The 72089-nt window shown below is 48.1% G+C and overlaps 5 protein-coding genes across 11 annotated transcripts in view; 3 read left to right on the forward strand and 2 right to left on the reverse strand.

Annotated features, from left to right (window-relative positions):
* Positions 1-47, forward strand: part of LOC137439618 (macrophage migration inhibitory factor) — a 20118-nt gene extending 20071 nt beyond the window's left edge. Inside the window, exon 3 of the mRNA XM_068135550.2 lies at positions 1-47. This exon is cut by the window's left edge and continues 136 nt beyond it. The gene's annotated coding sequence lies outside the window, so the exon portion shown is untranslated.
* A 7868-nt stretch (positions 48-7915) lies between these two features.
* Positions 7916-33884, reverse strand: LOC137439619 (uncharacterized). Its single transcript, XM_068135552.2, has 5 exons — positions 33411-33884; positions 29347-29791; positions 26164-26377; positions 13375-13571; positions 7916-10926 (listed from the first exon to the last, which is right to left on the reverse strand). Exons 2-5 carry the CDS (start codon positions 29773-29775, stop codon positions 10762-10764), a joined length of 1005 nt encoding a protein of 334 aa, XP_067991653.1. The 5' UTR covers positions 29776-29791; positions 33411-33884; the 3' UTR covers positions 7916-10761.
* Positions 33885-34914: 1030 nt separating this feature from the next.
* On the reverse strand, positions 34915-38812 carry PGAP4 (post-GPI attachment to proteins GalNAc transferase 4). The gene is made up of 2 exons (XM_068135553.2): positions 38060-38812; positions 34915-37810 (listed from the first exon to the last, which is right to left on the reverse strand). The coding sequence occupies exons 1-2, from the start codon at positions 38746-38748 to the stop codon at positions 37126-37128; spliced, it is 1374 nt and encodes a 457-aa protein (XP_067991654.2). The 5' UTR covers positions 38749-38812; the 3' UTR covers positions 34915-37125.
* Positions 38813-43474: 4662 nt separating this feature from the next.
* Positions 43475-72089, forward strand: part of LOC137439623 (uncharacterized) — a 29089-nt gene continuing 474 nt past the window's right edge. The window contains exons 1-5 of one of the 7 annotated variants that reach the window (XM_068135555.2): positions 43604-43633; positions 64789-64858; positions 65474-66840; positions 67365-67553; positions 71459-72089. The exon at positions 71459-72089 is cut by the window's right edge and continues 474 nt beyond it. In XM_068135555.2, the coding sequence (XP_067991656.2) occupies positions 65559-66840; positions 67365-67553; positions 71459-71589 (1602 nt within the window). In that variant the 5' untranslated portion in view covers positions 43604-43633; positions 64789-64858; positions 65474-65558 and the 3' untranslated portion in view covers positions 71590-72089. Of the gene's footprint in view, positions 43634-44240; positions 44473-62889; positions 63495-63655; positions 64859-65473; positions 66841-67364; positions 67554-71458 lie in introns of those variants that run through there. The other 6 variants (XM_078768263.1, XM_078768264.1, XM_078768265.1 and 3 more) reach the window with 6 other exon arrangements.
* The window catches only part of ALDH3B1 (aldehyde dehydrogenase 3 family member B1), a 59129-nt gene continuing 58510 nt past the window's right edge, over positions 71471-72089 (forward strand). Inside the window, exon 1 of the mRNA XM_068135562.2 lies at positions 71471-71600. The gene's annotated coding sequence lies outside the window, so the exon portion shown is untranslated. The remainder of the gene's footprint in view (positions 71601-72089) is intronic.

Consider the following 72089-nt stretch of genomic DNA (forward strand, 5'->3'; position numbering starts at 1 on the left):
CCATTTCAAATTTACTCATGAATTAAATTTTCAAACAAAGTCTTGTTTCAGTGTGTGAATCGAGTCCTTTTTTATGGTGTAGCCCATAGGGCAAAGCCGCCTCGAACAGTGTATGTATGTATGTATGTATGTATGTATGTATGTATGTATTGTCGTATCTACCCTGTAGTGAAGACCTCAGGGCAACAGATGACCAAACGAGCTTTAACTCTGAGGCGTATACCCAACTATGGCGGTACCTTTTGCACGCGCGGGGAGGGTAGCGGGGAAGTAGCGAGGTGGTGGAGGGTAGCGAGGTCCTTACCTGCATGGATGGACTGCACACGGTTATCCGATCCCCACAACAAATAAACGTACAGGACAGGCAAATCAACAATACAACAAATGAAATGCAACAAATAATGGTTTAATGAAAATAAATGGTAGGATAAAAAAAAGAAAGGTAAGGTAAAATCTAATTCCTAAATGAGGGACCCTCCAACAGACTCAAATACAGACACAGGGAATGATAAAATAAAGATAAACTGTCGTGTGGTTGGCCAATACACGTCCTTGACCGGTCGTGGAACCACCGCGCGGGAACCGCACAAATGGTGCGCCGTCGTGCCCGTAGTAGCCACCGAACCGTGGAGCGATGGCCAAACTCCCTCCTCCTCCGATCCTCGCGATCCACAGGGCTCCCCAACTCGCTTTACTAGCGCGCACTGTTCCACGCGCAGCCGCCTCCGTCGAGGGCACAGGGAGAGAGAGCAAAATGGGAACTGCGTTCCATGCAGCCAGGAATAGAGAGAGAGAGACAGAGACAAACAGACAGACAGACAGAAAAAAAAAGAAGAGAGAAAATGGCAGGACTTTTTCCTTTTTACTCCTCGGTCTCAAACGTTCTCTCTGATGTCATACTCGCTCCAATCACCGCGCGCCATCCGCTCACCCCATCGTTCTTTAACCAATCGGTCTTTGGGGCGTGTCCTCATGGCCACTCTTGGCACTCATCGAGATGATTTGTCTAGGTGGTGTAATCGCGTCTGGGTATCGTCGGTGCTTGTGTTATTTGCAATTACGTGTCGATCGCGTGGCTGGCCGAGTGTGCTTTATAAGAACAAAGGGAAAAATCACAAGGGCAATTACACACTGGGAATTTATCCATAGGCCCTAACTAATTAGCATAGCTCCACCCCTCCCATGGAGACACATAACGCTTACACAGACATCCGGTCCTGACTTAAATACATGAAGTTTTCTTCTTCGCGACATTCGGAGCACACTACTCTATACAATTCTACCTGACTAAGGTATTTCATTACCTACCCCCACACACGTAACAGTATGTATGTCCCCTCAAACGTATACCAATCAGAGCTGAGGATCTGGTCACATGTCAGGGTGATGTGATTACGTCTGATGTCATTATGGCGGTACGGCGGCTGACTCTCCACGCACCGCCATTTTGATTTATATGCCGTTCATGCCGAACATATCGTCGAACCTGTCATACATCACAATCGCCATGCTCTACCTTTACGTTTTTCATTCAGAGCAGAGTCGGCGTCAGAACAAATCTAATCGGGGGGCATTAGGGTAACCGCGGGGGGGCACAAACTGCAGTTCGAGAACTCAATCTATGATGTAAATGCTTGATAATAAGAGTTTGCCGTCAACAATCAACACACCAACCCAGTTACAATTTAAAAACATGCTGTAAAGTCTCTCTCTTGCACACACACACACACACACACACACACACACACACACACACACACACACACACACACACACACACACACACACACACACACTGCACTGTGCCCCCACACTGCACAAAATATAGCCTACATGCAAGCCACATCTCTTTCACCCTTTCACCCTTTCACTCACTGCACTGTGCGCATCATTGGACCATCATTTGAAATAGACTATTTTTCTCCACTCTTACCGAATAAATGCAGACAGACCCAAAACTCATTCAATATTTTGCGTAATAATCATGAAAGCCAAGGCTGGCATCATAAAGTGAATTAAACGAATGGCTTACCTTCAGAAGAGTTGCAGGTGGCGAGTGTTGGTGCTGAACCTCCTAAGAATGGTGTCCTTCCACTCAGTTGTGCATTTTCGGGTTAAGTCCCTCTCAAACGCTAGCTGAACCAACTGGGCCTTTCTTTTGTGGAGCATTGCGTGTCTGTGGTCTGAAAATACGTTTCTGAGTGGAGAATGAATTCTCGCACATTGCTGTGGAGGCGCCAAATGTTGAGGCATGTTTGAAAGCAGTCAGTACACTGGGCATTCCGATCAGATGTGTGTGGTACTCTGAGACGATGTTGCTCTTCAGAGGTGGCCGTGCTGGGCGCATTTGCTCCCTCTTCCGTTGGTGAAGCTGGAGGAGGCCTTGAAGAAGCAGCACCGTATAGCCATTTTCTTATATCCATTTCTGTTCGAAGTGCAGTCTGATAGTTGCTTGCCCTCACTGAAACATTTTGGCGCCAAGCGCCGTCTGACTTGCTAATGCTAACTGTACGTGATGCGTGCGCTTATCTTGACCTAATGACAACAAATCAAACCAGTAGGTCATCGGTCAAACGCCAGACCAATGAGCATACTTTATTCTGAAATCTCTGACACACCTTCAACAGCTCTCCCTATCTCTTCCACCTCTTCCACATCTTACCCTACCCCTCCTCCCCCCTGTTCTGTATCTGATGCTCCCCCTTCCTCTTCATTAACGGTATGGACCTCAAACATCCGGGGCCTTCGTTCAAACTTAACTGATCTCTCCATACAGGTTGCTTCTGTCAAACCAGACGTGATCTGCTTAACAGAAACTTTCCTCCTTTATGATGTCTCTGATTCCATAGTATCTCTCCCGGGCTACTCCCTCCTCCGGTATGATAGACCTGAGCCTCGTCCTGGAGGCGGGGTTGCTATCTTTATCAAAAACTCTCTTCCTCACTCGCCCTGCACTGCACTCTCTCCACCTCACCCCCAGGAATACCTCTGGCTACGGCTTCCCCTTCGCTCCCACCTCTTGTTCATATGTGTGTTGTACCGTCCACCAAACAGTGATGACTCCATCTACATCTCGCTGTCTGATGATATGCACCAACTTCTATCTACTCATCCCAACTCTCTCTTCCTCATATGTGGTGATTTCAATTGTCACCATGCCAGTTGGCTGGGTGTGGGTACCTCTCTCACCAGCCATGGCTCTTCAGCAAAGGACTTCTGCGACTCACTGGGACTGACACAATCTGTCAATTTCCCGACCCGGATCTCAGTCAACGGAACATCTTCTCTTCTGGACTTGGTTATGACTAACTTCCCTGAAAATGTCTGCTGCTCTTCTTCTGCTCCGATCGGATCATCTGATCATGTCCTTGTTAAAGTGGACATCTCTCTGACCATCCTCAGGGAGCCTGCTCAGCGTCGACGAGTCTGGCATTTCACTCAGGCCAACTGGCACGGTCTTCAAGCAGCCATCAATCATCTGGACTGGTCTCCCATCTCTACCACCTCTGACATCAACTCATCCTGGGAATTCTTCCAAAGTAAATTGCTCTCTCTCATGCACAGATTTATCCCATCTCGTCTTCAGTTGTCATACCCTTCCTCCCGTCCATGGTACACGGAATCTTGTGGTGAGGCTGTTGCCCAGAAACAACTTGCCTTCGTCTCCTGGAAAGCAAATCCAACGGAAGGAAATCTCATTTCCTTTCACAAAGCCCGAAACAAGTGTGTGTCCACCCTCAGGAGAGCCAGGAAACAATATCTCTCCTTTCTCAAGACCGAACTCTCTTATCTGTCTCCCTCTTCCAAATCCTGGTGGCATCTGGTCAAATCTGTTTCTGGTGTTTGTTCCCCCTCCATCCCCTCCCTTACCTCAAACGGCTACACAGCTGACTCTGCACGTGAAAAAGCTGAATGCCTCAACTCTGTGTTTGCCTCTAAATCTTGTGTCCCAAACCCATCCCTCTCTGTACCCACCGTACCCAATCATACCCAGCTGCTCCTGGACTCTGTGTCCTTTCCTCCTGACAAGGGGGAAAAGTTTGTCAACCCTCGACTGTGATTCTGCAACTGGACCTGACGGCATCAGCCCACGGGCCCTAAAATCCTGTTCTTCTGCTCTTTCACTCCCTCTCTCGGTTCTCTTCACAATCTCTTTTGCTCAAGGTCATCTGCCATCTGCTTGGAAATCAGCCAACATCACCGCTTTACACAAAAAAGGTGCAAAAACAGATCCTAGCAACTCCAGACCAATCAGCCTTCTCCCAATTATCAGCAAAGTCATGGAATCCATCATTGCTTCGGATATGAAATCTTTCCTCTTCTCCAATGGCTTGATCTCTGATCATCAATTTGGTTTCAGACCAGGTCACTCTACTCTGGACATGCTGCTTCTGCTGTCTCAACAATGGATGGAGGTCCTCAATGCCAAACAGGAAATTTGAGCTGTCTCCCTTGACATATCACATGCCTTCGATATGGTCTGGCACCCCGCTCTGCTCACCAAACTCTCCTCCTTTGGTATCCATGGAAATCTCCACGCATGGCTGGCGGACTTCCTCTCTCGTTGTAGTCAACATGTGGCCCTGAATGGGTTTCTCTCATCACCTCTTCCTGTTCAGGCTGGAGTTCCCCAAGGCAGTGTTCTGGGCCCTGTGCTTTTTCTGGTCCCGACTCTTGAAAATCCTCTCTATCTCTTTGCTGATGAGTCCACTCTCTGCCGCTCCATTCCTCATCCCTCAGATCGGCAGTCTGCAGTCTCCTCACTCTCTGCAGACCTGGACAAAATCACAGACTGGGCAAACAAGTGGAACATGTCTTTCAATCCTGACAAATCTCACACTCTTACGATGTCTCTCCGAAAAGGCCGACTGGATAACCCTCCCATCCACTTTCTGAATAATCCTCTCCAAGAAGTTCCGTCACTCAAGCTTTTGGGTCTCACTATCTGCCATGATCTTTCCTGGGAAAACCACATTTGAAATCTGGCCTCCAAAGCCAGTCGCCGACTGGGCATCCTCCATCGTGCGAAGTCCTTCCTTGGCACACCTGAGCTCCTCACCACATACAAGGCTTTCATCCGCAGCTCAATGGAATACTGCTCTCCCCTCTGGGCTGGTGCTCCTGCCTCACACCTAGCTCGTCTTCAAGCTGTTGAAACCAAAGCGTTCAGAATCATTGGAATCTCCCACGATGAAGCTACCTCCGAGGGCCTTTCGCTTACTCACCGCAGGCAGGTTGGTGGTCTTTCTGTCTTCTACCGACTCCTCTCCGGCCTTGCTCCTTCAGCTCTCTCTGGGCTCTGTCCCCCAAATATTCCAACAGGTCGCACAAGATCTGCCTGCAACCCTCTTATGGTTAAACTGCCAAAATCAAGACTTTCTGCTCACCTTCACTCCTCTTTTCTCCCGCCTCTGGAACAAACTCCCTCACTCTCTTCAATCCCACTCCTCCCTCCAGGTCTTTAAAACAGCTGTTCACCACCATCTCTTATCTTCCCCCATCCAAAACCTTGATCTTTTCTACCCCCACTAATTTCACCCCAAATCCACTTTTTTGAAATACCAACTTCTTTCCTGGAAGTCCTTGGTGTCCTTGTGTTTATACTTCTCCCACCCCCCACCCCCATTCCCACGCCACCTCCCCCCAAGCCCTCTCCCTCCCACACATTCCCGATGTCCATGCTCTCAAATGTGTTTGTGTGCTTCCCCTTCTCTCCACATCTTGTGGACTTTGTTTGTTTGTCTGTTCGATTTGTTTGTGTGATAAATGTTAGCTCTTTCACGAGCCTCGATTCTGTATACAAAAAAAGAAAAAGAAAAAAAAAAGACTGAATCCTATGTTCTGCTGCTGTCTGTTCAAAGTGTTGGGTTATACTGTCACCTCTCATAATGTTACCTGCATTCCATGCTGTTATTCGTATTCTCAAATCTTTCTACACACGTTAAACCACACCCAGCAAACCTCTCCCCCCACCCCCACCCCCACCACAAAAAATTTGCTTTATGCATCCATCATGTCCACTCCTTGCGTTCTCCCCTACCCCTTATCATCACTCGTATCCCTTGTTTGGCTGTGTCCCTTGATTTTCTCACTTTCTCCTTCTGCCGTTTCTTTTGTTCCGTTTCGTCCTGACCCATTCTGTGTTCTAGCTCTTCTTCAGAGCCTGATTATCTATCTATAATTCCAGTAATCTCTGTGTGTCTGTGTGTCTGTGTGTTTGTTTGTCTGTGACCGCTGTTTCTCGACAACCACGGGTCCGATATACTTGAAACTTGCCAGGTATATTGCTGGGGACCCGAGGATGTGCCTTTTCAAGGTTTCATATTAATCGGAGAAGTAGTTACCGAGCTATGGCGATTTCTTTACCAAACTCCGCAAGCCGTTCGCTTTGGACCAAACCATTTCATGTAAATAGAGGGGGGGGATTGTCACCGTACTCGCAAGCCGTTCGCTTTGGCTTTGCGAATGGACCAAACCATTTCATGTAAATAGAGGGGGGGGATTGTCACCGTACTCGCAAGCCGTTCGCTTTGGCTTTGCGAATGGACCAAACCATTTCATGTAAATAGAGGGGGGGGATATAATTTTAGATATATATATAGTACGGGCATGCCCTAGTGTATACAATGAGGGGGATTCAAGTGAATGTTTTGGGGAGGGGAGGAGGGCAGGTTTGTGGGGTGGGTGATAAAATCCTGCCAGATTTGCGTAGGTAAATAATAAAGGAACTGGGATTGATGTACTGCACTGCGTAAAATAGTCGCCCATTCCATTTCACATTTTTGTTTATCCCCTGGAAGGACGAGTGACATATTTTGGATTTTATCTTTGTGGTAATGAGATACTGTATTTGTTAAAAAACAAAACAATTGATTGAGTGGTTGTATACTTTCAATCACAGTGATGATGAGGTCAGTGACAACAGGCTCATTTCCAAGCGTGAGTAGGTTTTCTCTAACCACATCAACCTCGGTTTGAAACCAACTTGAAGGAATAGATTTTTATCCCACACGTGTAGCGCAAAGTGGGTTTAAGCAATCACTTCACTCTGCCTGTCTGGCAGACATTGGTCTATAATCTCAACTTCAATTTAATGTTGTATTTTGAACACTAGAACACGAGTCAGCACACAAACCTGCAGTTTAGCAGTACTTTGGTTCTGAATTTGGCAAATTGTACAGCCTGAGCAGTCTAGTCCCGAGCATGGTAAAGCAATTTCAGTCTGTCTGGCAGTCAAACAAAATGTAAAATCATTCCAAACAGGAAACTTACTGTTTTAGGGGAATCATAAAGGGCACAAATAACTAGCACGAAGAACTAATGAAACGTATTAAATAAGGTGGTGTAAAGGACGCTGCGTCAACGGCGGTAAGCTTCCGATTCAATTGGGGGGTTTTTTTTCGTCTTGAATTATTTTATTTCAATTGAATTATATATTTGAACACTAAAAGATAAATCACCATGTTAGCATTTCCAAAAAACTTCAGTTCTGCAGTACTTGGGCAAAATTATACACCGACTCGACCAATCAAATTTGCCGCAAGGGCGGAGTAACTGAAATTCAGACAAAAATGGCGTCACCTTGCAATGCAACGACGGAGCTAAATTTGTCGAAAAGATGTTCGTTTTGTGCATCTGTTTCTCAAAGATAGTTCCACAATCGTCAGTTTCTCTGAAGAGTTGGCAGAAGGTTCAGTTCAGGACTGGTCCGTTTGACCAATCGGTGTCATACGGTTCCCATTAGTCCTGGTATTGATCGATCATGCTCGGAAACGAAAATCAAGAGTTTAAAAGATTCTTCCCATGTCCTTTTCTCAATACTGCGTGGGATAAGGTGTTCCATGACCTCTCCAGTTCCCCCCCTCCCCCCTTCACCTCCACCCCCCATGTTAAAGTAAAATTTAGACAAATCAAATGTTACAAAGTGTTTTTCTTTTATTGAATTAAAAAGGTCATGATGCACTATTTTAAGGTCATGCACAAGCAAAGGAGCACATTGTCCAATGAGAACATGACTTATGCAATCAAGAAGCAACTGTGGGATTTCAAATTCCATACCATCCATCCCTCGTGACTACTCGGTAAGTACAAGGTGATCAATTTCTGGAACCCTTTCCAATCTGTGGGTTGTGCTGCTGTCTGATGTGTACAATTTTGTGTGCATTTCCCCAACTCACCCCTCAGGGCAATTTGGTTTATCGACAAATTTCATATTTGGATTTGGATTTGGCAACAACCATCGGCAAGACACTTTATTCCTCAATTCAGGAAGTTCAGGTTGTCCCATGTTCCTGCCCGCTGTCCTTTCTTCCCTCGATTAACCTCATCTTTCCCAACCCTCTTGCACAGGGCTTTTCTTCCCTTCCCATTTCGCTGTTCATTCATTTCACCTGTGGGCCTGACTCTCCCATCACCTTGATCTTCCAAAACCTGTACTTTTGTATTTTCAAAACTGTTTTTTGTATAGTGTTGAGGCTCATGGAGGAGCTAGAACACAGAATGGAAGAGGATGTAACAGAACTAGAGGGAGGAGACCATAACAGCAGAGTTGATGGAAAAAAAGACACCCAATGAAACAAGAGATGTGGAGGAACAAGAGGTAAACAATAATGGATACAACTGCGAACAACAACGTGAACAACAATCACAGAAGTGGAAGGAAAAATTGAAAACCCAGAAAGATGTGGCCTTGGGGAGGGTTACATTGGGGGTAGAAAAGATCATGGTTGTGGATGGGGATGGTCACGAACAGCTGTCTTGACAACCTGGAAGGAAGAATGAGAATGAAAGACAGTTGGTTCCACATGCAGGAAAAATGGGAACAAACGAGTGGTGAGAGTCTGGATTTTGGGAGTTTCACCAGAAGGGACAGACCACGTGGAGGTTTTTCACAAATCCCTGTGGATAATGCACACAAAACATCTATGGTGACACGATGCAACCCATCATGGGTGAAGGGATGAAAGGGTACTGCCAAAGTAACCAATGTTAGTACCATTAAACAGGTAGTTGCTGCGATAATTTTGTTATGTCCCATGTACATAGTTGCACTGCAGGTTTTATACTTTACAAACAATCCAATTTGCAATCAAAAGTTTTGTGGGCAGGATGAGTTTGTAAGTGCACCCCTCGGTGTCAATTTGCCTTGGCACACAATCAACCTCCCCGAGCCCTCTTTTATAGTGGGAGTGTGACGAGACACCCATATATAATCACAGCAGGTACACAGTCATGCAACAAGCTGCTGAACATTGGGGAGGGAGAAGGGGGGATTACTATTGCAAAACAAATTTGATTAATTTTGCCAAAAACAGTTTCGATAAACATTACAACAGCCATGACCCTGTTGGCAGTAACCTTGCAGCTATACATTTCCATCAGATATCTCCACACCCTCATGCACGTGACAAAGGATTTTCGTCTTCCAAACATGGATGGGGACAAGGCACTGGAAAAGTGACCCTTAAGATTAGAGTCTTAAGTCTTTCAAGACCATCGTTTCAGAAACATTGGCAAGTTTAAAGTGAAATACTGTGTGGTTCTGGTGAAAGCTGTACTTTCTATACATTTTAGGGAAATAAGCTAGCCGTGCACCATAATTTCACCAGAGAACTAGCTGGGATCTTTGACGTCTTTCACCTAATGCTGGCAGACGGGGCACCCGGTTTAACGTTCATCCGAGGGGCGGCACACACATTGATGGCTCGCTCTGCCTGCGAGACACCAGGACGAGTTTTTAGCTTCGTCAGGATTCAAACCCAGGCTAGACAGCTCAGATGCCAGTGTACATTCCTCGAGGCTATCCTATTACCCCAATTCCACTCAAACTGTCAAAGTTAAAAAAAAAATTCCCAAACATCAGATTCAGTGGAATAATGCTTCGTGTCCACTCTGGGTCTGGGTTTGAACCACACAGAGTCATAACCAAAGACTTTTAAAATGGTGTGAGCTGCTTCCTTGTTTGCCACTTAGCATTTAAAGGATAGAGCACAGGCATCCCCCCTTGAGGTTGGCATATTTGGGGAAAAGGAACTTCCTCCTTAAATACTCCACAAAGTATAGAGAGAAAAAGCAACATCCTGGAAAGACATCACCAGTACCCAAAGTGCACCAGAAAGCTATCTCACTTTCCCTGAAGCTCAGCGGTTGTGTTTGTCTGCAGTCAAGTCCCGCATCTCATGTATTCATCGGCACGTGTGCATGATTGGTGTTGCAACTCCTCCATCAGCTTCAGACCCTCAAGAAGAAGAAAAACAAAGTCAGGCCTACCCAGGCAGTTCCAGATGAATTTCGGTCCAATAAGTTCTCCCAAGGCAACCCCACATGTAAGTGAGAATAAATGGGGCCACTTAATTAGAAGATGTCATATGCAGACAAATGATGGCCTCTAGGTGCCAAGTTTGGGAGATCACACTGTCATGGAATCGAGTTTATTAATTATATTTGCTTCCAATCACAGCTAATCTAACAAATAAAATTGCAACTTTCACAAGAACCACTCTTGTAGCATCTCACTGGTTGCCATTTTTCTTTTCAATTAAAAAACCAGGGATGGAGTCAGGCACATTCTGTTTTGAGTGCAAGGTTTATTTATTTATTTCTGATCTGAGCCAAGAGGAGCAAAGGTTCCTGGACGGAATCCCTGCACGTTTAATTTACCAAGAGTCGTCCAGAGTTCTGTCAAATGAGTCGGTTCTCGGTAACAAACTGTGACATCACAGCAGTTCCTCCATTCGTCGTGTCACGCTGCCTCCTCCCACGTCACATGTCCATGCACACCATACCATCCTCTCCATCTCCAGAGTCCGAATCCGATTCGCTGCTCTCCAACGAACTCAGGGCAGGCATTTCAGGAAGACCGAAGGACGTCTGGTCCATGTGGCCAGTTCGGACGGTAGCAGCAGACTGCGATGAAAGGATAGCCGACTGGCCAGGGAGGTACATGCAAGGTTGAATAAACGGCCAATCGCAAGTACTTTGGAATAATTATAATAAGTGTCCAATAAAACTATCTCCACCAAGTAAACTGATAATTGCAAGACAATATCCTTTAATGTCAAATAGAGTTTGCCTGGGACTTGCCGAATTCAAAACCAATACAGTATATTATCTTTATGTAAAAAGAGCCAAGTTTCTCCGTCGAACGCTTTATTCTAAAGAGTTTCTGCTGTCGTAGAACGATACAAATGGTACCGTGGGAAAGGCAATGATCGATTTACATTGTTGCAAAGCTAGTAATTAATTTACTTGGAGAACAAAATTCGTTCGTTTAATCAAACTCGCCCGTTTTAAAAGCCAGTTTCCAGGATTGAGGAAGAAGAAGTGGGACCTCGAGCTTTAATGTTGCGGTTCCAACAGTAACATTTATTATTCTACGACAGTAGGAACCCTTTACAATGACACGGGAGGAGCACACAAAAGTAAATATAGTAATAATTCTCGAAGCGATAGAAAAAAATATATAAAAGTACACGGAAGGTGCACACAAACAACAACAACCATGACAACAACAATTATGTGTTATAAAAATATCCATTTTTGTGTTTTGCTTAATTTTACATCCTCTGAGATTCACAGATAGACATGCAATATGTTTGTGAAGTGCAACGTGCTGTCTTTTGAATAATGCCATCAGCGAAGTGATGGGAGGCACGCACAGGTAGTACATCTTAAACAAAAATACTGTACTTTCAATCCAAGTCATGTTTAGAGCTGCTAAATGTTTATAACAAAGTTCCAGTTAGGTTTATCATAATTGGTAAAATTATTCCAAACATTTTTTTTTAAGCTGAGGATCATGGAGGGAAGGTGGATACGAGCCAGCATGGAGACAGGAATGAGAACTATGCAAGCCAACGGAAAGCATGTCTGGTGATCATAGAAGTCATCGTGATCTTACTCCATTTCCCATTAGTATGGAGGTTGGTGGCTCATAAAGCATGTAAAATCAGACTGTCTCATGAACCGACTGGACTATTTGACGTTCGACTAGGAGTTGGCCAGAGCAGGAATGTGACCAGGGTGTTGGCGATAACCTGCCAAGTCTTTGTTGGACATGGAAGGATCCTCAAATCAATACAAACAAATGAGTCCCTAATTTAATGGAGGGTAAAAAGGCAACGAGGTGGCTGCGGGGTAACAGGTGGGTACAGTGAGCAAGGCAATGAGCTTACAATGAAAGAGCGAGAGGAGTGGAAACCAACCAACCTGAAAATAAAAGTGTCTAGGTCGTTAATGGGGGTAGATCCCCCTCCATCCCAACATGCAATGGGGGTAGAAAGGACTATAGGTTGGGATGGGGGAATGATTTTAGATGGTATGCACTATTTGCTTGAAGCTGTAGAAGGGTGGAGTGCAACTTAACAATCTCTGGGAGGTGGTTCCATGAACAGGAAAAAAGTCGGGGGAGTGGGGAGGGGTGTAGCGTGTAGGTGCCTCAGCTCATATGGTCGGCAGTAGTACTCCACTGACCTACAGACGCAATACTTTGTAGGTAGGCCGTAATTCGTTTTCCTTTTTCAATGGATGACGGATGTCTGGCACTGGGTTTGGAGGCCAGCTTTGATAAGTGAATAACCCAGGAAAAGTCATGGCTGATGTTGAGGCCTAGAAGTCAAAGAGACTGGACCTCTTCCAGCTTCCAGTGGCTGACAATGGAATCATATAGGTCGGTTAAGTTGGCATTTCTTCCAAAGTTAGACTGAGACCGAGACGATGAGGTTTTCCAGAATTGAAGGACATGTTCAATTTATCAGACTAGCGTCTAATCAATTCCAGATCAGCAGAGTGATGCACGTACTGTCTCCCTGACAATGGGATGTGGTACTGTAAGACAATGTGGCATTGTCTGCAAAAAGGAATTGATTTTCCAGAGCATTGGAAAGGTCATTTATGTAGATTAGGAAAAATACTGGGCCCAAAACCCTGGCTTAGCAAATTTCAGTCTCCACTTGTCGAGGGAAGGAGAAGACGCATGAACTGTGCGAGTGGAGGAAGTCAGAAATCCAGGCATGGATGCGGCCTTGGTTTCAATAATATTTGGGGGTAAAAAACTGTGGCCGAAAAAAAAAAACATTCAGCAAAGCAGTGCGATGCGAGACATTTTTCCTGACTAAAGGCCTTTACTTCCCTCTGGGCGAAATTATTTCACAAATAAACATACATGCATACATACCACACATGAAAATATGCTCACGGAGAAATACAAATACATGACTGTGCACAATACTACAATACTACATCCACAATCAGTTGACCGTATCAAACCACCTTATAGTCTACTATTTTGGAATGACAACGTGGGATCTCTAATGTCCACCAGCTAATGCTACCGCACGCACGCCATGTGTAAGCAAGGAAGAGCAAAGATCCCACCTTGAGACGTTGCTTGGTTTCCTCAGAGATGGTACCACAACATGGCGTGTGCATTGTCGGAGTCGGAGGCGTGACCATTATCTCGGGCGGGAGGTCAGACCCCGCTGAAGGTAACACAAGCTTTGGAATGGGCCCTATGGATCTTAGTCTGGTCCAGTCTCTCCCGGTTTGTGCCGCTTGAGAGACAGCGTCCAGTCCTGGCCAATAGAAAGCGCTCATGCTGTTCAGAAGGCTTTATAAAGGATCTCTTATTGGTCCATTAATGTCCGTTAGTGTGTGCTGAAGTTAAAAAACAAATTATCAGCAGCAATGTAGTCAAGGCACAGCTTGCATTTTATCCAAAAGAAGAAGGCAAATTTCATTTTTTCATTTCATTTCCAAAAAAAGATCCACATCTCACATGGTAAAGTATGTGTAAAATCCGTTTAAAGTTATTATTGTCACGTGGTCCCGAGCCGATTAAGATAAGCCGAGACGGACAGCCGAGCCAGCTTTAACCCCGAGGCCACTCCCAAAAATGGTGGTTATTTTTAGCGCGCACAGGAAGGAAGAGATGTGAAGCGTTTAGCTGAACGGAACACATGGGTTTATTCCGAAACCACAAAACGTGCAAACACGATGATAAATTGATGCACAAATGATTTAATGAAATTAAATCAAGGACGAAATAAATGTTGAGGTAAAAACTAAAATTCTATGGTGAGACGTCTCTACACAGTCACGAATACGGACACACTGGGGAAAATAAAATGAAAATTTAATCCCTTTTCGTGCCAGCACTTATCTTGTGGCTCAAATAGCCCCTTTTTGTGCAGAGTGGTGGCGATGACCAAGTTCAACACTTCCCGCGCCTGAGCGCCCAAGATGGCGCCGGCTGACGATGGTGAAAGTGCCCAGAGCAGTGAAGACAGCTCTCTCTCTCTCTCTCTATCTGTCTGTGTCTGTCCTTGTCACGAACAGCACGGCCTTCGGCTCACCAAGAACCCAACAGTTGAAACCTTCTTCCAACAGCCACCAATGCAGCCAAGAGCTCCTCTTTCTTAGCAAGCTTGGACAAAAACCTCCAGCACCAAGATGGTGATGCAAGTCTTCTTGTTGTGGACTTCTTGTCCGGCCAACAGAAAACGGGCTCTTCCTCTTCACTCCTGAGAGACAATCGTGTCGTTTCCCTCCCAGTTCGCCCTGCCCATGTCCTATGGGCCAATCACGTACCTCCGGGCATGGCCTGCCCGTGCCATGCCTGCCTGCCAATCACGTACCTCCGGGCATACGCCAATCATGTACCTCCGGGCATGGCCTGCCTGCCTCTGATTCCTCCACCTCTTCTGGGCGGGTCCTTTTGCCTATTAGGTCCATGAGGGCGGGCTTAGTGTCCGGGAACCTGCTTGCTTATAGTTGGCGGTTGTTGTTGTTTCAAAGATTGTGCACAAAAACGGTTTGGGAAAATTTAGAGGGTGTGACGCACAGGAGAAAACTAGCCTTAAACCCTAGAGATAATTAGCACGTTACCACCCCTCGTGTGATGAACATTTAAACAACCTTAAACTACATGTTCCCTACTTATTACATCAGAATTCTTCTGCTCATTACACGGCCCATATTGTTCTGCTTTATTGCACGGTTCATATCCAGAATTCTTATGCTCGTACCCCCACCCCCACAAATCTAACGTGTGACCCAAACAGGGTGACCCAAAAAAACCTCCCACATTTCGAAAGGCTGTAGCACTGGCAGTAGTGAGGCGGGAGGGGCGGGGCTAGGGTCTCTTGGTAGCCCAACCCCAACCGTCCTCAGTTGCCAACATGGCGTGGTCGGGAGCACACCATGCGTTCGCTGTCGAAGCGTTCTTCACAAACAACCGTTCCGTGATCGCCGTGCAGAGGGCCTTTCGAAGACGTTTCAGTATTCCACGGAACCAAAACGTTCCAGATCGGAAAACCATCTTGCAGTGGGTTGAGAATTTCAGGGCAACAGGCTCAGCTTTAAAAAGAAAATCACCTGGTCGACCTACGAGCGCTCGTACGCCTGAGAATATTGAAGCATTGAGGCGATGTGTTGTGCAGTCTCCGAGACGTTCTGCGCGGAAGCATGCTTTAGTTGAAGGGATATCCCGGGAAACTGCAAGGAGAATCTTACACAAAGACCTCCACTTCCATCCATACAAAATGACGGTTGTGCAAGAACTCAATGCGAGAGACTGGATAAGCCACAGGGAGTTATGCGAGAACATTCTGCAACGTGTTCCGGAAGATGCTGTTCTCTTGTGCAGTGACGAAGCTCATTTTCATTTGAGTGGCTCTGTAAACAAAACAAAAAATTCGCTATTGGTCTGAAGACAACCCTCGCATGCTACACGAAAGACCGTTGCACTCCGATCGAGTGACTGTGTGGTGCGCTGTTGCCGATGTTGGCATCGTGGGTCCTTATTTCTTTGAAGAGGGTGGTGTAACTGTTACCGTAACTTCTGACCGTTACATTGATATGCTCGAAAACTTTCTAAGGCCACAACTTGAACACCTTGAGCTTGAAGAACTCGATGTGTGGTTTCAGCAAGATGGAGCTACGGCACACACAACTCGAAGATCATTGCAAGTGCTGAGGGAAATGTTTCCGGATCGGGTGATCTCGTTGCGTGGCGATGTTGGGTGGCCGGCCCGTTTCCCTGACCTCGCCCCTTGTGATTTTTTTCTGTGGGGCTACCTTAAATCACGAGTGTATACTCATCGACCCCAAACTCTTGAAGCCCTTAAGGTTGCTATTCAGCAGGAGATAGCCGCTGTTCCACCCGACATGACCGGTCGAGCCATGGCAGCCTTCAGAAATCGCCTCCAAGCGTGTATAGACAATGACGGCCACCATTTGGAGGATGTCATCTTTAAAACATGATGAATAAAAACTGTATTGAATGAAGTTTCATGTGTGCAAATAATATCTTGATTATCTTTAACCATTTTTTTTTCATTTACCTTTGAAATGTGGGAGGTTTTTTTGGGTCACCCAGTATATATAAAAGTCTACACCCCATTTTAAATTGTCACCTTTTGTTACCCTATAACCCGGAATTAAATTGCATTAAATCAGACATTTTCCACCTTTATTTACACGTTGCAACCCACAACTTCCAAGGGGAAAACAAATTCTACCAATTTCAGAAAATTAATTAAAAATACAAAACGAGAATATCTTGGTTGTACAAGTGTCCACCACACTCCCCCGTTACTACTTGGTGAAGCACCTTTGACAGCAATTACAGCTGTGTGTCTGTTGAGATAATTCTCTATACCAACATTTCACACCTTGATTGGGCAATATTTGGGTTATTTGCCCATTCTTCCATACAAAACTGTTCAATCTGTCAAGTTTTGTGGGGAGCGTTGATGGACAGCAATCGTCGAGTCATGCCACAGATTTTCGATTGGATTTAGGTCGGGGCTCTGACTGGGCCACTCAAGGACATTTATCTTTTTGTTCCTTAGCCACTCCAGTGTAGCTTTGGCTGTGTGCTTCGGGTCGTTGTCATGTTGAAAGGTGAACTTCCGTCCCAATTTCAGCTTTCTTGCAGAGGGCAGCAGATTTTCCTGTAGGATTTTTCTCTATTTTGCTACATCCATTTTCCCTTCTATCCTGACAAGTGCCCCAATCCCTGCTGATGAGAAACATCCCCATAACATGCTTCACTGTAGGGAAGGTGTTCTTTGGGTGATGTGCTGTGTTGGGTTTGCGCCAAACATAACGTTTTGGATTTATGCCAAAAAGTTCTAGCTTGGTTTTGTCAGACCACAAAAGTGTTTTTTGCACACCTGGGACTCAAGGTGGCATTTTTTGAGTAATGGCTTTCTTCTTGCCACCCTACCATACAGGCCAGACTTGTGGAGTGCTTCGGATATTGTTGACACATCCACACAGTGACCCGTCTTTGCCACAAAGGCCTGTAGCTCTTTCAAAGTTGCCACTGGCCGCTTGGTAGCCTCTCTGATCAGTCTCTTCCTTGCTTGATCATCTTGTTGAGGGACAGCCTGATCTAAGCAGGGTCTTGGTGGTACCATACACCTTCACTTCATAATGAATTTATTGACTGTGCTCCATGGGATATTCAAGGCCTTTGAAATATTTTATACCCATCCCCTGATCTGTGCCTTTCCACAACTTTATCCCGGAGGACTTTGGAAAGCTCCTTGGTGCTCATGGTTGAGTCTTTGCTGTGAAATGCACTACCCAGCAGAAGAAACCTACAGGATCAGCTGATTTTATTCTGAAATCACCAGTATCACTACAATTTAATACAGGTGGAGGCCAATTAACTTGGTGTGTGATTTTGAAGGTGATTGGTTACATCTGAGTTAATGTACAATTGCTATTTTAAGGGGGGAGGGGAAGAGGAACGGGCACTTATCCAACCAAAATATTATAGTTTAGTATTTTAAATTAATTTGCTGAAGTTTGTAAAATTTGTTTTTCACTTGAAAGTTTTTCACTGTGGGTTATGACGTGTAAATAAAGGTGGAAAATGTCTGATTTAATGCATTTTCATTCCAGACTAAAGGCAACAACAGGTGAAAATTTTGAGGTTTAACTACCAGTCAGAACCAAGCATGACAGCAAAAGGAAAAGGCAGTGGAGTGGACCAGAATGGTCCATAAATGTGTATTTAGTAGATCATCCTCAAAATGAGGATTTAGTGGGAGTTTTATTTTTCCCCAAACTTTATATTGGGGAATGCAATCCCAATGTCCCTGCTCTCAAATGTTGTGTTTATGTGCTTCCCCTGCTCTCCCCATCTTGTCTACCGCTCCCCTTATTATATACTTTGTGTGTCTGTTTGATTTTTTTGTGTGATAAATGTTATAGTGGGGCAACTTAGTATAACAATTGTGCATTTTATGAGGAAAGCACCAAATTTGGCACACTAGTAGACTATCATATTATGAAAAGATCTGGATATTGGGCCATCTCAGATTCAGAGATTTGATTTTTGCAAGATTTCGATTCGTTTGGGATCGAAGAGAAACACCTTCTTCGTCTTCTGTACAGTGAAGTTGCCAGCCCTGAATTCTCTGGCTACATCTGGGTGCTTCATTGGGAGTGCAACCATGTCCCTCAGGTGAACAGGGACCCACCTGGCATAGTGTGTGTGGTATAAGGCATGGAACCATGGGACCAGTTCCATCAGGGCATCAAGGTACATCGTGAATGAAGCCTGCCGCAGAGAACGCACGTAGACCAGTACCAACATCTCTAGTTCCAGCACAGTTGCCCAGTACTGAAAGTTGGGAATGTCTTCTCTCTGGTGACACCAGTCTTAGAACTCAGGCAGGTCTTCTGCATTATCAGCATACGTCATACAGTGGCGTTCATACGCACGGTGTTGCAGGATGTGCAGTGCCGCTGCAGTGATTTGATGAGCTCTTCTTGTGCGGGTGACGTGGGCAGCTCGCAGGAAGGAGTCGGCCGTCCCTGGCGTTGCAATCTCAGCTTGCAAATCTGCAAAATCTGCAAATCTTGCAAAAATCAAATCTCTGAATCTGAGATGGCCCAATATCCAGATCTTTTCATAATATGATAGTCAACTAGTGTGCCAAATTTGGTGCTTTCCTCACAAAATGCACAATTGTTATGCTATATTTAGCTTAACTGCCGGACTATTAGCTCTTTCACGAGCCTCGATCCTGGATAAAAAAAATAAATAAAAAAAATGCAAGGAAACAACATTAAACCATTTTCAAACATAGGAGGCCATAGGTTAACTAGACTCGGTGGTGTAATGGTTAACACGTCCGCTGTTCTGAGTCTGGGAGGGTCGATGGTTTGAATCCTGGCCAAGTCATTCCAAAGACCTTAAAAATGGTACGTGCTACTTCTTTGCTTGACACTTGGCATTTTAAAAGGATAGCGCATGGACAAACAACCATTAGGCAGAATTGATGGGCCGAATGGCCTTCTCCTGTGTTAAAGTTCCTTACACGGGAACTCATGTATGGCTGATGGCTCATCATGCTTCTACCGTAACCAGACATCTTCCATGTACTAAATTCAGAGCCTCAATTTATCATCTACATCCTTTAATGTCTATAAACAGGAAAATTAGTAGGGTGAACAGCAAGCACACAATGGCCTAAGACTTTCCAGTGGATCTAAGAAATCCATGCTTTAAAACTTAAACTTGTCGACTTTCATCAATATCGAAAACAGCTTAACATATTGTTACGGTCCGCGGTTAAGGATGTTGGTTTGCCGAGCGGAGGCACCACGACCTAACAGTTTCCCCGATTCACCCGCACGTTGGCCGTATCGCGCCACAGATATTCAATATGGAAGACAAAAACGACGGATGTGAAGAAAAGGTATAAGAAGACGAAAAAAAGGTTGAAAATACTACGAAATTTATTTACTATTTACAGGGTCAAAATAACCAAGGAGAAGGAAAGATAAGAAAATAATATACAGAAGCTTTCAGAGACAGTGAAAATCGCTAGCTTATCTAAACAGACTTAATGAATACCCAGGACAGAACAAACGAAGACGACTCACACAGGGAATTGCAGAGTGGATTGGCTGGAAGGAGAGGGAGGTCCAATGGGTCCGGCAGCACGATCGACGCGTTGGGCAGCCGCCGTACCTTCGCGGCCCTGCTCAAAACCGCCGTCCAGGCCCCACGCTGCTGTTGAGTGTTGTTGCTGCTGTGGACGCTGCTGCTGGCGAGCAAGGCGACGAATAGCAGGCTTTGTGCTTCCCTGGATGATATCCTTTGAACAAGAATCGCTGCTGGATGATCTCTTCTCTTGGACAAGAATCGCTGCTGGATGATCTCCCTTCTCTCTCTTGGACCTCACAACCCAGCTCCCTCTTGGACCCTTGCGCGCGCGCTTTTATAACGCCTCCGGCGATTAAGCCGCCGGCCTTCAGGACACGCCCATCGGTGTGCTCACCTCGGCCATGGTTGGTCGCGCGACCCTCTGGCTCCGCCCTTGATGACGACGGGCGGGCACGCCTTTCTTCCCCAACCCGAGCACATGTTCAATGGCGGCTTTGGAGGGGATGTAATTGCCAAATTGAGGCTTGGCCATGACGAAAGGGGAAATGGAGGTTTTTTGGGAATGGGAATGAAGGGAATCTATCTATTTCACTTGGTGCAATGGAGTGTCATTTTAATGGAAGACAAGGCCTTACCCTAAAACACATAATAAAGATATAAGCTACTGAACAAGGGTTTTATAGTGTCCATCAATGGATGCTTTATGGAATTAACTACCGGAACGCCCTTTGACCTTTACACAACACTGGAGGCAGGAGGGGCCAGACTCAAGCAATAATAATAATACACACAATCAAAAAAAATACAGTCCTCATATCCGCAACAATATTAAAGAAGAGGTCGCAGGCTTGGCCTTATGGGTGTGTTTGATGGAGTTGTGGTTTAAATACCAATTAAATATTTTGCACAGCATAAATAGAGTTTGCCTATAAGCATTTGGGTGGGGAATACAGGGTTGGGTTTTATGGGATATTCTGGTGTGAGATCAAAGGTCAATGATGTTACCGAAACATAACTTATGTGTCTACATTGTTGTTTTCAAACAATTCCTCTCTGGCCTTGCCCCCCCAGCTCTCTCTGGGCTCTGTCCCCCAAATATTCCTACAGGTCGCACAAGATCTGCCTGCAACCCTCTTATGGTTAAACTGCCAAAATCAAGACTTTCTGCTCACCTTCACTCCTTCATTCCTCTTTTCTCCCACCTCTGGAACAAACTCCCTCACTCTTCAATCCCACTCCACCATCCAGGTCTTTAAAACAGCTGTTCACCACCATCTCTTATCTTCCCCCATCCAAAACCTTGATCTTTTCTACCCCTGCTAATTTCACCCCAAATCCTACACTTTTTTGAAATACCAACTTCTGTCCTGGAAGTCCTTGGTCTCCTTGTTTTATACCTCCTCCCCCCCCCCTTCTCACGCCTCCTCCCCCCAGGCCCTCTCCCTCCTGCGCTTCTCCCTGCCCTCAGGTGTTGTGTTTGTGTGCTTCCCCTCCTCTCCCCATCTTGTCTTCCGCTCCCTCTTTTTGTACGTTTGGTTTGTCTGGTCGATTTGTTTGTGAAATAAATGTTAACTCTTTCACGAGCCTCGATTCAGTATACAAAAAAAAAAAAAAATTCCAATAAACAATCATCCTATTGTGGCGGACACAAAAGCCCACTGGCGTGGTGACATCATTCCACGCACCAAGTGGGCGGTGGCCACGCCCGAGGGGTAGGCGTGGCCTCATGATATACACCGGGCGCGCAGCCCGGAGCGCGCCAGTGTTACAGTGAGCTCCTGAAATAAAGACGCTTATAAGTTACCGCTTGTCCGCTTCCTCCATGCTCGCAAGCAGCGCGCGTAACGCCGCGCTTTACTGGTGACCCCCTTGACGTTGGATCTGCCGGAGCGATCCTTCCACACGCGACGCCATTGCCATGGCCAACTTCATCAAACTTCCCGAATTTTGGGAGGCTCAGACCGAAGTCTGGTTCGTCCAGGCCGAAGCCCAATTTCAGCTTTGGCGCCTCACCGGCGATGACACACGCTATTGCCACGTCGTCGCCTCCCTCGGGCCCGGCACAGCCGCTCGAGTTGTGGCCGTCCTTCGCCACCCACCGGACGGCCACAAGTACGAGGCACTCAAGCGGCTACTCCGAGCCACGTTCGGCCTCACGGACGACGCACGGGCCGACCGCCTCCTGGATCTCCCCGAGCTCGGTGACACACGCCCGTCGGTCCGAATGGACCATATGCTGTCACTGTTGGGCGACGAAGCCCCCGGTTCTCTATTCCGGGCGCTTTTCCGTCGCCAACTTCCAGCGCAGGTTCGCCTCGCGTTGGCCGGGACCGGGCTAACGGAACCCCGAGCATTGGCGGCCGAGGCGGACAAGTACTTCGCCGCTTCGGACACGCGGGCGAGAGTCGGCGTGGCCGTCACGGCCCTCATGGCTGATGCTGCTGATGCTGCTGATCCACAGCATCAGCTTATACAGCATACGCAGCATGCTGATACGCACCTCGTGACCGCCGCCACGCCCTGCCCACCGCCGCGGCGAAAACCGCCACCGCGGGGAAACCCGCCAACTCCACCGGCCTGGTGGAGCCAGCCGCGCTCCTCCAGCTCCACCACCTGGTGCTGGTTCCACGCCAAGTTCGGCCACGAAGCTCGGCAGTGTCATCCGCCATGCTCCTTCAACAGGTCGGGAAACGCCTGGGCCGGTGCTCAATAGTGGCGATGAGCGCCGGCCGTTCGAGCAGCCTGCTGTTCATAACGGACACCTTCTCCGGGCGCCGTTACCTGTGCGACACGGGAGCGCAGGTGAGTGTCGTTCCCGCCGGCACGTCAGACAAGCACGCCGCGGGTGGGGGCCCTGCGCTGCTTGCCGCGAACGGGACGCCCATCCGTACGTACGGAAAACGCTGCCTCTCTCTGCGGTTCGGAGGGCAGGTTTTCCGATGGACGTTCGTCACCGCCGACGTGCCCATGGCACTGCTTGGCGCGGACTTCCTGTGCGCTAATGGGCTCCTGGTCGACGTCAAGCGCAGACGTCTTGTCCAGGCCGAGACGTTCAGCTCGCTCGCTTGTGCGTTGCCCAGCTCAACGAGCGGCTTGCCGAACGGTTCGGTTCCGGCCATGTTGGTCTGTACGCTTCCGGCAGCGGACGCATTCACCCGCCTCCTCGCCGGCTTCCCGGCCCTCACGCGGCCCACCTTCTCAGCGGGGGCCGTCAAGCACGGGGTGGCCCATCACATCCCCACCGTCGGGCCACCGGTCTACGCCCGGGCACGCCGCCTCGAGCCGACGAAGCTGGCGGTGGCAAAAGCGGCGTTCGCTACCCTGGAGCGACTCGGCATCGTTCGGCGCTCAGAGCGCTTGGGCGTCGCCGCTGCACATCGTGCCGAAGCCCGGCGGGGGATGGCGACCGTGCGGGGACTATCGCCGTCTCAATGACGCCACGACTCCCGACCGCTACCCCGTCCCCCACATTCAGGACTTTTCCGCCCGTTTGGCGGGCATGTCCTTCTTCTCGAAGGTGGACCTCATACGCGGCTACCATCAGGTCCCCGTCAGGCCGGAGGACGTCCCAAAGACGGCGGTCATCACGCCATTTGGACTCTGAGTTCCTGCGCATGCCCTTCGGTCTGAAGAATGCGGCTCAGGCGTTCCAGCGACTGATGGACAGCGTCCTGCGTGACTTGGATTTTGTCTATGTCTACCTGGACAATATCCTCGTCGCCAGCGCGTCCCGCGAAGAGCACCTACGCCACCTCCGCACGCTCTTCGAACGCCTGGGCCAGCATGGCCTGATTGTGAACCCCGCAAAGTGCCGGTTCGGCGCCACCATAATCGATTTTCTGGGGCACCGTGTCACCAGGCACGGAGCCGTCCCCCTGCCGGCCAAGGTGGAGGTGGTGAAGGGGTTTCCGCGCCCCCGCACGATCAGAGGGCTGCAGGAGTTCCTGGGCATGGTGAACTTTTACCATCGGTTCCTGCCCCGTATCGCCCAGCTCCTGCGCCCCCTGCACGAAGCTCTCCGAGGTAAGCCGGGCAAAGGCGACGTTACCTGGACCGAGCAGATAGACACGTCGTTCACGGGCGCGAAGCTCGCCTTGGCTAACGCCACCATGCTCGCGCACCCGGCGCCCGATGCACCGATCGCCCTCACCACCGATGCCTCGGACTACGCGGTGGGCGCGGTGCACGAGCAATGGGTGCGTGGAGCTTGGCAACCGCTGGCGTTCTTTAGCCGGCAGCTTCGCCCGCCCGAACGCCGTTACAGTACCTTCGACCGCGAGTTGCTCGGACTTCACTTGGCGGTCAGGCACTTCTGCCATCTGCTCGAGGGCCGTGCGTTCACTGCCTTCGTCGACCACAAGCCGCTGATCTTCGCGATGGGCAAGGTCACTGAGCCGTGGTCGGCCCGGCAGCAGCGTCACCTCTCGGCCGTGTCCGAGTACACGACGGACATCCAGCACGTCACGGGGAAGGACAACCCGGTGGCGGATTGCCTTTCCCGGGCCGTCGCCCACGCAGACCACCTCGGCATCGACTATGCCCGGATGGCAGCGGACCAGGCCGCTGACCCCGACGTCCAGGCCTTGCGGACCGCCGTCACGGGCCTCCACGTCACCGAGGTGGCGTTCGACGGCGCGGGCGCGGCCCTCTTGTGCGACGTCTCCCTCGGGCGTCCTCGCCCCATCGTGCCCGCGGGCTGGCAGCGCCAGGTGTTTGACGCCATCCACGGCCTGTCCCACCCGGGCGCGAGGGCCTCCCAAAGGCTGATCGCCGACAAGTTCGTCTGGCATGGCCTCCGGAAGGCCGTCCGCGGCTGGGCCAGGACGTGCCTCGCGTGCCAGCGCGCCAAGGTGCACCGGCACACCCAGGCCCCGTTGGCCCCGTTGGCCCCGTTCACGGTGCAGGAACGCCGGTTTGACCACGTCCACGTGGACCTGGTGGGACCTCTGCCCCCCTCGCGGGGTTTCACCTACGTCCTCACCATGGTGGACCGCACCACCCGGTGGCCGGAGGCCGTGCCCTTGGCGTCGACAACGGCGGCCGATGTCGCGCAGGCTTTCATCGCCACCTGGGTCGCCCGGTTCGGCGCCCCCTCTTACATCTCGTCCGACCGCGGCCCCCAGTTCACCTCGGAGCTCTGGGGGGCGGTCGCGCAGGGGCTCGGGGTCCGGCTGCACCGAACCACGGCCTACCACCCCCAGGCTAACGGCCTGTGTGAGCGATTTCACCGCTCATTGAAGGCCGCGCTCCGGGCCACCCTCCGCGACGGCGGCTGGGTCGACAGGCTCCCCTGGGTCCTGCTGGGCCTCCGGACGGCGCCCAAGGAGGACCTGCGCGCATCCGCGGCGGAGTTGGTCTTCGGGCAACCGCTGCGGGTGCCGGGCGAGTTCCTCCCCGACTCCACGGCACCATGGTCCGCGGCACAGCAGCGCTCCGCTCTGCAAGAGACCGCCCAGAGGTTCGCCCCGGTGCCAACGGCATGCCACGGGCACCCACCGACGCACGTCGCCCCGGAGCTTCGCACGGCGGAGTACGTCTTCGTCCGCCACGATGCCCACCGGACACCACTGCGGCCCCCGTACGACGGGCCTTTCCGCGTGCTGGAGACCGGGGCGAAGCACTTCACCCTGGACATCGGCGGTACTCCTGACCACGTTTCGGTAGACCGCCTCAAGCCGGCCCACCTCGACGTGGACCATCCACCGCCAGTGGCCTGACCCCCACGTCGGGGCCGCCCCCCTGCGGGCGGACCCCCGGCACCGCCCAGCCCCGCCGCCCCCCGGTCCTGCACCCATCCCAGGGGCAGCCAGGGGCATCCCACCTGGCATCCCTGCACCCCGGACGCCGCCGATCGCCAGGGGGCGCTTCGGCCGGGTCATTCGTCTGCCCCGCAAAATGGCCCTCCAGGTGCGCGGGAATTCTGGGGGGGCACGTGTGGCGGACACAAAAGCCCACTGGCGTGGTGACATCATTCCGCGCACCAAGTGGGCGGTGGCCACGCCCGAGGGGTAGGCGTGGCCTCATGATATACACCGGGCGCGCAGCCCGGAGCGCGCCAGTGTTACAGTGAGCTCCTGAAATAAAGACGCTTATAAGTTACCGCTTGTCCGCTTCCTCCTTGCTCGCAAGCAGCGCGCGTAACGCCGCGCTTTACTATTGTATTTCTTTCGTTCTGTTGGGCACAGATTTATCGATAAACCCTCATATTTGTCTGGATATTATTCACCCCCTATTCAATAGCACGTGTGTAAAGAGACCTTCACTCGAGGATTTCTGCGTCTCAAGGTCCGCTGAACCATCGTCCCAACAACGGTCGAGTGTTTGCAGGATCGGCCGAAGATCGTCTCGCCTTTCTGAGTAACTGGCAAGATCGGTGTTCGGATTTTCTTCAAGGTTAGGACTCCGCGATCGGCTTTCACGGTGGAGTTTCACCAGCAGCTTATGAGCAGCTGCAGGCCTCTCGTAAGGGATCTGAAGGAAAGGGAAACATTCCATAAGCCGCATTGTGATTGAACTGCATAGCACAGTGTATTGGTTAGAAGATTCCAAGTACATCCAAAATATAAACATACGGGAATGGGGGAAATAAACTACAAGTGTGGAAATGAAAGTGTTTAAATTACAATCAGAAAGAAGGAAGAATACAGATTGGCAGCAGAAGTAGCAACAACACGTCGGAGACAACTGACGTGTAAGAGAGACACAAGTCAGCAATAAAAGACAATTGCAAAATGGAATGGCTGACTCAATGTTCCAAATATAATCAAAGTAACCCATCAGGTCTTTGTTCTACATTTTTTCCCCACAAAAGGTCTACACCAAACAAAGAGATACGTCATCAAAAAAAAACAAACAATGTTTAATAATCAGCAAACGTGAACCCCTTCACATTGCCCCTTCTCGCCTCTCCACCTCCGCACCATCACACCATCAGCTCACTGTTTCCCGGGAAACGCTTACAGGATTCTATTAACCATTTCTGTGTAGTGACATCGATAAATCACCTGGTTATTAACGTTTACCTCTCTACCTGCCCGATTATATGATTATATCTGCACCTCCACCACAGCAAACTGGAAATACGAACATAGGGGGGAGAAGGTGTCGGAGGAAAAACAACAACATATGGTTATCCCCTGTTCAGCTGTTCACATCCATCTGTTGTTTCTCTCTTCTCCTTCCTCTGAACCTCTGTTTCCAATGTTCCCATCAGGCTGACAGGACAGGCTCGAGGAATGTGCGCTGTCCTCTGAGCCGTCTAGCCTGGGTTTGATTCTCGGCCCAGCTATACACTGCCGCACTGGTGTTTCGCATGCAGGCGCAGGGCGAGGCATCGACGATGTGTGGACCGCCCTTCGGATGGACATTTCACTGGGCATCCCGTCTGCCAGCAACAGTTGGTAGATGTTAAAGATCCCGCGATATCCTTCGCAAAGGGTAGGCGAGCTATCTCAGGTACGCTGGGAAAAAGAAAAAGAAAAATCTAAATTATTGTCCTAACTTACAGGGCCCTGTAAGTCTATTCAAAGCACTGCATCCGTGGCATAGCTGTGCCCCCAGCAAATGATGCTTCCTGGAGCCATGTACTGCATACGAAAGAACAAGTTTTCCTTCCAGGTGGCGGCGGTTCGTATGCAACCTGCAGCTGCTTGGCTGCATAATTTTCTGGGGGTGCGTCTGCGCCGCTGATGCAATGCCCCCTTCTTACCAGTAAGCTTGACTGGACCAGACGGCATCAGCCCACGGGTCCTAAAATCCTGCTCTTCCGCTCTTTCACTCCCTCTCTCTGTTCTCTTCACCCTCTTTTGCTCAAGGTCATCTGCCATAAGGTTGGAAATCAGCCAACATCACCACTTTACACAAAAAAGGTGCAAAAACAGATACTTGCAACTACAGACCAATCAGCCTTCTCCCAATTATCAGCAAAGTCATGGAATCCATCATTGCTTCGGATATCAAATCTTTCCTCTTCTCCAATGGCTTGATCTCTGATCATCAATTTGGTTTCAGACCAGGTCACTCTACTCTGGATATGCTGCTTCTGCTGTCTCAACAATGGATGGAGGTCCTCAATGCCAAACAGGAAATTACAGCCGTCTCCCTTGACATAACACGTGCCTTCGATACGGTCTGGCACCCGCTCTGCTCACCAATCTCTCCTCCTATGGTATCCATGGAAATCTCCATGCATGGCTTGTGGACTTCCTCTCTAGTCGTAGTCAACGTGTGGCCCTGAATGGATTTCTCTCATCTCCCCTTCCTGTTCAGGCTGGAGTTCCCCAAGGTAGTGTTCTGGGCCCTGTGCTTTTTCTGGTCTTCATCAATGATCTCTCTGACTCTCTTGAAAATCCTCTCCATCTCTTTACTGATGACTCCACTCTGCCGCTCCATTCCTCATCCCTCAGATCGGCAGTCTGCAGCCTCCTCACTCTCTGCAGACCTGGACAAAATCACAGACTGGTCAAACAAGTGGAACATGTCTTTCAATCCTGACAAATCTCACACTCTATGTCTCTCCGAAAATACCGACTGGACAACCCTACCATCTACTTTCTGAACAATCCTCTCCAGGAAGTTCTGTCACTCAAGCTTTTTGGTCTCACAATCTGCCATGATCTTTCCGAGGAAAAAACCACATTTCCAATCTGGCCTCCAAAGCCAGTCGCCGACTGGGCATCCTCCGTCGCGCGAAGTCCTTCCTTGGCACACCTGAGCTCACCACATACAAGGCTTTCATCTGCAGCTCAATGGAATACTGTTCCCCCCTCTGGGCTGGTGCTCCTGCCTCACACCGAGCTCAGCTTCACGCTGTTGAAACCAAAGTTTTCAGAATCATTGGAATCTCCTGCGATGAAGCCAACTCCGAGGGCCTTTCACTCGCTCACCGCAGGCAGGTTGGTGGTCTTTCCGTCTTCTACCGACTCCTCTCCGGCCTTGCTCCCGCAGCTCTCTCTGGGCTCTGTCCCTCAAATATTCCTACAGGTCACACAAGATCTACCTGCAACCCTCTAACTCTCTCCCCATCTTGTCTACCGCTCCCCTTATTATATGCTTTATGTGTCTGTTTGCTTTTTTGTGCGATTAATGTTAGCTCTTTCACAAGCCTCGATCTTGTATACAAAAAAAACAAAAACAAAAAAACTGGTGGTCATTTTGCCGACCTCGGAAGGACGACAGGCTGAGTCAACTCACCTGGTGTTAGTTCAGGGGCTCAAACTCAAAACCCTAAGATCTCAAGCCAACTACCTTAACTGTTAAACAAACACCAGGCATTCCTTCCAGGTCCTCAATCAATATGCGTATCCTTTTTAATTTCCTAATCATCCCAAGACCCCTTTCAAGTGTTCTGCATTCCTATTCACATTAGAGAATCTCTACACCTGACACACTTAAATATAAACATCAGTTAATCCATTTTGCGGTCGTGCAGGTCCAGGCACCTGTCGGGTTAGAACTCCATGATGACCCTTCCAAGTGCTGTCCAAGCGGGTGCTCTCCATCCCTCCGGCCTCTGCTCGTTTTCGCTTCCGGGTAACTGCCACGAGCGGAGGCTCGAGCTCTCCTCGACCCCCGCTGATGCGCAGCTCATGCAATTGCAGTTCCGGAAGGGTTTTGGGTTCAGATCCGCGTTTCGGTACCCACTTCCTTGCTCGCAACTCCTTGGTGCCACGTTGGGGCCCATCCGTGTCCATTCGGTCATCTGGGGTACTCCTGGAAGAATACCTGTTCTCGGCTACCTTTGGGGAAAAGGTGTGTTCCGCAGAGCCGCGATGTGCAGACTTGGCGAGCCGAGTTGTGCAACCCAACAGCTCATTTCTGGTGGTGCTAGGTGGACTGGTTCTGGGATGCAGGGATCCTTGGCTTGTCATTCTTGCATCGCTTAACCTAACAGGAAGGGTGATGTAAACAGGTAAAACGCATTGCAGTAAAAACTGTTTTGTTATTGTCAAATTGTGCAAGACGCTCACCATTAGGACCTTATGGGTCTATTCAAAGTTGTTTCAAGCCAGGAAAGTATTTTCATTTCATTTCATTTCATTGTGTATCGACCACATGAAACATGGAAATTTTTCATCCACTGGCAATTCATTTCAAAAAGGGTTCATCACACCTTGTTCGCATTGGCATTAAACAGGTGACTTGAATTGGGCAGTCTAAAACGACTAATTGGGCAGGTAACTTGCCGGTCTAATACGACAGCACAAGGTAAGGAGCACGAAGGTGAATGCCTGAACAATTAAAACCAAAACAAACACGAAGTGGGTACGATGGGTTCTGCATTACATTTGTGATCCTTAAACACGACACGTTTCTCATACAATGTACAAATATATGGAAGGTTTGTCCGTATCACACGCTGGGCAATCTTCCCGTGTCTTTCAAATTTCTCAACATTCTCTTTTGAAAAATTACCAAATTGAAAGCAAGAATACTTTGAATCAAGGACTGATAGAAAAGAACCAAAATTCCATGATCACCTTATGAAACTCTTTCAATTTCCTTAAAAAGGTACAATCTTTGGTTTGCCACTTAAGGTGCAAGATGGATTGTTTTTATTAATTATTATTATTATTATTACAACTCAGAAGATACATAAGAAATCTCAAAGTGAAAATAATGTGCTCACCATTTACTCAATAAAAAAAAAATGGTTTGAATTACACTTGTGGGTACGAACCCTCAAACTGCACAGGACACCGTACTTAGTTATCCATTAATGCCCAGCTTTTGAACGAGATCCAACCAGGCAAATACCTCTCAGTAGCTCAGAAAATGCAATAACAAAAGAAACAATTTACGAATTGCATATGATTAATACTGCATGCCAAGCTACCACGACAGTGGTATTCTCGCCTGCAAGCTCTGTCGACATGGGATGAATAAAGTCCAGGCTTAAAAAACTCGTCTGGTGCGATGCTATCAGGGGGTGCTGCAGAGAAAAAGAACACACACACACACACACACACACACACACACACACACACACACACACACACACACACACACACACACACACACACACACACACACACACACACACACACACACACACACACACACACACACACACACACATATTGACACACACACACACATATTGACACACACACACACATATTGACACACACACATATTGACACACACACATATTGACACACACACACACACACACACACACATATTGACACACACACACACATATTGACACACACACACACACACACACACACACACATTGACACACACACACACATATTGACACACACACACACACACACATTGACACACACACATTGACACACCCACGCATGCACATTGACATACACACACACATTGACTGACATACACACACTGACACACACACACTGACACACACACATTGACATACACACACACACATTGCCATACACACACACACATTGCCATACACACACACACATTGACATACACACACACATTGACATACACACACACATTGACATACACACACATTGACATACACACACACACATTGACATACACACACACACATTGACATACACACACACACATTGACATACACACACACACATTGACATACACACACACACATTGACATACACACACACACATTGACATATACACACACACACATTGACATACACACACACACATTGACATACACACACACATTGACATACACACACACATTGACACACACACACACACCTCGAACTGGTGTTTTTTCGCATGAGAAAACGCTTTGGGACCAGATTATCGGATATTTTCCGAGCAAATCTGGGTCATACATATATTGTCTCCAACTCCCAGTCTCCCCTTGGCCCCTTAACCACCCTTCCCCCCCCCCCACTTTCAACAGGCACGTCGAGTAAATAATACTAATAATGTCGAGGTGGACCCGAACATCAATTCATCACCTTTTCGAGGGGAAAAAGAAAAAAAAAAACTTTTCTGCTTCACACTGGAGTAGTTACAGTAGATACCGCGGTAATAACTCCAGGGGGGTGTTTTTATTTTTCTAAATCAACAACGAGGAGTCTCAAACGTTATCCCATGGTTTCGAGGCTAACACAGGTCGCTCGCTGGGCGCCATCGTTACTAAAGGCCGGTGGTCCTCTCCGGGTTTCCAAGCAACAGTGGGAATCGAACAGGTACGGCCAAACCAGTGCACAGGTGAACGGCAACGAGACTTTAAACGACACGGGTTTACCGAGTCCGGCGTGGAGCGAGCCGCTCGCACTCGCAAGAAAGCACCACAAACGGAGCACCACAAACACCACTAACGGAGCACCACAAACGGGGCACCACAAACGGAGCACCACAAACGGAGCACCACAAACACCACAAACGGGGCACCACAAACGGAGCACCACAAACACCACTAACGGAGCACCACAAACGGAGCACCACAAACGGGGCACCACAAACGGAGCACCACTAACACCACTAACGGAGCACCACTAACGGAGCACCACTAACGGAGCACCACTAACGGAGCACCACTAACGGAGCACCACTAACGGAGCACCACAAACGGGGCACCACAAACGGGGCACCACCAAACGGAGCACCACAAACGGGGCACCACAAACGGGGCACCACAAACGGGGCACCACAAACGGAGCACCACAAACGGGGCACCACAAACGGGGCACCACAAACGGGGCACCACAAACTGAGCACCACAAACTGAGCACCACAAACGGGGCACCACAAACGGAGCACCACAAACACCACAAACGGGGCACCACAAACGGGGCACCACAAACGGAGCACCACTAACGGGGCACCACAAACAGCACTAACGGAGCACCACAAACGGGGCACCACAAACTGAGCACCACAAACGGGGCACCACAAACGGGGCACCACAAACGGGGCACCACTAACGGGGCACCACAAACAGCACTAACGGAGCACCACAAACGGGGCACCACAAACTGAGCACCACAAACGGGGCACCACAAACGGGGCACCACAAACGGGGCACCACAAACGGAGCACCACAAACGGAGCACCACTAGGAGCACCACTAGGGGCACCACAAACGGGGCACCACAAACGGGGCACCACAAACGGGGCACCACAAACGGGGCACCACAAACGGAGCACCACAAACACCACTAACGGAGCACCACAAACACCACAAACGGGGCACCACAAACGGGGCACCACAAACGGAGCACCACTAACGGGGCACCACAAACAGCACTAACGGAGCACCACAAACGGGGCACCACAAACTGAGCACCACAAACGGGGCACCACAAACGGGGCACCACAAACGGGGCACCACAAACGGAGCACCACAAACGGAGCACCACTAGGAGCACCACTAGGGGCACCACAAACGGGGCACCACAAACGGGGCACCACAAACGGGGCACCACAAACGGGGCACCACAAACGGGGCACCACAAACTGAGCACCACAAACTGAGCACCACAAACTGAGCACCACAAACGGGGCACCACAAACGGAGCACCACAAACGGAGCACTCACGTTCCGCCGACAACTTCCAACTCGTGATGCTCGCCCGACGTGACCCAGACCGAGGCGACATGTCCCGGAAGGTGTGATCTTGTGCCGGGGCTCGTGATTCGCCTCGCCTAGGTCGAGCACGCTTTGGAGCTCCAACTGTCCATCCCGGAACACCCACACGCCGCTTGGATCGAGCACATGCACGACCCTTAAATCCTTCCGAGCCGCCCGTGTTCACCAACCCGCCCCTCTCCGCTCCGACTTCAAATGTCTTAAGCTCTCCCGCCCACTCCGCCTCGCTCCGAGCTCCCAAACCTTCACTTTAACTCTTCTTTCTTTCCTTGACCCTTAACATTCCCATTTCCCACCCTGGTGCTCCACCTGAACATCAACTATTTTTCTAGCTCCTACTTTCTTCTCCATCCTCACTCTTCAATTCAGTCGTACGCCCACGCTGCTCATTGGCTCTTCCTTCACACAGTTCGCCCCTCCTACACTGCTGTAAACTGCTGCGCCCACTTATGCTCAACTTGCACTCCCACGCCGCTCGTTGGCTCCTCCTCCACAGATTTTACTCCGCCCACTTCTGCTCAACTTGCACTCCCACGCCGCTCGTTGGCTCCTCCTCCACAGATTTTACTCCGCCCACTTCTGCTCAACTTGCACTCCTTCGCCGTTCGTTGGCTCCTCCTCCAATGATTTCACTCCGCCCACGGTGCTCTCGGCTTTGCACGCCCACGCGATCCCGGGATCATTCCCCAGGATCCAGATTTGCTCAGGATCATCTGGACCGAGCCGTCATCGGTGGTTCATGTTGCATCGGCATCGCATGCAACGCGCACTTCGCATAGTCTTCTGGAATTACAACCGACTTTCGTCAACGCACGTACGCCGCCGACGTTTTAAAAATTCGAAATCACGGATTCCCCCGCCCACTTGCCTCCATACTTCCCGCCCTCTGACTCATGCTCCGCCTACCCGTCTCCCACTTCACCGCCCACTCCACCCTCCTCGCGCAATCACAGAGCCCCGGTCTCGGCTCTGGCAGCCGCCGATAAAGCACTGACTGCATCGTCAACCACAGCAAGGCAGATAAACAGGGAACACGATGTATTTCATAACTGGATTGCCTTTCGGCAAGGGCGAGCAGTTGGATCGAAAACAATTAAAGGAAAAATAAAACTTTACCCTTACCTGTAACGTTGGGAATCGGCGCTGTGCGCACACCTAAACAGGTGAAACTTACATACCCACACTGTACAACAGAATGACCCGACACGGTGAGTCACAAGTCCCAGGACACCGTTTTAGCTGTTCATACCATGTATTATACCTGGTGGTGGCCTCATGGTTAGGGTGATGGGCTTGGGATCCTGAGGTCCTGAGTTCGTAATCCTGTTGAATTAATTCCTGGTGGGGATGACTCAGCCTGCTTACCATCCTTCCGAGGTCGGCGAAATGAGTACCAGATAAGTGGTTATAGAGAGGCATTGCATAACAGAAAAATGATGCAACTACCACCATGTATTTATAGTTTTTTTTATTTATTCAGATAATACAAATAATACATTAAACCAAGATGGCAGACACCAGTCCATTTACAGTGGAAGAGAGGCTGGTAGCAGTGGTGTGGTGCCACCAGAGGAGAAACACAAACAAGACGATGAAACAGGTGAGACACGGTTTCGGAAACTTCGAGGAGCGTTTTGGAAAGACAGCACCGTCAAAATCAAATCTTCATCTTTGGGAAAAAAGGAATTTCAGACTGGAAGTGTACTCGATAGCAAGCGCAGCGGACGACCAAAAATTCGTGACTTAGGAATTCAAAACATTGAAACATCCATTCTCAGATCTCCGAGAAAATCATAAAGGAAACGTTCTGCAGAGTTGGGTGTTTCACATTCATCGTTACGTCACACGATGAAAGAAGCAACTGGTGCATACCTCCGTCAGCCTAAACAGTTTATGATTTGTATCCCACTGGTCGGCTGGATCTGCATCCGGATCTTCACCAAAATTTAATCATTTAGTCCTTATCACAAACCAAGCCTGGTGTTGCCTTAGCGGTTAGGGTGCTGGCTTGGGATCCTCGGATCCTGGGTGCGAATCCCGGTCGATCGCTGAGTTAATGCCAGGGGGGTTGACTCAGCCTGTCATCCTTCTGAGATCGGCAAATTGAGTACCAGTTCACTGTTAATTCCCTGTGTGTCACAAGTGGCAACTAACAGGGTTGACGGCAGGAAGGGCCATAAAACATTGTTTCAAAAAGGGGACCATGGTGCCCAAAAAAGGCCAACCCCTGCTCTGTGGGGAAAAATGGCCTCTAAAGGTGGTCTCTCTCTCTCTCTCTCTCTCTCTCTCTCTCTCTCTCTCTCTCTCTCTCATCACAAACCCAACCTGTCCACCAAGTTTTGTCCGAATCCATCCATAACCTTTTTTGAGATATCCTGCTCAAAACTAAACAAATAGGGATGGAAGCATGACCGGCAACAAGTGGAACTTCCCCGCAGTCACAGATATTTCCACTTTGTGTTTCTCTCTTGACTACCAGAGCATACCTGTATCTATGTATACCTCTCTTGACAATACCTGTGTGTGGTACTGATAATGAGTTCCCTTTACAAGGAACTTCACGCAAGAGGGCATTAGGCCAGTCAAGCTTGTGCAATGGTTGCCATCCTGGATGGTTGTCTGTCCGTGCTCCATCATTTTTAACGCTTAGTGTCGAGCAAGTAAGCAGCACGTACAGAGCTTTTTAAGTCTTTGGAATGACTAGGCAGGGGTTCGAACCACCGACATCTCAGACTCAGAACAAACGGTTTAAACATGACTCCACCGCATCCAATAATTCCAGTAGGTCTCATTCATAATGCAGACACCTTTTTTTCCTGGAAGAGTCCAACAGGGCCCCACCATTTTTTTCCTGAAAGAGTCCACCCGAGGGCCCCACCATTTTTTCCTGGAAGAGTCCACCCGAGGGCCCCACCATTTTTTCCTGGAAGAGTCCACCTGAGGGCCCCACCATTTTTTTCCTGGAAGGGTCCACCTGAGGGCCCCAACATTTTTTCCTGGAAGAGTCCACCTGAGTGACCCACCATGTTTTCCTGGAAGCGTCCACCAAAGGGCACCACCATCATCCCAGAGCTTTGTTGTCCCAGGATCGCACACGGTAAAACAATGCATTATACCGGAGACCTTTCCAAGATGATGAAAACGAACACCGTGGAATCTTTAATGTCCACCAACGGGGCCACGGACCTTGGTGGATACTAATTAGCACCGACGCCCCATCACGATTATGGTAGATTGATGAAGATGAGGCTTATATAAAGAGGGATTCGTTAAGCCCGATATTCAATACCAGTCACAGGACGATAAAACCTAGACCAGGCCACCATATCAAGCGGACATGAAAGTTTTAACAAAGCAGAACGCACTTGTTCCGGGGATTTTTGCGTCGTAGAAGACAGGTGGTTGCATTAGCCAGCTTGACAATGTCTTCCAGAATTGTGTACACAGCGAAGGCCATCAGAAAAGATTTGATATTGGGGGACCGAGACCGAAATTTAAATTAACAAGGCAATCAACAAAGTTGACAAAAAAATTCCACTTCAACTTTCCACCCTGAATAAAGGCTCCAAGCCATTTATTATGGGTCACAAAATACTTGGAATGAAGTCCGTTTTCAACATAGATAATGAAAAGTCTCCGGGTGTACGAGAAGCACAGAGCAGCCTCATAGTGCACGATTGAGCGAGCTATGCTCCCCAATATGGGATACCAAATTTGGTTCGACTACGAGTGCGGTTTTCCCGGACTGCCGTGCCGTCACATACAGGGCCATGTCTTTGGCGTGACCCTGCCGGCAGGTTTCCGCAAGCAGTAATTCCAGCGCCAACTTTCCGCCGGCGCTGGAAAACACCATCCCGGGAGTGCAGCACTCGGAGGCCGGGGCGAGAGAGTATAGATGCGGTGAAAGTCGACGGAGCTCCAAAATGTAAAAGCGTCCCACCAATTCAGCCGCCAACATGATCATCACAACCAGGACCAAAAAGGTGAGCGCCTTTAGGTGCCGATTTGGATGCACGACGGCGTAAAGTGGGGCGTACAACAAGTAAGCTCCCATCAGGCCCAGGCCCAACCACTCGAGATGTCGTGCCGGCTCCGGGTGCAAGTATCCTTGGAGGCGCTCGGGGTGGTAGAGCTTGAGGTAGAGGGCACGCTGAGCGGCGCGTCGAGTCAAAATGTGATGCAAGACGGGGAAGAAGTCACCCTGCGGGACAGCATCGTCCTCGAGGAGCACGACATTCCGAGGATGGAGGTTTAGGCCCCAACGAAGACAAAACACGTAGTCCTGTTTCTCCTTCTCAAACACGTTACCGGCTCGCTCCGACTCCGCGGATGCCATTTCATCGTCCAGCCTAGAGATGCAAAAGAAGAAGTTAGAAGACATTGTTCATCATTTTGAAATTCGAGAAAGCGAGCCATCGCCAGCATCCCGGGCGAAATCCTGTTCTGACCTACAGAGGGCACCGCATCAGCAGCACAGCTGCGCCCCCTGCACAAAGGGTTATCTTGATCTGCAAGACCATCAACATTATCTGTGCAATAGCAAAGGGAAACAATCAGAACAAAATAACAGTATTTTCATCCCAATTTCCTTCTCTAACCTGCTGAAGACCTTTGCCAGAGGAGCAAGATCCAGCGCCTCAGTGTGCGACCGAGGTCGAGGGTCTACGTTGCAGATGGCAAGGTGGTGCTGGCGGCATGGGGAGCCACACTCGGTGAGGAGGTGGTGGAGTGCAGTGACCACCCGGGTCAGATAGTGCTCCCGCCTTCCGATGGTCACGACAACGATGGCGAGATCGACACCGGGAGCCTTCGGACTCGTCGTCTCGGGTCGAGCCCGAAGAGCACGCTCCTCGTAGTCCTCGACCCTGGGTACACCTTCTTCAAGGTATTCCGAGACGCCGACGTTTACATCTCCTTCCTCGACCCCAAACGGGTCTTTCTTCCGGTGGCCGATGTGCACCTCACTCCGTCTGCGATCCTCCCCCGCCGTCCTCCCGTCCCGACGATCCTCCCCCGCCGTCCTCCCGTCCCGACGATCCTCCCCCGCCGTCCTCATGTACCGACGAGCCCACGCGCTCTCCACGGACGCTCGTTCGCTCGCTTCCGCGTTTAAAAGGTGCTCCCGTTCGTTTCGGCTCACGTAGTATGAATATGGAAGGTGACGGCAGGCGAGCGGAAGAATTATGAAGAGGACGAACAGTCCCATCGTCACGATGATTCCCACGTCCGTTCTCCATAGCCAATGGAGGTACTTGAGCACGCACCTGGACCAACGACCCTCCGACATCGCGACAACACCGCCGCGCCCGGGAAGGGGAAGGAAACGGCCAATAATGTCATGGGTCGTTGTCATGGTGACGGGGGAGGTGCTTAAAAAAGGTTAGGAGGGGAGAGGTGTGGGGAAAAGGGGGCGGAGCGTCTCTCGACTCAGCAAACATTCCGATTTTATCATTTTAAGATGTTTTTGAAGCAAATTTCCTGATTTCAATACCTGTTTTTGAGTTACTCTTTCCAATGAAAGCAGTTTCTTAAACACTGTATGATAAAAACACCAATAATTTGAAACATTGGAACCTTTTTTGGACACACATATGCACACACATACACATATACACATATACACACATACACATATACACATATACACACACGCACACACACACACACACACACACACACACACACACACACACACACATACACACACATATATACACATATATACACACACATACACATATACACATGCACACACACACACACACACACACACACACACACACACACACACACACACACACACACACATATACACATATGCACACACACACACACACATATACACATATACACATATGCACACACACACACATATATACACATATACACATATGCACACACAAACACACACACACACACACACACACACACACACACACACACACACACACACACACACACACACACACACACACACACACACACTGATATACAGGGTGTTTCAAAAAGAGTGATACAACTTTAAACGTTTATTTACAAAGAAACAAACCTCAGGAACATGAACGAAACATTTCCTGAAAGCTTATGACGTGGTGTTTTCTATCACTGGTTGATATTGCAGTCAATCGTCAAACGGATAAACAAACAGACAGGGGTGAAAACATAACCTCCAGCCACCTTTGGTGACGGAGGTAAATACGTCACCACAGCGGTCGCCTTTTTTTTTTCTTCACTTCAGATAACTCCGCCTATTTTCACGGTTCTGTTGTGCGATGGAAAAACGACACAGGGATTACCGTGCCGTACCGAACTGTGCCGTACTGTGCAATGGAAAAGCGCCATAAGTCACTGCTGGAGTTAGTGAGAGCCCAGGGTCTGAAATTGGCGTTTACGCAAAATCCTTGTCATTGACGCTCTCGATGTGTGCTCCTCCATGGTTCAGACAGACATTGCTCCTGACTCCAAAGTTCTGTCCGACTTTCCTGTAGGTCTCAGGTGGTTCTGCCCCCCAGAAAATGTTGTTGTGGTTGTTGATGGCACCGGTCAAGTGGAAATGGGATTCATCACTGAACAACATCAGGTTGATCTGGTTTGGGTACCGCTCCATCCTGTCACTGAGTCAATTGCACAAATCAAGTCTCATTCTCATGTCATCCTGACTCGGTTTATGCCTAATAAAGATGATGTATGGGAAAGGCTTCAGTTGCTTAGTGAGGATACGCCAGACTGATGTTGGTTTGATGCTCAGCTCCTGGGAGCGCCGGCGGTGGGACTTCCTGCGACTCTCCACTGCAGAATCCCGTACGGCGTCGATGTTTGCTTGGCTCTTGGTTACTGATGCTGGCCGGCCACTGTTGCCCTTGCTCTGGTTGTGCACTCTACTCTTGTGCTCAAAATGTTTCACAATACGTTGAATGGCACAATTTGTTGGTCCATCGCGTGTTGCAAGGTCATATTCCCAGCAGAACCGCTGGCATGTGTCTACATATGATTTAGTCTCATACTACAGAGCCACCACTTTTGTCTTCTGTTCCAATGTCAATGACATAGTTGAGCTACGGAGGTAGAAATCTCAGGGAACAAATATCACAGTAACACCACCAAACCATGAAAAGGAAAACGGTACAGGTCAAAAAATAAAGAAATAGCAGGAAGTCAAATTTGTATCAATCTTTTTGAAACACCCTGTATACACACATACTTGACATATACACATATACTAATAGACACACCTACATGTACACACACAGTATACACACATACATTTACACATTTACTGATAAACACACACACACACACACACACACACACACACACACACACACACACACATAGACTGATATACACACATACATTACACATATGCAACATACATACGTATATGCACGTACAACACAATACAACATACATAAAATAAAAAGGTCCCACATGGCAAAGAGAAAAGCCCCACGTGGCAAGGAGAAAAGCCCCACGTGGCAAGGAGAAAAGCCCCACGTAGCAAGGAGAAAAGCCCACGGGGCAAGGAGAAAAGCCCCACGTGGCAAGGAGAAAAGCCCCACGTGGCAAGGAGAAAAGCCCCACGGGGCAAGGAGAAAAGCCCCACGTGGCAAGGAGAAGAGCCCCACGTGGCAAGGAGAAGAGCCCCAAGTGACAAGGAGAAGAGCCCCAAGTGGTAAGGAGAAAAGCCCCACGTGACAAGGAGAAGAGCCCCAAGTGGCAAGGAGAAGAGCCCCACGTGGCAAGGAGAAGAGCCCCACGGGGCAAGGAGAAAAGCCCCAAGTGGCAAGGAGAAGAGCCCCACGTGGCAAGGAGAAGAGCCCCAAGTGGCAAGGAGAAGAGCTCCACGGGGCAAGGAGAAAAGCCCCACGGGGCAAGGAGAAAAGCCCCACGTGGCAAGGAGAAGAGCCCCACGTGGCAAGGAGAAGAGCCCCAAGTGGAAAGGAGAAAAGCCCCACGTGGCAAGGAGAAGAGCCTCAAGTGGCAAGGGGAAAAGCCCCACATGGCAAGGAGAAGAGCCCCACGTGGCAAGCAGAAGAGTCCCACGTGGCAAAGAGAAAAGTCACATGTGGCACAGAGAAAAGACCATGACAACAATCATTAGATAAAAGACCCCATTATAATCAAATGGGTTTTCTGTGATTTTATTATTGTCAAACCTCAGGAATTTTTCAACATATCAGATTGAAACTTACACCCTTATTCGTACACATGTGTAGTATACGTGTCGAGAATCTAGTCTAAATTAGTCAGGCAAGGTCAATGCCATCCAAAACATGTAAAACACTTATTAGGCAGCAATTAGAAAATATATATCAACCACATTTGTTGGGCACACTATTTAGTCAGGTTCACTATGTTTTTTCCGTTCAAAATCATGGTGGATTAGCAAACCTATACATTTTTGGAAACGTTATTACATGGAAAATCTGAAAATCAATGTTTACATTTGCCAATTCCGACCAATTCGATTCGACCAATTCGACCATTCGACCAATCGACCAATTCCATTCGACCAATTCGACCATTCGACCAATCGTTTCGATCGACCATTCGACCAATTCCATTCGACCAATTCGACCATTCGACCAAACGTTTCGATCGACCATTCGACCAATTCGATTTGCCAATCAATTTGACCGACCTTTGCTTGTGTGGAACGGACTGTGAAAACGATGCGGACTATATTGTCGGATACGACACACTGGACAGTGATGACGAACTCTAAATGGCATATTCTGTAATCGTGTATGTTTGATGCCATTGACTGCCTGTGTATATTTTGTCATTGACTGCCTGTGTAGATGTGAAGTTATACTGACCGCATGTGTATATATGATTTTGCTGACTGCCTGTGTATGTTTGGTGATATGAATTATTGTGACACATTTTGATGTTATTAACTGCCTGTACAAAATGATAACATGTATTTGATTATGCAACTTATCGCGAATATAAAGACAGTATTTTGCAATTCAGAACCTTTGATTCGTGTCTTACCATTCCCCATAGCACTAATTTGATACTTTCATTGGATTCCTTGTCCCTGAAAATATAGGTTTAGTATATTTTAAAAGTTTTTAGGGTAATTAGAGGCAGAAATAGAACAAAATATGTATTTTACAGTGGCCATTTTGAAAATCCAAAATGGCCGCCATACAAGTATCTCTCCAAATGTAAACATTGATTTTTAGTTTCCTTATGCTATAACCTTTCCAAAAATGTATAGGTTTGCTAATCTACCATGATTTTGAACGAAATATAATTTATTGACAGAGTGAACCTGACTAATTCCATCATGGAAAACACTTTAAAGGTTAAATTTTCCAAATCAACAAATTGCTGTTTCCATGACAACTATCGTTTACTTGGATTTCACAAGTATCGTGCAATAGGTGAGGGCGAGACTACCGGAAGTAAGCTGTAACACGTGCCCCTTTGTGGTTTGTTTTCAACGTATCCAATCACGTGACTTGTCGCGCAGGGTGCACTAACCGGAAGTTACGTAGTTCCGCGGGCGCCGATGCACGATTCAAAAAGTTTTGAACGGATTATGAGAAAACTAGGCGAATGAGTTGGTCAGGTGACAAGAACAAGCTGATTAGATTCTGGTTCGGGTCCGAATCCAGATCCAGCCTATCAGTAGAATGCAAAACGTAAACTGTTCCACCTGGCGGAGGTATGCTCTCTACCTAGTACCGTTGCGTTATACTTATAGTTTTTCTCAGTTTCCGCCCAATACGTAGGCTGACATAGTCGTCTACATAAAATCACCAAATACGTTTTAAACTGTCCTTCAACAAAGTTGCTCCAAATTATTTTGTCGAATAAATTATAGACCAGACGAGCAAGACAAAGTAACTTTGATTAATTAATTTATATTTCGGTGTTGTTTTGACGAACGAAGATGGTTGGAAGTACTATCCTGTGCATCAACGGCCATGGTGGTGTCGTTGGCCAATTTAAATGTATCACTCTGACGAGATTTTGTTGAACCTTTTACCTTCTTACTCTTTATACAAATCACGTTGTTTATCGGTCTTCGTGCTTTTTCCTTCCTTATTTATTATTTTATTTTTAAAGAAAGATTATTTGCATCACGCAGTGGCACGATTTGGAAAAATAAAATAGAAAAAAAAAAAAAGTTCCGGTTTGGCCTCCGCGGCTTCCATGAGGTATGTGTGTGTACACGGGGGTGAATGAGGTGTGTGTATATATATATATATATATATATATATATATATATATATATATATATATATATATATATATATATATATATATATATATATATATATATATATACACATATACACACATTTTGGATTTTGCTAGGCTGGGAGTGTGTGGGACAGAAAGAAGGAGGATGTGTGACAAGGTGGCCCAGGTTGCCTTGAATTTGAAAGGCTCATTTTGGATATGGAGCAAGTTTATGGAGGCACGTCGAACGGTGTAGGTTGGTTGTGTGTGGTTTTTTTTTTTTTTTGTTACTATTATTATTTCTTATTTTGTGTATATGAGTGAGTGGGTGAGGGTGTGTGTTTTTGCATGAATTAATTTTTGCATGAGTGTGTGTTTTTGTATGTTGAGTGGTGTATGTTGTAAGGGTAGGTGGTTGGTTGGTTGGTGTTGTGTGTGTATATGTGTATGGGTGTGTATGTGTGTATGAATGATCTGGTGTGTTTTGTTGGTGAGTGGTGAAGGGTACAAAGGTGGGTGTTTGAGTGTTCCACCATGTTTGTTTGGTGCTGTGGATTCTGGATGCGGAGGTGTTGTTGTTGTTGTTATAGTTATAGTTGTAGTTGTAGTTGTAGTAGTAGTAGTAGTAGTAGTCTGCGTTCGCACTGGCTGGAGGTGGGGGTATGTACGCATCCAGGTGCAGTTGCTGCATGTGGATGTGTACGTGCCCCTGCTGGCCCACCTTAGCTGACCGTATCGAGGTTGAAGGGCCGAAACGGGATGATGCTGAGGACCTCGACTGAGGACCCGGTCAGTGTGGCACACTTGTGACCAGGTGTGTTTTGAACGTGTGTGTGTGTGTGTGTGTGTGTGTGTGTGTGTGTGTGTGTGTGTGTGTGTGTGTGTGTGTGTGTGTGTGTGTGTGTGTGTGTGTGTGTGTGTGTGTGTGTGTGTGTCTTCATATTAGGGTAGGTTCTAAAGGCTTTGAGTAGCGCTTTCGGAGGGGTTTAATGGGCAATCTTTGAACACGACTGTGTGTCCACCGGTTAAAAGACTGAGGACCCAAAGGATCCAGAAGACCCAATGGATCCCAAACACCTAAAATACCCGAAGACCCAAAATACCCTGTAGACTGTTATAGACACAAAAGACAATGAAGACCCCAAGGACCCAGAAGACGTCAGGGACTCTGAAGACCCGACATATCCAAAAGACCCCAAAGACCCAAATAACTTAAAAGACCCTGAAGAACCAATGGACCCCAAAGACCCCAAGGATCCAAAAGACCCAAATCACAAAGAGGACCCAAAAGAGCCCACTGACTCAGAAGACACCCAAGGAATCTGAAGATCCAAACTACCCCCAAAGACCGAAAAAACCCAATGGACCCCAAACATCCAAAATACCCCGAAGACCTTGAAGACGCCAAGGACTCTGAAGACCCAAAAGACTGAAAAGACCCTGAAACCCAATGGACCCCAAAGACCCAAAAGAGCCTGAGGATCCAAAAGACCCAAACAACCATGAGGACCCAAAAGACCCCAAGGACTCTGAAGATCAAAAATACCCCAAAGACCCTGAAGACCCAATGGACCCCAAACACCCAACATACCCTGAAGACCCAAAATACCCTGAAGACCCAAAAGACTGAAAAGACCCTGAAGACCCAATGGACTCCAAAGACCCTGAAGACCCATATGACCCAAAAGACCCCAAAGGATGCAGAAGACCCCCAAGGACTCTGAAGACCCAAAATACCCTGAAGATCCAAAAGACCCTTTAGACCCAAAATATCACAAAGAAAGACCCCAAAGAGCATTAAGACCCCAAGGACCCAGAAGACACCCAAGGGCTCTGAAGACCCAAAATACCCCAAAGACACAAAATACCCCAAATACCTAAAAGACTGAAAAGACCCAATGGGCCCCAAACACCCGAACTACCCTGAAGACCCAAAAGACTCCAAAGACCGAAAAGACCCTGAAGACCCAAAAGATCCCGGTTACTGAAAGGATTGAAAAGAACCAAAAGACTCAAAAGACCCCAAGACCCAAAATATCCCGAAGACCCAAAAAGGCGCCAAAGGCCATGAGGACCCCAAAGACCCAAATTACCCCTAAAACCCAAAATACCCCAAAGATCCAGATTGAGGACCCAAAATACTCAAATGACTCAAATGAGCCTAAAGGCGCCGATGAACCAGAAGACCCAAAATACACTGAGGACCAAAATGACCCAGAGGACACAAAAGACCCCAAGGACTCAGAAGACCCAAAAGAAGAGTAATTATGCCTCTTAAATTGGAATTGTAGACTGTGGCTTTCAAACTGAGCCTCAAGGTTGGTGTACAAATAAATGAATGAATGATCGTTTTAAAGGCCATTTTCCCCGCTAGAGCGGGGGTTGGCCTTGCGGGCCCCATGACAATCATGGTTCCCTGTTTGAGGCAATGTTTTTTATGGCCGGATGCCCTTCCTGACGCCAACCCTTGGTCACCTCTTACTATGCGCAGGGATACTGTGTACCTATTCTAAACTGGGGTACACACCGTGATTCACAGCAAGCTGGTACTCAATTTGCCGACCTCGGAAGGATGACAGGCTGAGTCAACCCCCCTGGCGTTAATTCAGCGATCGATCGGGATTCGAACCCAGGATCCCAAGCCGGCACCCTAACCGCTAAGCCAACACCAGGCTAAACAGTATTGCACGTGTACAGAAGCAGTATTTTTGTAATCACAATAAAAACAAGGCACAGGGAGGTGAAATTTGCTGCACGTGATGTGCAATACGCTAAAGAGTATAAACGAGTGTTCATTTACGTCTGTATGATGTCTAATAAATACAGATGACAGAAGCACATCTGACACTAGGCCCAGACTTCAGACTTTGGCATGCTCATGTGGCTATACCGTCAAAGACTGTTCCAACCCGTCATTTTTGATGGGCTTTATACTATTAATATATTGTTACGGAACCCAGCGTCGGCCTCGGATCCCTTCTCGAGGGGGGATTAGTCCCCTCGTTTGTGACTGACCGACGTGGTCCCTGAAGCTGCACAAGCTCCCTCCAGAGGCAGGTGAGCAGCTTCGTTCGCGACCGCGGATAAGATGTTAATTTGCCGAGCGGATGGCAGCCGCGGCGCGAACCGTTAACAAAGACTAACCCGATCCTGAACGTTGGCCAAATCGTGCCACAGGTATTCAATGGGGAAAAGACAAAGACGACGGATGTGAAGAAGAAGAAGACAAAAAGGGTTTGAAATACGACTATAATTTATTACTAATATTTACACAATTAAAAGAAACCAAGGAGGAGGAAGGATAATAAAATAAAAACAGAAGAAGAAGAAGCGGACACAGTGCACCTTAGCTTACCTACGCAGTCTTACTTAACCCAGGACAGAACAAACAAAAGACAGACTCACACGAATGGGGAATGAAAGGTGGATTGGCTGGAGTGGTTTGGGACGGCAGAGAAGGGGAGGAAGGCACGGAGCTGGCTGGAGCTTGATCCCGCACGGGACGTCGGCTGGACCTCGACGGCCACCGATGCCACCGATCCTGGTTCCCGCGGGGTAACGAGTCAAAGCTGCTGGTCGAGCCAAAGCTGCTGGTGGGGGGTCTGGCGTGACGGGTTCTCTCTCTCTCTCTCTCTCTCTCTCGACCTTAATCGTCTCTTCGTGCCACCGTGGGGACGTCGCGTGCTTTCCCAGGACTCATCTTCTGTATCTCATCTGGACTCATCTGAGGTGGGGGCGTCTCCCGCGGGTTATATAAGCCCCACCCTCTAACCTTTACGAACCTCCCCGATAGCTCTTCCTCCGCCCTCTCAAGCCAAACCCCTCGTGCTTGGTTGGTTGTTCGGGGCTGGCTCACTCCTCCCCTCTATGACGAGGTGGAGACACGCCTTTCTTCTCCGACTTGACCGCGTGCGTAATGGAGGTTTTGGGGCGATTCGAACGAGCCCCAGCCAAAGGGCAGCAGTGGCGAATGCAGCAAACCGCACAGTGCAGTTGGCAATTGATGAAAGGGGGGGAATCCATGGAGGTTCTGGGGAAATTGAAAGGGGATACTACCTTGTTTCACTTCGGTGCAATGCAGTATTAGTTAATGGACGACATAGCCTTAACCTAATACACACAATAAGGAAATAACTACCAACAAGGAGGAAATCTATGATTTGGCTACGTGATGGTATATGACCTAACTAAGGGACGCCCTTTGACCTTTATACACAACAACTGGAGGAAGGAGGGTGACATTTTACCACAATAAAAAAACACAATTCTCATATCCACAACACTGCACCCTCCTCCTCTTAGGCACGGCCCGGGCCAATTACTTTACTTTTAGTGTGGCACGTAGGTGTAGTTCCCTCTACATTTAACCTGACCCTGAGTGTGACAGTTTTAAAACATAAATAAATATGTCCCGCTGCTCCATTGCACCCTACCTAACAGACTCACGCCTACAGCTAACCGAATTGCGGAATGGTCTTCAAACTATACATTTGCGGTGGGGGAGTATTATTTACAGTTGACGCTACTTTTATTTACAATACGCAACCCAGGACCTGTGATTGTTCTTTTGGGGGGAGACAGTCTGCCCTGCATCGACGCACCTTGAAGCACCCAAAAGCGCACCAAAACACCATCAAGCACCAATCGGTGCACAGTCATTGCAGTTCAATAAAAATGAACAAACCCCTGGTGCTGGTCTTCCTCTTCGGCTCCCTCTGCTGGCTATGGTTCTTCCAGTTGTTGTCATCTTCTTTGCTGGCGGCCTATTTGGACATAATAAAAGTGCACCAAACGTGTCCATTGCTTTTATTTATGGCCCACAGGGCCGACTAGGGGTGGATCACCTGTGGGGCATAGGTGCCCTGTGACCAAGGTCCGCCAGCAAGATCTCGGGCCTTCATGGCCGGTTCCAGCAGAGGGGCCTTGCCCCAACCCATGGGGTCCAGAAGTGGTGCTCAGCCACAGACATGTGGTCCATAAGGTGGTGCATCGATGCAGACAGCTGGTTCCGGGAGTTTCGGGCGCACAATGGCGGACTCCCGCACGCTCCCCTCGGCGCCCAGTGGCGCACAGTCCTTGTGTGGGAGACAAGGGGGGGGGGGGAAAAGACAGGTGAGCGAGGGGTAAGGTCACAAGGGTACACGTCAAACAAGGCAATGCAAGGCGAGGTGCGTTTGGAGACGGAGCGGAGAAAAGCTCGTCCCTACCGTACGTCACCCCCCCCTGTCACCTACTCTACCCTTGCCCTTACCCCATATTTACAACAATCTACACATTACACTCCACCTTACAAATCTGTCGCTATCGTCACGTCTTCCCCATATTTCCCCCACACCAAATTCGTCTTTACTCCCACTAATCCAAAATTTGCCATCACCCAATTCATCATCAATCCTCATAAGGAGGAAGAGATGGAACAACAAAGCACAATGTCACACCCACGTCATGATGCGTCTCACATTCCAAACATTTGCACAATAAAAAATAATCAAACCTGGCATGGTGTGGAGCTTTGTCACCTCAGGTGAGTGGATGTAGATGGTGCAAGGAGATTTCAAACCTAACTACTTCCTAAATGACTTTAACACACTTTACACTACCCGGGGTCTTCCCTGCCAATCCATTGGCAATCTTACTCTATGCGGTTTTAAGAACCAAATTCCCATTGACCAAACTGTGGTGCTTCTCAATTTGGGGTCTCACTCCCCCGATTCAACTCCCTGTGCCTTCGCACAATTTCCGGGCTGGGTCGTGCAGCTCTCCCAGCAGGTCTACCCACCTGCACACTTCCACCACTGTAGTTGCCTCCGAGCTTACCTGCTCCTCACCCTAACCTATCTAACTGGGGAAGGCCCCTCCTGGCTCTGTCACCCCTCGGTGCCCTCTGGCACTGGGCTACCCGGGTCCGTTCTCCGGAGCCTCGGGCCCCATCCACAACTCTACCGGCTCCCAGAGCCCACCTGCGGCCTCACCTGGCCGACATCCTCACAGTGGTGGAGTGCTCAATCAACTACACATACTAACAGGCTACACGCCCAGCCATTTCCACAACACTAATGCACCCATTCAACTATCATTCTTCCACCACGCACCACAGATGCCAATATCCAACCACAATTTACCTGTACCCTCTACCTAACTCTTAAACTACCCTCCCCGGGTATTCGTGATTGGGGTCCATCCTCCTTTCCCCCATCCACCCCTTCGCACCATCCACTCCACTCCACAGTTTCCACCATACTCACTCCACGACCATCCATTCTATACTCCATATATTCCACAGTCCATGTATTCCACACAACCATTCTCCATACACCTGCAGTTGCACACCTGTGCAATCTCACCTGGTGCCACCTGCACCCTCCTTCCTTCCTGGACCATTTGGTCAACACAACACACATCACCATCACTCACTCATACATTGCTCCATACACCTGTTCAGTTGCACACCTGTGCAATCTCACTTGTTCCTCACTCACTGCTCCATACACTTCCACGCTCAATGCAATTCACAATCACCTTCTCACAATACACTTCTGAATACCTTTTTACACACACGGCATCATCTGACCTACCTGTTGCCCTGCTAAAACTCGCGCTTCCCAGTCGCCCCTTTAAACTATTGCGCTCCCTCGTCATTATAATCCAAACTAATCTACCTGCGTCCCCACTACAGGTATCATTGTCACTACCTAACCTTACCGTTACCTATGGTCATCTTCTCTAGATCCCTACACACTATATCCTAACCCTCCCGGGCTAGTTTTCACTGCCATAAACCCCATAAACTAGTGCTCCTTTGCCCCCGTTGTGAGGGATGACAGAGTTGCCATCCCATCACATCGGGTATCTCTCACTATAAATTTTGCTCACCAAATTCCAGCCAATCAAAAATTTGCCAATCACTCTACCAATCATCAATCTGCCAATCCTTTGCCAATCATCAAATTTTGCTTTTCAATTTCGGGTCCAAAACACTACCATCATCACACGTCTACTCACTTGAGTCTCTCGGTGCGCCAATTCATTTCCGAAGCTCGGCCGAGCAATGCATGCGGGTTGTTTGGTGCCGGCGGTTGGATTCGTCCGGCATTCGGTGCAGGGTAGGGGGCTTACCCGGGCCGAGATCCCACGCACCATCTCGGCACGGAGCCGTCCAATGGCCCGATCTCGCCCTGCCGGAACGCCGCAACAAAAAGGGGTCGCCATGACGACCCTTCTTACCGGGCCGCCCGTTCCGCCTAGCGGAGCACGGACGCGGCCGTTCAGAGCGCGGCCCGGCGTGGATCGCGTACGGCGGTTCTTTCCAAACCGCCGCGGTTACGATCCCCGCTGGTTCCCGCGGCACACGAAGCTGCCCGGCACGCACCGAGGGCCCGCTTCGGCTAAACGTCGATCTAATCGCTAACCCGTTTAGCGTCGATGCTCCACTTGCATGCTCACACCCCGCGTTCCGTTCCTTGCTCATACATCCAGCCGTTCCCATACTCCTCGTCATTGCACCTTCTCTTACACCCAGGGACACACATTCCGCTCACAGACTTTGTCACACACCTGACCACCGCACATCTTGGCACACACTCGTCGTTCGTACACCTCACCAACACACCTCTTCACGCCCCCTCCTCGGTCACCTCCTCTGTGACAACCATGGGTGTGCACTCACTTGCACACCCAATCACGTGCTTGACGACTAACTCAAGTGTGCATTCCCACACGCGCTCGACCATCTCAGGTGTGCATCCTTCCATCCCAGGTGTACATTCTCTCTCACCTGCCACCACCAACTCACGCTCCGTGTCACTCTTACTACTCTTACCACCACACTCGGTCGCGCATTCACCCTTACTCTTGACAGCGCACTCTGTACCCATACACTCCTCTGTTACACACCTTTCTCGCGCATCCTCTTGCGCACACTCTCCCGTTACACCCTCCGTAACACTCACCACAGGTGTGCACTCTCTCGTTACATCCTCTGTAACACTCCTCATCCCGCGCTTCCATGTGCCCCCTCGCACACGCGCTACGACCAACTCACTCTCGACAGCACACTCACTCCTCAGCACGCACTTTTTCCTCACACACCCCATAGTCGGACATTCTCGCACACCTCCTCCTTCACACTCTGCACCTGTCGCACACTTTACCAGCGGCCTCTCACGAACACCCGGGTCCAAACCAACCCCCAAGCCGACTGAATCTCCCGTCACACCATAAACATTTCCGAGTACATCGCCACTCACCTCGGTACCTCGTCGTCGCACCTCCTTCGCCACCTGCAAACTCTTTATTTGGTTAGCAAGCACACCATCACGATTTGAGCACCGACCTTGCACATATTCCATCACCTCCTCCTTTATCTCCCTCTTAGTTTCCCTCCGTCTCTTTTTGATTTCACTCACTCCCTCTTCCACATCCTCTAACTTTTGCTTCACCTCTTTTATTTCCCGGTGCGTCTCCTCGATTTCGTCCTCTAAGGCCACCTTGACCGTTTCTATATGCGTCCTCACCTCCCGGTCCTTTGTCTCAATTGCCTCTGTCACCTCGTCCAACCTCGTTGTCAGTCCCTCACGTACCATCTGCCTCTTCGTCGCTATTAAGTCATTTTTGAGTTCTTTTTGTGTCGCCTTTAACCCCTCGATCACAGCCGTATTCTTTTGTACCTGATCCTTCAACTCCCTTTGTCCCACTGTCAGCTGTTCCACCCCCTGTGTCAGGTCCTCTATGCCCCCTTGTAACTTGGCTGTCCCATTTCTCACCTCTTTCTCCATACGCTTCTCACCTCGCTTTACCTCCTTGCGTACCCCCGAGACCTCCTCGCTTACACCTCGTCTTATTTCCTCCCCCATCTCCTCCATTTCTTTAGTAGATGCCGCCCTCATCTGTCCCAATTCATCCCTCTGAGCATCCAGTTTACCTTCCAACCCGATTTTCACCTCCTCTATCTGGTTCCCCATCCGTTTGATTTCCCGGGCGGATTGCTCCCCTATCTCCCGCAATTTGCCTTCCATCTTATCTTCTAGCCCCGTTAACCCATTCTTTACCTCTTTTATCCCGTTGTCTAACCCTTCAAATTTATTGTCCAACCCCTCAAATTTATTTTTCAACCCCTTAAAATTATTTCCCATATTGTTTTAAATTCGTACCAATTGTTCTATCCCCATTTGCACGGCGGCCCGCAGCTGCGCGATGAGGGCTTGCATGTCTATCCCCCCCACTTGCGCCGCGGGCGCGGCTACTGCAGCGCCGCCATTTTGTACCTCTGCAACCACGTGCGCGAGGGCGCCATTTTGTGCGCCTGATACCTCCTCAACCACATCATCATTTCTCTCCTCCATTTCTTCCCTCTGGTCCTGGGTTACCCCTAACCCCTCTTCTAGTTCCCCCACCGGCATCCTGTCGCCTTGACCATCCATGGCACGATTTTAAATTTCAGATGTTATAAAATAAAATTTCGGCCCACTCGTAATTTGAGCGCGCTAAGCGCTTCAGGTCCGAATCTCGCTCCCGACACCAAATGTTACGGAACCCAGCATCGGCCTCGGATCCCTTCTCGAGGGGGGATTAGTCCCCTCGTTTGTGACTGACCGACGTGGTCCCTGAAGCTGCACAAGCTCCCTCCAGAGGCAGGTGAGCAGCTTCGTTCGCGACCGCGGATAAGATGTTAATTTGCCGAGCGGATGGCAGCCGCGGCACGAACCGTTAACAAAGACTAACCCGATCCTAAACGTTGGCCAAATCGTGCCACAGGTATTCAATGGGGAAAAGACAAAGACGACGGATGTGAAGAAGAAGAAGACAAAAAGGGTTTGAAATACGACTGTAATTTATTACTAATATTTACACAATTAAAAGAAACCAAGGAGGAGGAAGGATAATAAAATAAAAACAGAAGAAGAAGAAGCGGACACTGCACCTTAGCTTACCTATGCAGTCTTACTTAATCCAGGACAGAACAAACAAAAGACAAACTCACACGAATGGGTAATGAAAGGTGGATTGGCTGGAGTGGTTTGGGACGGCAGAGAAGGGGAGGAAGGCACGGAGCTGGCTGGAGCTTGATCCCGCACGGGATGTCGGCTGGACGTCGACGGCCACCGACGCCACCGATCCTGGTTCCCGCGGGGTAACGAGTCAAAGCTGCTGGTCGAGCCAAAGCTGCTGGTGGGGGGTCTGGCGTGACGGGTTCTCTCTCTCTCTCTTGACCTTAATCGTCTCTTCGTGCCGCCTTGGGGACGTCGCGTGCTTTCCCAGGACTCATCTTCTGTATCTAATCTGGACTCATCTGAGGTGGGGGCATCTCCCGCGGGTTATATAAGCCCCACCCTCTGACCTTTACGAACCTCCCCGATCGCTCTTCCTCCGCCCTCTCAAGCCAAACCCCTCGTGCTTGGTTGGTTGTTCGGGGCTGGCTCACTCCTCCCCTCTATGACGAGGTGGAGACACGCCTTTCTTCTCCGACTTGACCGCGTGCGTAATGGAGGTTTTGGGGCGATTCGAACGAGCCCCAGCCAAAGGGCAGCAGTGGCGAATGCAGCAAACTGCCCAGTGCAGTTGGCAATTGACGAAAGGGGGGGAATCCATGGAGGTTCTGGGGAAATTGAAAGGGGATACTACCTTGTTTCACTTCGGTGCAATGCAGTATTAGTTAATGGACGACATAGCCTTAACCTAATACACACAATAAGGAAATAACTACCAACAAGGAGGAAATCTATGATTTGGCTACGTGATGGTATATGACCTAACTAAGGGACGCCCTTTGACCTTTATACACAACAACTGGAGGAAGGAGGGTGACATTTTACCACAATAAAAAAACACAATTCTCATTTCCACAACAATATATATATATCTATATATATATCTATATATATATATATATATATATATAATTATATATATATATATATACTGTATATATATATTATATATATATATATATTATATATATATATTGTTACAGACGCGGTTGTGGATGTTAGTTTACCGAGCGGTTTGGTATGACCACGTCTGCACAGTTTACCCGATTATGCTCGAACGTTGACTAAGTCGCGCTATGCTAAATCAATGAAGGAAAAGGACACAACGGCTGGGATTCAAATGACACGACACCAAGGGTTCAGTTCTCAAGACCTCCGGAGGAGGTTATATTATGGCGGAAGGTTAGACTACAGAGACGAGAGGTACAGCATAGTAAGATAGGCACTTAGACACACTCTTATATTAACCCCAACAGACGACAGATAAACGGGACAAAAACTGACTCACACGGGGATTGATGGCAAGGAAAGGCAGAATCGATGGCTCCAGGTGCACCTGGGCTCAGGGCAGAATCGACCCGGTCCGGTCCGGTCCAAAGATGCGGGGAGGTATCGTCGCGCTGGGGGTGGCGGTGGCGTCCTCTGCTCTCCGTAGTTCAGGCGCATCTGACCTCACATCCGGTAAGTCGCCGCGTATATCCGGCGGGGAGTGACACGCCCTCGGCTCGTTAGCTCCGCCCCAGATGGAATCGGCACGTCGCTTCTCATTGGGTGCGTGCGGGGGGGTTACCGGCTCCGCCCTTGACGAGGGGCTGACAAGGAGCCCCTTCGTGGTAACCCCGTGGAGCGCATGGTCATGGCGGCTAACCGAGCCGGTGTGAGGACGCACACTCCCCGCACGCCGCGCCCCTCTGTTGTTGTAGTTGTTGTTGTTTGGGGAAGAAGATGGGAGGAGGTATGGGAAGGTCCTAAACTCACTACTGGTGCCATATAATCACATTCTGGTGCAACGAAGAGTCAGAATTAATGGAAACGAGTCCTTAACTGACATAGACTAAGAATAACTAGCAAGATGTCCGAAAGTTGTCTACGTGAGATGCGGTGGACCTGGGCACGACATTTAATGGAGGAAAGAGGGGAAGGTCGGTTCTACAGAGTGTTGTTTACAGACAATGGGACTAGGGAATGGGGGATTGGGGATAGTTGGGGAGTATTGGGGAAATAGGGGAATATTTACAAGCGGATATGGAGGCCAAATTCCATATTCGCAACATTGCACCCTTCTCTACCCTCGGGGCGTCCCGACCCGATAAATTTTTACCTATTTTAGTGTGGCACTCAGATGTAGTTCCCTCTACTATTAACTCTACCCTGAGTGCGACAGTTTTACAGATATTCACAAATGAGTAAATATGTCCCCCTGCGACGTTGCACCCTTCTCCTCACAGAAACACACCCACAGGATAACCGAATTGCGGAAAGAATTCGCAAACTAAACATACAGCCGGTAGGGAGCATTATTTACACGACTACGCTGCTATTTACACTACGATCCAGGACCTGTTTTTGGAGGAACACATGCAGATGTTATGCATAGAGAGAGCACGCATGCCAGCATCGATACACCAACCCACGAGTGCTCTGTGGCCTACGGCCTTTAATAATGTGCAGAGCACCCCTTCCCAGCATCAAAAGCACCACCCCATCACACAGTCAGCACCATCCGGTGCAGTCACCATTGTTCAATGAATAAAAATAAATTCAACAACCCCTAACCCTGCAGGTGTCTCTTGCTCTTCGTGTGGTGCACTTGGCCTTCTTACTTCTTTCAAAAATAAAGAAAGGCGCCAACCGCGTCCATTTCTCTATTGTGACCGTCAGGGGGCCAACTGTTAGTGGTTCACCTTGTATGGCATAGGTGCCACGTTGACCCATAGGTCCATCCATGGGTGGTGCTTGGCCGCAAAAGAACTGCGGTCCATTGTGGGTGGCCACAAACATTGCGGTCCATATGGTGTATCGATCCAGGCAGCAAGCAGCGAAAGTGCAGGCCCACAACTGCGTAGCCAGCACCTCTCTCTCCTCTCTCTCTACCCCAAAGCCAGATCCTCGGAGGTGGGAGACAAAAGAAGAAGACAAGTGAGTAAGGTGGTAAGGGCGCAAAAGTGCACGCAATACAAGATGATGCACACTGGGGGCACATGGGAACCAGGTGAGACAGGTACGTTCCTATCGTACGCCCCCCCCCCCCCACCAGGTAACCTACATGGCCCCTCCCTTACCCCTTACTGTATCCACAAAACACAACACTACCCATAAACATCTACTTTACAAATCAACAAACGTCCCTACTGTCTTCCCCGTTCCTCCCATAAACCAAATTCGTCTTCTCTCCCTCCTAACCAATCAAATTTGCCATTTTCAACTTTCATCAAAATTTGCCATCTCCAACTGAACATCAAAATTTGCCATTACCAATTCATCATCAGTCCCTCCTAAGGAGGGAGAGATGGAATCACCCCAATGTCTCATCCACGTCGTGATGCGTCTCACAAATCCACAGCAATCTCATTTCCTGCACACAGAACAAGGAAAACACAGGTGTGGAGTCATCATCATCACCACAGGTAAGTGGCTGCGTATGGTGCGACAGGTTCATCAATCCTAACTATTTCCTAAATGACTTTAACAACTTTACACTACCCGGGGTCTTTCTCCGGCCAAACCATTGGCCCTCTTACACTATGGGTTCTAAAAACCAATTCCCATTGGCCAACTGTGGTGCTTTTCAATTTGGGGTCTCACTCCCCCGATTCATCTCCCGGTGCCCTCGCACAATTTCTGGGCTGTGGCGTGTACCTCTCCCAGCGGGTCTACCCACCTGCACACCCCCACCACTGCAGTTGCCTCCGAGCTTACCTGCTCCTTACCCTAACCTAACTACCTGGGGAAGGCCCTCTGGCGCTCTCCCCACTCGGTGCCCTCTCTGGCACTGGGCTGCCCGATCCACACCCGGGATCCTCAGGCACCCACTCACAACTACCGGCTCCCAGAGCCCACCTGCGGCCTCACCTGGCCGACATCCTCACAGTGGTGGAGTGCCCAACCAACTACACACACTAACAGGCTACACGCCCAGCCATTTCCACAACACTAATGCACCCATTCACAACACCATTCTGCAACCGCACCACAAATGCCAATATCCAACCACAATTTACCTATACCCTCTACCTAACACTTACACTACCCGCCCCGGGTACTCGTGAAAGGGGTCCACTCTTCCCCCATCCACACCTTCGCACCATGCACACCACTCCGTACCACTCACTCCAACTCTCTCCACACACCTGTACTTGCACACCTGTGCTCTCACACCTTGTGCCACCTGCACCCTTCTCTCCCCAAGCGCATTCGCGCTGATCCACAACACTCATTACTCACACACTGCTCCACACACCTGTCCAGTTGCACACCTGTGCAATCACACCTGTTCAATCCTCACACAGCATCATCTCATCTAACTACTCCCTTCTGAAACTTGCGCTTCCCAGTCGTCCCTTTAAACTATGGCGCTCCCTCGTCATTATCATCCACACTAAACTACCTGCGTCCCCACTACAGGTATCAGTCACTAACTAACCTTAACGTTACCTAATGTCATTCTGTAGATCCCTAACAATATAACCTAACCCACCCGGGCTAGTTTTCACTGCCATACACCCCATAACTATTGCTCCTTTGCCCCCATTATATGGGAAGGGTGGCAAGGATGCCACCCTTACCCACCGGGCCCATCGCTCACTACCAATTTTGCACATCAAATTTCAACAAATTAAAAATTTGCCAATCACTACCCATCATCTGCCAATCACTACTGCCAATCCTTTGCCAATCATCAAATTTCGCCTTTCTCTAATTTTGGGTCCAAAACACTAACCTCATCACCCAGTCTACTCACTAATGCCTCTCGGTGCGCCAATTCCTGTCCAAAGCCCGGCTTCGTAAAGCCAAGCCATAAATGCGGGTTGTTCTGTGCCAGCGGCTGGATGCGTCCGGCACTCGGTGCAGGGACGGGGGCTTACCCGGGCCGAGATCCCACGCACCATCTCGGCGTGGAGCCATCCAATGGCTCGATCTCGACCTGCCGGAATGCCTCAACAAAAAGTGGTCGCCATGATGACCCTTCTTATCCAGCCGCCCGCTCCGCCTAGTGGAGCACGGACGCGGCCGTTTAAAGCGAGGCCCAGCACGCACCGAGGGCCCGATTCGGCTAAAAGTCGACCTAACCGCTAACCCGTTTAACGTCGATGCTTCACCTGGATGCTTACACCCCGCAGCCCGTTCCTTGCTCACACATCCAGCCGTGCCCATGCTCCTCGTACCTTTCCTTACACACCCAGGTACCCTCATTCCACTCACAGCCTTGGTCACACACCTGACCACCGAACACTTTGGCACACATTCGTTGGTCGCACACCTCACCAACACACCTCTTCGCGCCCCCTCCTCGGTCACCTCCTCTGTGACAATCACAGGTGTGCTCTCATTCACACACCCAACCACGTGCCTCACCACCAACTCCAGCGTGCATTCCCACTCACGCTCTACCATTCCAGGTGTGCATCCTTCCATCCCAGGTGTACATCCTCGCTCACCTGTCACAACCAACTCACTCTCCTTGTCACTCTCACTACTCTCACCTCCATTCTTGCCAGCGCACTCACCCTTACTCTTGACAGCGCACTCTTTCCCCATGCACTTGTCCGTCACACACCTTTCTCGCGCACACTCTCCCGTTACCCCCTCTGTAACACTCACCACAGGTGGACACTCTTCCTTACTTCTGACAGCGCACTCTTTCCTCATGCACCCGTCCGTCACACACCTTTCTCGCGCACACTCTCCCGTTACACCCTCTGTAACACTCACCACAGGTGGACACTCTTCCTTACTTCTGACAGCGCACTCTTTCCTCATGCACCTGTCCGTCACACACCTTTCTCGCGCACACTCTCCCGTCACACCCTCTGTAACACTCACCACACCGCGCTTCCATGTGCCCCCTCGCACACGCGCTACGACCGACTCACTCTCGCCAGCACCCTCACTCCTTGGCACGCACTTTTTCCTCACACACCCCAGAGTCGGACTTTCTTGCACACCTCCTTTTTCGCACACCAGACCTGTCGCACACTTCACCAACGGCCTCTCACGAACACCCGGGTCCATCTCGACCCCCAAGCTTCTTAAATCCCCTGGCGCATCATACGCACGACCATATTGGTCACCACTTACACCGGGTCCTCTTCCTCTTCGCTTCTCCTCCATCACCTGCGAATCCCTCATCCGGTTAATGAGCACATCATCACGATCCAAACACAGACTTTGGACCAATTCTTTTATCTCCTCTTTTATCTCCTTCTTATCCCCTCTCCGTCGCTTCTTAATTTCGCTCATCCCTTCTTCCACTTCTTCTAATTTCTGCTTCACCTCTTTTATTCCCCGGTACGTCTCCTCAAGCTCGTCCTCTAAGGCTACCTTGACCGTTTCCAGGTGCGTCCTCACCTGCCGGTCCTTCGTCTCCATTACCTCTACCACCTCGTCCAACCTCGTTGTCAGTCCCTCACGTACCATCTGACATTCCCTCTTCGTCGCTATCAAGTCATCTTTTAGTTCTTTCTGTGTCACTTTTAAACCTCCTAATACCGCAGTGTTCCTTTGAACCTGCTCCACTAACTCCGTCTGTCCCACCGTCAGCTGCTCCACCTCCTGCGTCAGGTCCTCTATGCCCCCTTGTAACTTTACAGTCCCCTTTCTCACCTCCTTCTCCATGCGCTCCTTACAGTGCCTCACCTCCTCGCGCACTCCTCCGACCTCCTCACTCACACCTCTTCTGATCTCCTCTCCCATCACTTGCATCTCCTGCCCAGATGCCACCCTCATCTGCTCCATTTCCTCCCTATGAGCATCCAGTTTGGTTTCTACCCCCATTCTGACCCCCTCTATCTGCTGCCCCATTTGGTTAACTTCCCTTTCCGCTTGGTCCCTCATGTCCCTCAATTTGCCTTCCATCCTGTTTTCTAACCCCTCTAACCCATTTTTCACTCCCTCTATCTGATTCTCCTGGGCAGCCATTCTGTTTTCTACCCCCATTAACCCATTTCTCACCTCTTTTATCCCGTTGTCTAACCCCTCAAAATTATTGTCTAACTTCCCAAATTTCTTGTCTAACTCCTCAAAATTATTGTCTAACTTCCCAAATTTCTTGTCTAATCCCTTAAAATTATTGTCTAACCCCTCACCAGTACCCCTCGCTTTGTCCCTCATTACCCCCATTTGGTTTCCCATTACCCCCAATTGCTCACTCTGAGCATCCATCCGGTTCCCCATTACCCCCATTTGGCCCTCCATTCGCTCACCCTGAGCCCTCATTCCCACAATTTGGTCTCCCATTCGTTCCATAAGGGCCCTCATTTGCAGGAGGAAAAGGTTCGAATCCACCAGGGGCGCTGCCACGGTCGCGGGCGTGGACGCCGTGGCCACCTCGTGCACGACAACGCTATTTTGCGACCCTGCCGCCCTCACTGCTTTGCTCTCCTCGCGTCCCTCAATTTGGTCCTGGACCGACCCTGCCTCACTCTCCCCTACCGGACCCCAGCTGACTTGGTCTGCCATAGCGCGACTTTCAAAATTCGGGTTTTTATACAACAAAACAAATTTCGGCCGCTCCAAATTTTGACCAAATTTTTTTTTTTCCTCTATTCGTTTTTTTTTTTTTTTTTTAATTTGGTCGGGCCTCGAATCCCACTCCCAGACACCAATTGTTACAGACGCGGTTGTGGATGTTAGTTTACCGAGCGGTTTGGTATGACCACGTCTGCACAGTTTACCCGATTATGCTCGAACGTTGACTAAGTCGCGCTATGCTAAATCGATGAAGGAAAAGGACACAACGGCTGGGATTCAAATGACACGACACCAAGGGTTCAGTTCTCAAGACCTCCGGAGGAGGTTATATTATGGCGGAAGGTTAGACTACAGAGACGAGAGGTACAGCATAGTAAGATAGGCACTTAGACACACTCTTATATTAACCCCAACAGACGACAGATAAACGGGACAAAAACTGACTCACACGGGGATTGATGGCAAGGAAAGGCAGAATCGATGGCTCCAGGTGCACCTGGGCTCAGGGCAGAATCGACCCGGTCCGGTCCGGTCCAAAGATGCGGGGAGGTATCGTCGCGCTGGGGGTGGCGGTGGCGTCCTCTGCTCTCCGTAGTTCAGGCGCATCTGACCTCACATCCGGTAAGTCGCCGCGTATATCCGGCGGGGAGTGACACGCCCTCGGCTCGTTAGCTCCGCCCCAGATGGAATCGGCACGTCGCTTCTCATTGGGTGCGTGCAGGGGGGTTACCGGCTCCGCCCTTGACGAGGGGCTGACAAGGAGCCCCTTCGTGGTAACCCCGTGGAGCGCATGGTCATGGCGTCTAACCGAGCCGGTGTGAGGACGCACACTCCCCGCACGCCGCGCCCCTCTGTTGTTGTAGTTGTTGTTGTTTGGGGAAGAAGATGGGAGGAGGTATGGGAAGGTCCTAAACTCACTACTGGTGCCATATAATCACATTCTGGTGCAACGAAGAGTCAGAATTAATGGAAACGAGTCCTTAACTGACATAGACTAAGAATAACTAGCAAGATGTCCGAAAGTTGTCTACGTGAGATGCGGTGGACCTGGGCACGACATTTAATGGAGGAAAGAGGGGAAGGTCGGTTCTACAGAGTGTTGTTTACAGACAATGGGACTAGGGAATGGGGGATTGGGGATAGTTGGGGAGTATTGGGGAAATAGGGGAATATTTACAAGCGGATATGGAGGCCAAATTCCATATTCGCAACAATATATATATATATATATATATATATATATATATATATATATATATATATAGATAGATATATATATATATATATATATATATATATATATATATATATAGATAGATGTATATATATATATATATATATATATATATATATATAGATAGATATATATAGATATATATATATATATATATATATATATATATATATATATATATATATATATATATATATATATATATATATATATATATATAGATATATATATATATATATATATATATATATATATATATATATATGTATGTATATATATATATATATATATATATATATATATATATATATATGTATGTATACACATGTCTGCACATGACCTTCTCAGTTGTCCAGCTTGGGTTTGAATGCTCTTTGCACAACGTTGGTGCTGCCCAAGTAGTTTCCTGTCAGGCTTTGTGTGTGTGTGTGTGTGTGTGTGTGTGTGTATGTGTATGTATGTACAGCAGTGGCCAAAAATATTGGCACCCTTGCACTTTTTTCAAATAATGCACCATTTCTTTCAAAAAATTGTTGAAATTAAAAAATATTTTGGTATTCACATGTATTTCTTTGGTTTGCAGTGGAACAAAACAAAAAAAGCTGAAAACCATACTAAATCTTAGCTTATTCCACACAGAAATCCTAAAATTGCCCGGACAATATTATTGGCACCTTTTAGAAGTTGTTAGAAATAATTAGATTTCAAGCAGGTGATTCTCCTTCACTTTGGAATTGAACTCACCTGTGGTGAGTGGCAGGTGCCTCCAATATAAAAATCACTCATTCAACCAGTTTGAATGGAGAAAAGGAGTCATTCTGCTGTTTTGTGTCACTGTGTGTCCCGCAATGAGCATGGAGAAAAGAAAGAAAACCAGAGAATTGTCTGAGGAGGTCAGACACAAGATTGTAGCCAAGCATGGACAATATCAAGGCTACAAGCCCATCTCCAGAGATCTTGATGTTCCTGTGTCCACCATACGCAATGTTATCAGAAAGTTTAATGCCCATGGCACTGTAGCCAACCTCCCTGGACGTGGCCGCAAGAGAAAACTTCATTGAAGATTGCAGCGAAGGATTGTTTGAATGGTGGAGAAAGCGCCTCGATCAACTGCCAAGGAGATTGAAGCTGACCTTCAGACACAAGGTACGACAGTTTCAACTTGCACCATCCATCGCCAACTCGATGAAAGGGAGTTCTCTGGTAGGAGACCCAGGACTCCACTGCTAAGAAAGCCCGACTGGGCAAAACACACCCAAACAAGCCAAAATCCTGGGAGAATGTCCTGTGGACAGATGAGACCAAATTTGAGCTTTTTGGTAAAGCACATCTCTGTGTTTACAAAAAACAAAATGAAGCCTTCAAAGAAAAGAACACCTTCCCTACAGTCAAAGATGGAGGTCGTTCAGTCGTGTTTTTGGGGTTGCTGTGCTGCCTCTGACACAGGGTGCCTTGAATGTGTGCAAAGTATCATGAAATCAGGAGATTACCAAGGCATTTTGGAGCGCAATGTTCAACCCCGTGTCAGAAAGCTGGGTCTCCGTCGAAGGTCATGGGTCTTGCAGCAGGACAATGACCCCAAACACACTTTAAAAAGCACCCAGGAATGGTTCAAGATAAAACGCTGGACTGTTCTGAAGTGGCCAGCAATGAGTCCAGATCTAAATCCCATTGAACACCTGTGGGGAGATCTGAAAACAGCAGTTGGGAGGAGGCACCCTTCACATCTTGGAGAACTGGAGCAGTTTGCACAAGATGAGTGGGCCAAGCATTCAACCCCCTGAGTCGATACTTTGTAGAAGCGCATTTGGCAGCGATCACAGCTTCGAGTCTTCTTGTGTATGTCTGTATCAGTTTTGCACATCTGGATTTGGGGAATTTCTCCCATTCTTCCTTGCAGATTTGTTCAAGTTCTGTCAAGTTGGATGGAGAGCATCAGTGAACCGCAATCTTCAAGTCTAACCACAGATTCTGAATAGGATTAAAGTCTGGGCTTTGGCTGGGCCACTTGAGGACTTTCATGTTCTTGTTCTATAGCCATTACAGTGTTGCTTTGGCTGTATGCTTGTGGTCATTTTCCTGTTAGAACGTAAATCTTCTCTGCACTCTGAGGTCTCTTGCATTCTGAAGTAGGTTATCCTCAAGGATTTGCCTGCATTTGGCTCCATTCATTGTTCCCTCTATCCTTACAAGTCTCCTAGTCCCTGCTATTGAAAAGCATCCCCATAGCATGATGCTGCCACCACTATGCCTCACAGTAGGGATGGTGTTAGACGAGTGATGAGCTGTGCTCGGTTTCCGCCAGACGTAGAGCTTTGCATTCAGGCCAAAGAGTTCAATTGTCGTCTCATCAGACCACAGGATATTTTGCATCATGCTCTGAATCTTTCAAGTGCCTTTTTGCAAACTCCAGGTGGGCTGTCATTTTTTGTCATTTCAGATTTTGTGGCACGTCAGATCTTGCATTTCATATAATACTGATGAGCTCCTGGATCATGACGAGGAAACAGGTAGCATGTTCACCTCAGAACTCTGTTTTTAAACTTGGAATCCCTCCCTAACAATAGATTAAATGTAAAGTATTATGACTGGGTATGCACATTTCCAATTCTTCAATGATTGACACATTTTTGAAAATCCCATTCATTTAATGCGTCAGTTGTTCGATTTATGTGTTGTTTTGCCAACCTCAGATGATTGCCCACCTTTATCCTTCTACAATTGCCTTTCTCTTCGTTTTTACCTTTCTTACCTGTGAAAAACACTTTCAGATTGAATTCCAAATTAAAAGTGCAAAATAATTTGAAAAAAAAAAATCAGCAGAACTTCTATCAACGTGTGGAGAAACTGACGTTTCGGGCAGTGTCACTCTTTTGCTCCGATGCAGTGTTTAATTCCTTTGATTTATGAGTGTTTGTAGGCTGGATTTTCATGAAGTTTTTGCTATGTTTGTGGAACTTTCCATGAACTTAATTTTTATTTTGCAATTTCATATTTCGTTGCTTTAGTCTTTCCTTGGATTAGCTGTTTCTCCTCTTTCCACTCACAAACTGATATTATGGTGGATGTGCTACAATTGATGGCCACTGATGACATGCTCTTGCCTTAACCCCTTCAAACCACAGGTAGCCCATGGCGTCCACTCGTCGTCTGGTCTCCCACCAAGAGTTTCCATGAGGTGCTATTGTACGTCCTCTTTGTTTCTCTATCATGGGTGAGATGACCGATTCTTGTGAGGTTTCCAGTTCCACGCCACAACCACTATCGCATAAACGTAAACGAGGAAGCTATGCCACTTATAATGATGACCAACGACTGATGGCTGCAAAATATGCCATCGAAAACAATCCGACAAAAGCTTCCAGGTGGTTTTCAAAAGAATTTGGCCAAAAGATCAGCGAGTCGACAATCCGTAGCTGGATGAAGAAATTAAAGTTTCCTGACCTATCCCCCGGTCTGCCTTATGCGGAGGGCTGTACCACATGTACCACGACTAAGTCGTTGGCTGGCGAGATTGTTCAGAGATCGCCATCACCGCGGAATTGCAAACGAGGAAACTACCACAGTTACAACGACGAACAGCGGCTGATAGTTGCACAATACGCTGCCAAATACACTATTAAGAAAGCTGTCAAGAAGTTTTCAAAGGCGTTTCGCAGAAAAATTGGTCTGTCAACAGTCCAGGGATGGATGAAGAAACACAACTTATCTGAATTGTCTGTGGGCTTGCGCCGTCACAAGACTGCCATTTCATTTCACAATGACATTTCTCCGAACAACGCGTCGTTACCGCCACCAAGGAAGCACAAACGTAAAGGATACATAAATTTTAATCTTCAACAACGGCTAAAGGCTGCATGGTATGCTTCCCGGCACAGTCTGAGAAAAGCTGTGAGGAAGTTCTCAAAAGAATATGGCCGAAGAGTTAGTGAGTCGACAGTCCGTTGTTGGGTGAATAAATACAGATCCCAAGTAAAAACGGGTGTGCCATTCATTGGGAAGTTTGCCGATGGTGATCGACTGGAAGTGGCACGATATGCTGCCGAGCACACGTTGAAAGAGACCACAGAAAAATATTCAAAGGAGTTTGGCAGAAAAATGCATTTCACAACTATACACAATTGGGTGAGGAGGTACAAGTCCAAGCTGAAGTTAAAAAAATACCGTGTTGTGCGCAATTGCAATGGAAAGAAACCTACTAAGCACGGCTTTTGTCCTGCAAATGGACCGCTGGACCGCTCAAATGTTGCTACCGCAAGCCCAGCATTCGGATACAACACCCAGCCGGCAGCGGATGACACCGAGTTGAGCACTCCAGATGAGCTTGTTCGGAACTTTGGCAATTTACAATTGCCACTTGTGCCCGTTGCCAGTTTGACCGAGGACAAGTCATCCATTGAAGATGCCATAAGTAGCGTTGAAAGCAAGCAGAAAGAGAATGAAGTAAGAATACTCCGTAACAACTTACTGCAAGAACAAGTTTCCGTCCTTGGTAAGCGGTTAGATGGAAAAACGTTGGTAAAGATATCAATGTTGAGGTAGTATGCTGACTTAACTTGTTTTTGAGGATTGCAAGATAGCTTGGTGATAGACCCGCCAGAATAGGATCTCTGTCTAAAGACCTTCTTCGTGGTCAGGGTGTTACATCAAAGAGCAGTGTCCTTTAGAGCTGACTTTAAATCGGCTGTTTAATCTGCTGGCACTGTTTTCAAAGGAAGGGACATACAAAATATCGATTGTTGTTGCACTGCTGGTGGCAGACTACATTGCCGGAGACGTTGCAAGACGACGCCATGCATCTGGCGTACTCAAGATAAATTATTGTATTTCTTATACTGTCGTGGTGCAAAATTGAGATTTCCAAATTCAGGCTCAAATAACAAAAACGTTGTTTATTGTTCTTATTGTGAAATGGTAACAGAGTTCTCTTTCATTTAAGCAATGCTTGGCCGAACCATATGATACTCTGATTGAATATTTGAATCCGTTAAAATAGCGTCTGTGTTGCTACTTCAGGAACTGCTCACCATGACAGACAAGTGGGTGAAGAATCGAACGAGTTGAGCAGTGATCTCGTCATCGCGTGGACTGTCAGCAACCAGTCACCCAGTGACGGTGCCAGCAGTCTCGAAGACGTACTCCAACTAAAGGTGTTCTTTGCAGAAACAGATGGTGATGTTCTGCAACAAGAAGTCTTAATCGAAGGTATGACTGCTGCTTCTTTGGTGAAGGAGGGAAGGGAGGTGGGAAAACATCTATAAAAGTCAGGAAAATTTTTTTTGTCAAATAAATGGTGCTACTAAATCCAGAGACATGAGAGAGAGAGAAAGTGAAGATGTGTTTTTGGACCTTTTATTCACTCTTTAATAATGTAACAAAATACAGACATTTGGCTGATATTAAATTCAAACATGTTAACACCTCGTTTCCATGCACCTGTTAACACCTCGTTTCCATGCACCACTCAACTCGGTTTGAAAACTGTGCTGCCCCTGTTACTGCATTTCCATGTAATTTAGCCATCATTGTTTGGACTGTCGAAGCAAGCCCACCTGAATTTTATCCTGACGCTTTGCCAAGGTGAGCGGAAGCACGACTGAATGAAGGCCAGCCAATCAGATGAAACGGTATACATTTTTGGTCAAACCAAAAGGAAAGACACCATTGTTACCTCCAAACTTTCTGAAAAAAAACTAGAACAACACTCTTCGACGTCACCCGATATGCCTCCGCCCACATTATTGCATCATTATAATACTTGTACCAAGTTCGCTTTAAATCCATTCAGCTGTTCTCAAGTTATCACATTTTTAGCTGACATGACTTCTGACCTTTGACCTCGGGACCCCAAAATTTAATCAGTTCATCTTTACATCATTATACATACCTGTACCAAGTTTGAATTAGATCACTTCAGCCGCTCTCAAGTTATAGACATATTACAGACTTTGACCACTTGACCCCAACATCTAATCAGTTCATCTTTACATCATTATACATAACTGTACCAAGTTTGAATTAGATCACTTCAGCCGCTCTCAAGTTATAGACATATTACAGACTTTGACCTTTGACCACTTGACCCCAAAATCTAATCAGTTTATCCTTACATCATTCTACATAAGTGTACCAAATTTGGTCAGAATCCCATCACTGGTTCACAAGTTATCGCGCACGGTAACAGGATTTTTACCCAACATGACCTCGACTTTTGGCCTTTGACCTCGTGACTCCAAAATCGAATAAGTTCATCTTTACCTCAGTATACATACCTGCACCAAGTTTGACTAAGATCCCTTCAGCCGTTCTCAAATTATCGCGGTAACGAAAACCTATCACGGACGGACAGCTGGACGGACAACCTGAAAACATAATGCCTCCGGCGACTTCGTCAACGGAGGCATAAAAATGGAGGGATATTGTAATCGGCTACGTCTGTCTGTCATGCCATCTTCTCCCAAACTGTTGGGCAGAAATTCACCAAACGTGGTAGATATGATCACCACATTACACGATGGTGCGATAGTATCATTTTTTGCCCCGCTGGGGTCAAAAAGTCAAATAACATAAAATGCAATTACAGGCACATTTGTTCTTGTCACACACACAATCTGTCCAACAAGTTTCATCCTAATCTGCCCACAACTTTGAGATGTCCTGTCCACAGACAAACGTGAAAACAACCTCCATCCACCTTTGGTGGCAGAGGCAACTAGCAATCTTGAGTGGGCTATTTGAGCTCTCAGGATTTAGGTTCTACAGTGTTCCCCAAATTTTATTTTTGACTGTTTCCGGTCACTGAGCGATCCTTATTTTATAATCGCCCACAGGGAGATTGGTGCTGATATTTTATTTTTTGGTCAGTTACTCCCATGCTGCACCTTCAAAGTGGCAGCAGCCATTACGATGACTACAGCATGTTTGGCATTGGCTATAGCATTGAGATGTCACCTTCAGGGCAAAAAGAGAATGTTGAAAAATGCAATGCAGTTGATGAGTAGTTTAGAGCTTTGTGACATTGCATACGGATACACTTATTCGGCCCTGAATCAGTCACACCATCAGACAATTCATTGTATATGGTGCACCCCAAAACCAATGTGAAATGTCTGGGAACGACATCAATCCAAATTTATTAATTTTAATAAATGCGTGAAAAAAAAGAAAAAATAGTCTGCATTTGTCGTTATAATAAATGCATCAAAACAGAGACACATCCTGCTGTCACTGAAACTTAGCAGGTATGAGCGGCTATTAACCACGTTACATCTATATTGTTATGGCCATGGGTTTCGGATCTACGACGAGGGGTAGGGAGTTGTTTGCCTCGATTCCTCCCGAACCACCCGATCTGAGGCCGCCGGGTGCGATTAACTCCACACCCCAGATGGGTTGTTAGGCAACCGCAAAAGCCAATTAGTCAACCGAATCGCCCAGGGTCCTCCGTCTGATTACCATTTACCTGGGGTGATGGGCTTTCCAACCAGGTTTCCCGCAAAGTTTCCTTGATGTGTACTTAATGTTATCTTTTAGAAGCAGTCAAGTGGAACTGCAAGCACGCACAGGACTTGTACTAGAGCCAATCAATTGGGGTAGAACGTCCCAGCCACCCTAGAACGGCTATACTGTACCAATGATGGAAAAGATGCCTTGGGCAGATTGGAAGAACAATCCCATAAGAGGGGTTTATTTACAGGGATTTAAGAGGGTGTGAGGGGAGCATATACGTAATCAGGAAGCAATGTACTAATGAGCCTGCAATGTACAATGGATCAGTTAATGAGCATGTATGTACAGGAATCAATTATGAGCATGCAATGTACAATTGATCAATTAACACTACAAAGCACAGGGACACAGAGCAGAGCTTGTTCAAGATCAATGCAACGTGAAGCGAAAAGTGGGGTTAAGCAATTGGTTCACTTTCTCTGTGTGTGTGTCTGTCCACAAACGTCAGTTTATGATTGAGGAGCAACCTAATTTCAATTGAATGTTATATTTTGAACAGAAATTGGAACGTTAATGGTAAAACTAACCTGTAATTTTGCAGTACTTTGGCTCTGAATTCGTCCCAATTACATATGTGCAGAGATAACTTTTTTTTCCTTCTGTCTGCCTCTGACAGTCAAACACAATTTAAAATCATTTCAAACAGGAAACTTACTGTTTTTAAGGACGTCATAAAGGACACACAACAGGCACGGAGAACTAATGCAATGTGTTAAATAAGGTGGTGTAAAAGACGCTGCATCAACGGCGGTAAAGTTCTGGAATTTTTTTTCCTACAATCTTTAAAATCTTTTTTATTTAAATTGAATTGTATACTTGAACACTGTAGAACACAAATCGCCTTTGTGGCATTTTCAAAACCTGTTTATCAATACTTGGACAAAATATTACGACATTTTACATCATCACGACCAAACAAATTTGCCGCTCGCAGACGCTGTCCATGTTCTTGTTTCTCAAGACTGTGTGCGTGTGGGTTAAGGTGTTTTAAGAAATATGACTGCTCTCGTTTTGCAGTTGTAATACCTTTGTGATTAAGGATCTCTGGAAAAAAAAAAATTCTCCACCTACCGACCCTATGTTTTTGTGACTTGTAACTGGAAATGCACATTATTATTTTTGGCCCTACTTTGAAAGAACTGACCACATCCATTAAAAACATACGCCGAATGGAAAAGCGAGCAATTAGCTTTGGTAGACGATCACACGCAAACTGCGGGAGAACCCGGATCGTGGCAGCCCGGTCTTCAATTTGGGTTCAGTGAAACTTGGAAACACAGTATGTGACTGTTTAAACTCGTATATTGGAAGTGTATTTACTTGTGGGATTGTGTTTGTCTTTTCGGCACAGTGCAGGCATTCACCGAAAAAGCAATTTCACATACTTTTTATTTTTAAAATGTATAAGGCTGCAGCCACAAAAGGCCATTAGTCGACATCAATGATCCTGAGAAGTACGGTAGTTAATACTGATATAATGCTTGGGTTTTCAGATTGATTGGAAAAGCTTTAAAAACAAATGTTCAAGATCAGATGTGATAAGAGAAATACCGTAACAGGTTCTAAAATGAGAAGTACAGAATTCATTGCTTTGCTTGCAGAGAATGCAGAAGAAAAAATTGATGAAGAGAAAGATGATGGAAATGTCACTTTACCCCAAATGCCATTGTGCTGCAACGACGAGCAGAAAACCTGCACTTTGTACATCGAGGAAGCACAACAACACACTTAGTTTGTTAAGAAGTAAGTGGTGCACACTTTCATCATGAGATCGGACAAAAAGGTCGATGTATTAAATAAATTATTCGGTTTCTTCATTCTTCATACAGTGTTCAATATTCTGGAACTAGAAATCCAGCGCTGCTCCCTCTTTTTCCTGTTAAACACGTGGGTATTAAGTCTCCACCATGAAACAGAATCTCTCTGTGAGAGATTTATAGCCAAAGAAAACATTTTAATTTATCTTGTCACCAAAAATAATTCCCTTGGATGACGTCATAAAATCTCATCCATGCCACTTTAGCACATCTGCCTGCCTATAAGTGTGACTACCAAAGAGGGTTTGGTGGGACATTGACATTCGATCTACATTCACATGTTTGATACATTTGTCTCGTCCTTTTGCTTTTGTTTGGTGGACAATGGAGTTTATTCCAAAAAGGAACTTTGTCCGAGACACCGATGAATAAAGAAGTGACAAATGGTGGTGGCAACGGCTGCAAGAACGGAACG

This window comes from Myxine glutinosa, chromosome 14, assembly GCF_964187855.1.
Source record: "Myxine glutinosa chromosome 14, kmMyxGlut1.1, whole genome shotgun sequence".
NCBI lineage: Eukaryota > Metazoa > Chordata > Myxini > Myxiniformes > Myxinidae > Myxine > Myxine glutinosa.

What these genes read in the sequence shown, in the direction of transcription:
- LOC137439619 (XM_068135552.2), bottom strand. Translation starts at nt 29,775, where the DNA reads ATGACAAGCCAAGGATCCCTGCATCCCAGAACCAGTCCACCTAGCACC. An exon ending in GCAGAAATCCTCGAGTGAAG is followed by an intron (nt 13,572 to 26,163) that starts GTCTCTTTACAC and finishes TCTATTGGCCAG; the next exon opens with GACTGGACGCTGTCTCTCAA. An exon ending in AAACCAAGCAACGTCTCAAG is followed by an intron (nt 10,927 to 13,374) that starts GTGGGATCTTTG and finishes CTCCCTGGCCAG; the next exon opens with TCGGCTATCCTTTCATCGCA.
- PGAP4 (XM_068135553.2), bottom strand. Translation starts at nt 38,748, where the DNA reads ATGTCGGAGGGTCGTTGGTCCAGGTGCGTGCTCAAGTACCTCCATTGG. An exon ending in CTGGCAAAGGTCTTCAGCAG is followed by an intron (nt 37,811 to 38,059) that starts GTTAGAGAAGGA and finishes TTGCATCTCTAG; the next exon opens with GCTGGACGATGAAATGGCAT.